Raw genomic sequence first — 71,040 nt, 5'->3', positions numbered from 1 at the left:
GTACGAAGACGAGGAGGAGGACGAGGAGGAGGAGGACGAGGAGGAGGAGGACGAGGAGGACGAGGACGAGGAGGAGGAAAAGGAGGACGAGGACGAGGAGGAGGACGAGGAGGAGGAGGAGGACGAGGATGAGGAGGATGAGGAGGACGAGGAGGACGAGGAGGAGGAGGACGAGGATGAGGACGAGGAGGACGAGGACGAGGAGGAGGAGGACGAGGAGGAGGAGGAGGAGGACGAGGAGGAGGAGGACGAGGAGGAGGATGACGATGAGGAGGAGGACGAGGAGGAGGAGCACGAGGACGAGGAGGAGGAGGAGGAGGAGGAGGAGGAGGAGGAGGAGGAGGAGGAGGAGGAGGACGAGGAGGAGGAGGACGAGGAGGACGAGGACGAGAACGAGGACGAGGACGAGGACGAGGACGAGGACGAGGACGAGGAGGAGGAGGAGGATGAGGAGGAGGAGGACGAGGAGGAGGAGGACGAGGAGGAGTATGAGGAGAACGAGGAGGACGAGGAGGAGGAGGAGGACGAGGAGGAGGAGGAGGAGGAGGAGGATGAGGAGGAAGAGGACAAGGAGGAGGAGGAGGAGGAGGAGGACAAAGAGGAGGAGGAGGACGAGAAGGACGAGGTGGAGGACGACGAGGAGGAGGAGGAGGACGAGGAGGAGGAGGACGAGGAGGAGGAGGACGAGGAGGACGAGGTGGAGGACGATGACGAGGAGGAGGAGGACGAGGAGGAGGAGGAGGACGAGGAGGAGGAGGAGGACGAAGACCAGGAGGAGGAGGATGAGGAGGAGGAGGACGAGGACGAGGACGAGGAGGAGGACGAGGAGGAGGAGGACGAGGAGGAGGAGGACGAGGAGGAGGAGGAGGAGGACGAGGAGGAGGAGGAGGAGGACGAGGAGGAGGAGGAGGACGAGGAGGAGGAGGAGGAGGAGGAGGACGAGGACGAGGAAGAGGAGGAGGAGGACGAAGACGAGGAGGAGGACGACGAGGAGGTGGAGGACGAGGAGGAGGAGGAGGACGACAAAGAGGAGGAGGAGGACGAGGAGGAGGACGAGGAGGAGGAGGACGAGGAGGATGTGGACGAGGAGGAGGAGGAGGACGAGGATGAGGAGGAGGAGGAGGACGAGGATGAGTAGGAGGACCCCAGGAAGAGGCGGACGAGGAGGAGGATGAGGAGGACGAGGAGGACAAGGAGGAGGACGAGGACGAGGAGGAGGAGGAGGAGGACGAGGAGGAGGAGGACGATGAGGAGGAGGACGAGGAGGAGGATCACGAGGATGAAGAGGAAGAGGACGAGGAGGAGGAGGACGAGGAGGAGGAGCACGAGGATGAGGAGGAAGAGGACGAGGAGGAGGAAAAGGAGGACGAGGACGAGGAGGACGAGGACGAGGATTTCGAGGACGAGGAGGAGGATGACGAGGAGGAGGAGGACGAGGAGGAGGAGGAGGAGGAGGAGGAGGGGGAGGACGAGGAAGAGGAGGAGGAGGACGAAGACGAGGAGGAGGATGACGACGAGGAGGTGGAGGACGAGGAGGAGGAGGAGGACGACAAAGAGGAGGAGGAGGACGAGGAGAAGGACGAGGAGGACGAGGACGAGGAGGAGGAGGACAATGAGGAGAAGGACGAGGAGGAGGACGACAAGGAGGAGGACAAGGACGAGGAGGAGGAGGACGAGGAGGAGGAGGAGGAGGACGAGGAGGAGGAGGACGATGAGGAGGAGGATGAGGAGGAGGAGCACGAGGATGAGGAGGAAGAGGACGAGGAGGAGGAAAAGGAGGACGAGGACGAGAAGGACAAGGAGGAGGACGACGAGGAGGACGAGGACGAGGACGAGGAGGACGAGGACGAGGAGGAGGATGATGAGGAGGAGGAGGACGAGGAGGAGGAGGAGGACGAGGAGGAGGAGGAGGAGGAGGAGGAGGATGAGGAGGAGGAGGAGGAGGACGAGGACGAGGAAGAGGAGGAGGAGGAGGAGGACGACGAGGAGGACGAGGACGAGGACGAGGAGGACGAGGACGAGGAGGACGAGGAGGAGGAGGAGGAGGACGAGGAGGAGGAGGAGGAGGAGGAGGAGGAAGAGGAGGAGGAGGAGGACGAGGAAGAGGAGGAGGAGGACGTAGACGAGGAGGAGGAGGACAACGAGGAGGTGGAGGACGAGGAGGAGGAGGAGGACGACAAAGAGGAGGAGGAGGACGAGGAGCAGGAGGACGAGGCGGAGGAGGATGAGGAGCAGGAGGACAAGGAGGAAGAGGAGGAGGAGGAGGACGAGGAGGAGGAGGACGAGGACGAAGACGAGGAGGAGGAGGACGAGGAGGAGGAGGAGGAGGAGGACGAAGACCAGGAGGTGGAGGACGAGGAGGAGGAGGACGAGGAGGAGGAGGAGGAGGACGAAGACCAGGAGGAGGACGACGAGGAGGAGGAGGAGGAGGAGGAGGACGAGGACGAGGACGAGGACGAGCACGAGGAGCAGGAGGAGGAGGAGGAGGAGGAGGACGAGGAGGAGGAGGAAGAGGACGAGGAGGAGGAAAAGGAGGACGAGGACGAGGAGGAGGAGGACGAGGAGGAGGAGGAGGAGGACGAGGAGGAGGAGGACGATGAGGAGGAGGACGAGGAGGAGGAGGAGGAGTACGAAGACGAGGAGGAGGAGGACGAGGAGGAGGAGGAAAAGGACGAGGAGGAGGAGGACGAGGAGGAGGAAAACGAGGAGGAGGACGAGGAGGAGGAGGACGAGGAGGAGGAGGACGAGGAGGAGGAGGACGAGGAGGAGGAAAAGGAGGACGAGGACGAGGAGGAGGACGAGGAGGAGGAGGAGGACGAGGATGAGGAGGATGAGGAGGACGAGGAGGACGAGGAGGAGAAGGACGAGGATGAGGACGAGGAGGACGAGGACGAGGAGGAGGAGGACGAGGAGGAGGAGGAGGAGGACGAGGAGGAGGAGGAGGAGGACGAGGAGGAGGAGGACGAGGAGGAGGAGGACGATGAGGAGGAGGACGAGGAGGAGGAGCACGAGGAGGAGGAGGAGGAGGAGGAGGAGGAGGAGGAGGAGGAGGAGGAGGAGGAGGAGGAGGAGGAGGAGGAGGAGGACAAGGAAGAGGAGGAGGAGGACGAAGACGAGGAGGTGGAGGACGAGGAGGAGGAGGAGGACGACAAAGAGGAGGAGGAGGACGAGGAGGAGGAGGACGAGGAGGAGGAGGACGAGGAGGAGTAGGACAAGGAGGAGGAGGAGGCGGAGGAGGAGAAGGAGGAGGAGGACCAGGAGGAGGAGGGCGAGGAGGAGGAGGACCAGGAGGAGGAGGTGGGGTACGACGACGAGGAGGAGGAGGACGAGGAGGAGGAGGAGGAGGACGAAGACCAGGAGGTGGAGGACGAGGAGGAGGAGGACGAGGAGGAGGAGGACGAGGAGCAGGAGGAGGAGGAGGAGGAGGAGGACGAGGAGGAGGAGGAAGAGGACGAGGAGGAGGAAAAGGAGGACGAGGACGAGGAGGAGGAGGAGGAGGACGAAGAGGAGGACGAGGACGCGGACGAGGACGAGGACGAGGAGGACGAGGACGAGGAGGAGGATGACGAGGAGGAGGAGGACGAGGAGGAGGAGGGCGAGGAGGAGGAGGAGGAGGAGGACGAGGAGGAGGAGGACGATGAGGAGGAGGATGAGGAGGAGGAGCACGAGGATGAGGAGGAAGAGGACGAGGAAGAGGAAAAGGAGGACGAGGACGAGAAGGACAAGGAGGAGGATGACGAGGAGGACGAGGACGAGGACGAGGAGGACGAGGACGAGGAGGAGGATGATGAGGAGGAGGAGGACGAGGAGGAGGAGGAGGACGAGGAGGAGGAGGAGGAGGAGGAGGAGGAGGAGGAGGAGGAGGAGGACGAGGACGAGGAAGAGGAGGAGGAGGAGGAGGAGGACGAGGACGAGGAGGAGGAGGACGAGTAGGAGGAAGACGAGGAGGAGGACGAGGAGGAGGAGGACGAGGAGGAGGAGGACGAGGAGGAGGACGAGGAGGAGGAGGACGAGGAGGAGGAGGACAAGGATGAGGATGAGGTGGAGGAGGACGTGGAGGAGGAGGACGAGGAGGAGGACGAGGAGGAGGAGGATGAGGACGAGGAGGACGTGGATGACGAGGATGAGGAAGAGGACGAGGAGGATGAGGATGAGGAGGAGGAGGACGAGGATGAGGAGGAGGAGGACGAGGATGAGGAGGAGGAGGACGAGGAGGAGGAGGAGGAGGACGAAGATGAGGAGGAGGAGGAGGACAAGGAGGAGGAGGACGAGGAGGAGGAGGACGAGGAGGAGGACGAGGAGGAGGAGGACGAGGAGGAGGAGGACGAGGAGGAGGATGAGGAGGAGGAGGACAAGGAGGAGGAAAAGGAGGACGAGGATGAGGAGGAGGACGAGGAGGAGGAGGACGAGGAAGAGAATGAGGAGGAGGAGGAAGAGGAGGAGGAGGACGAGGAGGAGGAGGACGAGGAGGAGGATGAGGAGGACGAGGAGGACGAGGAGGACGAGGAGGAGAAGGACGAGGATGAGGACGCGGAGGACGAGGATGAGGAGGAGGAGGACGAGGAGGAGGAAAAGGACGACGAGGACGAGGAGGAGGAGGACGAGGAGGAGGATGAGGACGAGGAGGACGTGGAGGACGAGGATGAGGAAGAGGACGAGGAGGATGAGGATGAGGAGGAGGAGGATGAGGAGCAGGAGGACGAGGATGAGGAGGAGGAGGACGAGGACGAGGAGGAGGAGGAGGAGGAGGACAAGGAGGAGGAGGACGAGGACGAGGACGAGGAGGACGAGGACGAGGAGGAGGAGGACGAGGAGGAGGAGGACGAGGAGGAGGCGGAGGAGGATGAAGACGAGGAGGAGGAGGAGGACAAGGAGGAGGAGGACGAGGAGGAGGACGAGGAGGAGGAGGACGAGGAAGATCAGGACGAGGAGGAGGACGAAGACGAGGAGGACGAGGACGAGGAGGACGAGGACGAGGAGGAGGAGGACGAGGAGGAGGACGAGGAGGAGGAGGACGAGGAGGAGGATGAGGAGCAGGAGGACGAGGATGAGTAGGAGGAGGACGAGGATGAGGAGGAGGAGGACGAGGATGAGGAGGATGAGGATGAGTACGAGGAGGACGAGGAGGAGGATGAGGAGCAGGAGGACGAGGATGAGTAGGAGGAGGACGAGGAGGAGGAGGAGGAGGACGAGGAGGAGGAGGACGAGGAGGAGGAGGATGAGGAGGAGGAGGACGAGGAGGAGGACGAGGAGGAGGAGGACGAGGAGGAGGAGCACGAGGAGGAGGACGAGGAGGAGGACGAGGAGGAGGAGGACGAGGAGGAGGAGGATAAGGAGGAGGACGAGGAGGAGGAGGACGAGGAGGAGGAGCACGAGGATGAGGATGAGGAGGAGGACGAGGAGGAGGAGGACGAGCAGGAGGACGAGGAGGAGGACGAGGAGGAGGAGGACGAGGAGGAGGAGGACAAGGAGGAGGACGAGGAGGAGGAGGACCAGGAAGAGGAGGACGAGGAGGAGGATGAGGAGGACGAGGAGGATGAGGAGGAGAAGGACGAGGATGAGGAGGAGGAGGACGAGGAGGAGGAGGAGAACGAGGACGAGGTGGAGGACGAGGAGGACGAGGAGGACGAGGACAAGGAAGAGGATGAGGAGGATGAGGATGAGGAGGACAAGGACGAGGAGGAGGAGGACGAGGATGAGGATGAGGAGGATGAGGAGGAGGACGAGGAGCAGGAGGACGAGGAGGACGACGAGGAGGAGGAGGTGGAGGAGGACGACGAGGAGGAGGAGGATGAGGAGGAGGACGAGGAGGAGGAGGAGGAGGAGGATGATGAGGAGGAGGAGGAAGACGAGGAAGAATGATAAGGACGAGGAGGAGGAGGAGGAGTAGGAGGAGGAGGAGGATGATGAGGAGGAGGAGGATGACGAGGATGAGGAGGATGAGGAGAAGGACGAGGAGAAGGAGGACGAGGACAAGGAGGATGAGGAGGAGGAGGGTGAGGATGAAGAGGAGGAGGACGAGGATGAGGACGAGGACGAGGAGGGGGAGGACGAGGAGGAGGAGGAGGATGAGGAGGGGGAGGACGAGGACGAGGACGTGGATGAAGTTTACTAGGAGGAGGAGGAGGAGGAGGAGGAGGACGAGGAGGAGGATGACGAGGACGAGGAGGAGGAGGAGAAGGACGAGGAGGAGGAGGAGGACGAGGAGGACGAGGAGGACGAGGAGGAGGGCCAGGAGGAGGACGAGGAGGAGGACTACGACGAGGAGGAGGAGGAGGACGATGACAAGGAGGTGTAGGACGAGGAGGAGAAGGATGAGGATGAGGAAAAGGATGAAGATGCAGATGACAAGGAGGATGAGGAGGAGGACGAGGATGAGGACGAGGAGGAGGACGTGGAGGAGGTGGAGGAGGAAGAGAAGAATGACGATGAGGAGGAGGATGAGGAGAAGGACAATGACAAGGAGGATGAGGAGGGGGAGGAGAAAGGGGAGGAGGAGGAGGAGGAAGAGGAGGAGGAGGACGACAAGGACTAGGGCAAGTATAAGGAAGATGGGGAGGAGGAGGAGAACAAAAAAGAGGAGGAGTCAGAGAAGCATGAAGAGGAGGAATAGAAGGAGGAAGAGAGAGGACCAGGACATGGAGGATTATGAGGTTGAGGAGGAGGTGGACAACGAGGAGGAGGAAGAGGAGAAGAAGGATGAGGACGAGGACGAGCAGGAGAAGGATGAGGATGAGGAAAAGGATGAAGATGCAGAGGACAATGAGTTCGAGGAAGAGGAGGAGGAGGAGAAAGAAGATGAACAGGAGGAGGAGGAGGACAAGGAGGAGAATAAAGAGGAGGAGGACAAGGATGAGGAGGACCAGGAGGAGAAGGACGAGGAGGATGAGGATGAGCAGGATCGGGAGGATGAGGAGTAGGAACAGGAGGAAGATGAGGAGGAGGAGAAGGAGGAGAATGAGGATGAGGTGGACAATGAGGAGGATGAGGAGGATAAGGATGCGGAGGATAAGGAGGAGGAGGATGAGGAGGAGGACAAGGATGAGGAAAAGGACAAGGATGAGGAGGACAAGGAGGACGAGGAGGACAAGGAGGACAAGGAGGAGGAGGACGAAGAAGACGAGGAGGAGGAGGAGGAATAGGAGGATAAAGAGGATGAGAATGAGGATGTGTAGGGGGACATTGAGGAGGAGGAGGATAAGGATGAGCAGGACAAGGAGGTGGAGGAGGAGGGGGAGGACTAGGATGACAAGGAGGACAAGGAGGACGAGGATGAGGAGGAGGAGGAGGAGGAGGACGAGTAAATGGAGGATGAGGACGAGGAGGAGTGCAGGGGTTTGTAATTTTCCCTTCTTCCCCCCATTCACCCTGCCCCTTTCTTATGTGTTCCTTGTGTAAATAGTGACGGGAGACAAGTCCATTCTATAATGTCAACAAGTCTCAGTTTATTCCAAGCACACATGTACACTTATACCCGTTATAATGAAGCTCATGCATATTGCAAAAATTAGGCTCATCATTGGTGTATTAAAAACAGGTCAACCCCGCCTTTGGAGCTTTCTGAGCTTGCTTTGTTTTCCCTTACATTTATCTTTTTGCTGACCATTCTACTGTTGGGAACCAGCTTACCCAAGGACATAAGATATTATTGCTACATCTGCTATTGCTGCACTATGCAATTTTCAGCTACTGCTTCACTAACTGCACGTAGTCATGTCCTTTCTCACTAAGCCATTCATCCACAAAACTCTCCACATGTCTAATCAGTCATGCTGTGACATTCAATAGCCCATTATCAGCAAATGTCTGTCCTGAGGGAGGATTGATTGTGGAAGAGATAAGGAAAAACTGCCCACTTAACACAGGACAACTGCCATACAGATGGCAAAAGGAACACATCTTGCTTTTCAGTCTGGGACAGGAGGACACAAACAAAATCAGCTGAGAAGGCAGCACTCTGAAAAGCAAACCAGAACTGACAGAAAATGAATGGGACAGAAATCAGTAATTCTGATAGTTTTATTTATTATGAAAATAAATCACAACCACCCAGCCCCACACAATTCTGATCCCACAACCTCAAATTTGGATCTCACTTTGCCCGATCACCTTCCAACCCCATCTCATCCTGGAGGCTGAGGAATTGAGCAATTTTAGCATGGGACTGAGGTGAGAACCAGCCATTTTGAGGTAGGATTGAGTCACTTTGAGGTGACAGACAAATCCACTTTGGGTTTTGGAGTGCAAAGATATGGAGAATACTACCAGATATCCCCCAAGAACCCACAAATCCTCCAGAATATGTTCCCAAACAGTAAATTCCACCTCAAATACCTCTAAAATGGTGGGACTTCTGACATCTCTGGTCAATACTCTTTTTAGTCATTTTTCAGGTGTTTTTAAGTGATAAAGACAAATCAGAAGAAAATTAGGGCCAAACCAAAACCAGAGACCCCTTGAGCATCTCCTGGACACTGGACAAAACAAACTCAGCAGAAATCAAATTTAACCCTCCATAAAATGCCTTGAGGAAGATTTGCTCTTTCCACAAGTCATTTCTCATGGAAACACAAATAAATCCCAAACATGAATAGACAAACAACAGAAGCAATTCTGTGGCAATTCCAAATTTCATCAGTTCCAGCACAGCTCCAGCTCAGATGCTGGCAGGTTCCAAAAAAAATAAAAAACAAACAAAACAAAAAAAAAAAAAGGAAATTTGGCCCAATACAGATTATTAAAAGGAAGGGAAAGCTCTGTGTAGCTATCACAAAGGTGACAGGGACCAAGAAAATAATGCTTCTCCCCCCAAAGCCCGTGAATTCAGGAGTTATTTGGGAAATTACCTACTTGAGCTGGGCTTCTTGTAGGATTTAAGTAGCTTTGTGTTCCTCACTTTGGGGTGAATGATCCTTGTCAGTCTTGCTGGTATCATTTGGTCCCTTTCCTCCAGTGATTTTAACAGAATTTTCAAAGAAGGAAAACAAAATATTTTCTTTACACTGGCCACCCACAAGAGCCATTTTCCTCGTAAGTTCTCCCAAAAGTCACTCAGAGGAAGCTGCATCCAAGTTTCCAAGAGATCCTCCAGAAAGAGCCACAAACTCCTCAGAGGAGAGAACCATGCTGTTGTCAAAGGCACCTGGGGTCAGACAACAGAGCCCTGAACTCACTGTGTAAAATAATGTTGCAATCTGGATAATAAAATTGTTAGAGAGATGCCTCTGCCCCAATTAAGGTGCTAACAAGACCAAATCCAAAGTGGATTTTATTGAACAGTAAATGTGAGGTAGAGAGAGATGCAAAGAAAGAGAAAAGGGGCGAGAGCAAGGGAGTGACAGGGACAGAGGTCTCCCCTGGGGTGGGGCAAGTGTGACATTGTCCCCTGTGTTCGTGGCCTTCCCAGGGTGGGGGTTTTACACCTGAGCCAGTTTGGGTAAGGGGGGTGGTGTTCACCCCCCACCCCGAGCAGGGATTGTCTCACTGTTCCAGGTTACAGTGTCAGATGTAACCAAAAGTGTTTTCAGTCCCCATCTCCATAAACTGTTATCAACAGGTGGGGCAGTGTTCTTTATCTCTTCCATGGCTCAGCCCTGATAACGTCCTCCAGGGGCCATCTTCTGTTAATGGGCCATTGAGTGTCACTGCAGGACTGATAAAATTACATCATCCCATTGTGGGATGCTCCGCCCAGGGGGAGGAACCAAGCATTCCTACCTGGATAAAATCTCACCCTTGCAACACCACGACCACCTTGCCTACTGGATTCCCAGAGGACAAGAGCTCCATAACGACCACTGGACCTGCAGAGGAAGATCAGACCCTTCTACAGGATCACTGCTTTGACAGAATCACGTTCATCACTCCAGCTGGACTGCAGCCACCATTTCATCAGACTGCTACCACCACCCTGAGCAACGAGGTGTCAGGTTATATCCTGACTCTGTCAGATTAAGCCAGTGTTTCTGTATCATTGCCTTGATCTTAATTTTCTTATTCAATTGTCATTCTGGCTTAGACTCTCTCCCTGGTTTGCTTTGAAGCCAGTACAAAACTCACTGTGCTCATCCCTTGTTTTCCTCCCAAAACAGGATTTCCCGTACCCAAATATTCGCCAGATGGAGAAGAAGGTTGTGAGGAAGAGGAAGATGCCCTGGGACACCAAGGCAGGTGAGGAGGAAGTCAGTGCCCCTTTCCCCCTCTCTCCTGCTCCATCTCCCAGCCCAGCACGGCCCCTGGCTGCAGGACAGTCCCGCTGCCGGTGCCCTCCTGCCGGGGATGCACTGGGGGGATCTCCTTGCCCTTCCCTCTGGCACGGAGGCAAATCCCATCTACTCCTTGTCCTTCCTCCCCCAGAGCAAGACCTGATCGTGGAGACCAGGAAAGACAAATCCCTGCAGCAGAACCTCATGGAAGAATCTGTTTTGAGCAACTCCACATCGCAGGAATCCAACAGGGAGGAAAAGCCCTGGAGATCCCAGAGGAGGAAGGGCTGCAAGGCCAGCCCAGGATGCTCTGAGGAGGAAAGACCCACTCTGGGCCTGGAAGGTGGGCAGAGCTTCAGCCAGAGCTCAGAGCTGGTGGTCCCTGAGAAGCTTCCTGATGGGGAGAAGCCCTACAAGTGTTTGGAGTGTGGGAAGAGCTTCAGGAAGAGCAACAATCTGAAACGACACCTGATGATCCACACCGGGGAATGGGCCTACGAGTGTGGGGAGTGTGGGAAGGGCTTCAGCTGCAAATCCCATCTTGTCAGCCACTTACACATCCACACTGGGGAGAGGCCCTACAAGTGTGGGGAGTGTGGGAAGGGCTTCAGACGGAGCTCCGACCTCATCATCCACCAACGCATCCACACTGGGGAGAGTCCCTATGAGTGTCCCGAGTGTCAGAAGAGGTTTCACAATAGCTGCAATCTCCTTGTACATCAGCGGATTCACAAGGATGAGAGGCCCTTCCGCTGCCCTGACTGCAGGAAGGGCTTCAAACACAACTCCACCCTCGTCACACACCAGCGCATCCACACTGGGGAGAGGTCCTACATGTGCCCCACTTGTGGGAAGAGGTTTCAGAGCATCTCCCATCTCCTCCGGCATGAGCGGATTCACACCGAGGAGAGGCGTTTCCTCTGCCCCGACTGTGGCAAGGGCTTCAAGCACAACTGCCACCTTGTCAGGCACTGGTGCATCCACACCAGGGAGAGGTCCTACGTGTGTCCCCAGTGTGGGAAGAGCTCCACCCAGAGCTCTCACTTGACCAAACACCAACGGAGCCACCGGTAAGGGAAGCCCTGAAAATTCCCCAGCTGCAGGAAGAGCTTTGTGCACTGCTCCAGTTTCATCCCCCATTGGAGGACCCTGTTGGGAAGAGCCCTGGTGATCCATGTTTCCTGTGATCCATGCTGGGAACACACCTGTCCCTTTCCTTGCCCCTACCAATGGCCTGATATGGGATTGAAGAAAATGAAGGTCTGGCCATGGCCCTGTCACTACATTCACTCCCACCTCAGGTCATTACCGGGGCAGGAAAGGGACTCTCTCTCTGTCTTTACCTGAGGAGAAGGGTGTCCTTTCCATGCAGGAGGAAACACGTGGCCAGGAAGATACAATTGATGGTGATGTAGTTTTCCCTGTAACTGGTTTTTCTTATCCCTTCTGTTGTTAATATTTTTTCTGTTTCTGTTTGTTCCTTATCTTGTTGCTGTTCCCAGTAAATTGTTCTTATCCCAGCCTGAGATCTTTCCCTTTTTTCCTTCAATGGAAGGTGGGAGGGCAATGAGTGCCTGCGGGGTTTGAGTGGGAGCAGGAAATTGAGAAATGCCATTCCTGAACCCCGGCCTGTGGAAACCGAGCATCCCAGCTGGTGCCAGCCCTGGTGGCCATGGCAGCAGCCTTGGGAGCGGGTCCCTGGCTGGGGCTGAGGGAACCTCTTCACTCTGGTGCCCAGGGACAGGAGTGGAGGGAGCGGCTGCAGCTGAGTTGAGGCAGGCTTAGGTTGGATCTCAGGAAAAGGTTTTTGCCCAGAGGCTGCTGGGGCACTGCCCAGGCTCCCCAGGGAAGGGTCACAGCTCCAGGGCTCTCTGAGCTCCAGCAGCGTTTGGACAGCGCTGCCAGGCCCAGGCTGGCAGTGTTGGGGTGTCCTGTGCAGGGCCAGCAGTTGGACTGGAGGATCCTGATGGGTCCCTCCCAGCTCAGCCAATTCTGTGGTTCTGGATCCATGACCCTGGGGATGGGAGTGCCAATGGTTGCCATGGCAACGGGCTCCAGGCCTGAGCTGGTGTCCATGGCAACCACCCCTGGCATGGGGTCTCCATGGAGCTGCCCAGGGATTGACCATAGCAACAGGGGCTGGGGATGGTTGCCATGGGAACTGACCATAGCAACAGGGGCTGGGGATGGTTGCCATGGGAACTGACCATAGCAACAGGGGCTGGGGATGGTTGCCATGGAAACTGACCATAGCAACAGGGGCTGGGGATGGTTGCCATGGAAACTGACCATAGCAACAGGGGCTGGGGATGGTTGCCATGGAAACTGACCATAGCAACAGGGTTTCCTGGTGATGGTTGCCTCCTTAGGATGAGATTTGTCACAGGCCCTCAGAGGGGTTCCATGGGGACTTTCCAAGAGTCTCCAGTCTGTTCAAGAGCTGGAATGTCACACACAGAGACAGGGGCTCCATGGAGACCTCCCAAGGGTTTCTGGGGATGGCAAAGAGCCGTGTGGTCAGAGGCAGTCACAGCCATTCCATGGTGACATCCCAGGGCACCTTGGGCTGCAAAGGCACCGATCTGTCACAGGCACTCACGGGGGCTCCACAGTGACATCCCAGGAGTCCCCAGGCTGCCAAAGAGCCAGGATGTCACACACACTCCTGTCATGTGCAGAGTGGGAACTTCAGGCAAAAGCTTTATTTCATTATTGGAGAAACTCCTGCTGAGTCATGAGATGGAGACACACAGCAGCCACCATGGGTTCTAAAAGCCCTGCAGAGCCCCCAGACTTCTAAAATTCCTTTTAAGAGAGGAGACTGGGAGTGACTGGATCCAATCCTGGCCCCAGAATTTGTCAAAGGTTTATGTATAAACGATTGGACAGGTAGAATTGAACAATCTGTCAATGCAATTTGTCCCACAGGATTAATGATGGAATACCAGATATATTTATATAAATACAATCTGATAATGACTAGACAGTAAGCTCTTAACCAGAGTTATTTACTCCACAGTCCAGAATCTATAACACCTATAGGATATTCTGCTCTAGGAAGCAATTTTGAAGTCAGCAGGGCCTTGCTGGAGTGGTTTGAGCCCATTGCAGGCAGAGCCTCCTGCTCCAGCAGGAACTGCCTTTCCTGTGCCAGGAGCAGGGCAGGTCCCGCTGCAGGAACAGCCCCAGGCCAGCCCCAGCACAGGGAAGGCCTCGGGCACAAGGGCAGAGTGCCGTGCTGGGAGCTGTGCCAGGGACAGCCCGAGGCACCAAAGGCACCTTGGCAGCAGCAGCTGCTTGCAGGGCATGGCCAGAAGCCTCCCTTGCAATCCGGCCTGGTGGCCAGCGCTGCAGAGCTGCTGCCTCAGGGCTCATTTCTGGATGGGCTCTGAAAAGCCACTTCTGCTCCAGGAGCCTGACTGGGAAGCCATTGGCCCAGCACCTTGGGGACAAGATATTAATGACAAAACTCTTCATTCCAGCAGAGACAAGGCAGGGGCAGAGGAAAGGGGAGAGCCAGGCCCAGGGGACAGGGCTGCCATGGTGATGGCTGTGAGGTCACTGCCCTGCAGCAGCCTGGCTGCCCTCAGCAGACATTTTGGCCAGAACTGTTGTGAGGGCACCCAGCACATCCAAGAACCCACACAACAGGAATTCCATCCTTGGGGAGGGGATTTCACTGGGTCAGGTTGCACACACTCCCTGATTTTTGAGCATTCCTGGGATGGGAAATCCACTTCTCTGGAAAAACATTTGCCATTTTGTGCCACTCTCATCACTGTAAATATTTCCTCCTTCTAACAAATTTAAATCCACTCTCATTCAGTTTAGAGATATTTACCATTGTTCTTTCACTGCTAGACTTGGGAGAAAATAACTTTGATAACTATTTTTCCATTTTCACAGACCTTAGGGAGGACCCAAATATCTCCCAAGATGGGGTTTGAAGGCTTCATCACATAACGAACACGTAGAGGCTGCAGGCTCTGGGCTCAGTTGTGTGCAGACTGAGGACAGAACAGGAGTAGCCTGGGAAGGATTGAAGGGTGGTTCCACAGATACTGGAGTTTTATTTCATTGCATAAAACAGCCGGAGAAAGAAATAATGGCACCAAAGGTGTAGAGTGCCCCTGCCCAATGAGGTGGGAATTTTACCCAGACACAGCATCCAGCGAGAGCGTAACTTAAAGAAGATTCCACCCCTCCACGCTGTGGGGTGTGCCCTTGAAATCCTGGGAAAAGACACTCTACCCTATCTGATCAAATGAGGAATGGCCCCAGAATGTTCTTATTTTTCTGTACCCTTATTGGCTTAAATTGTGCTGCAATGTCCCCACTGTAGTTTTTTCCATTGATTGTCCTCCTCGATCCACCCCTTTGCAGTCTCCTGCTCCTCTTAATATTGGACCTTGATCCTAAACTCCACCCCTACCCTGTAATATAAAAGTCTTGACCCTACCACCTCGTTTCTTGTGTATGTCCCTGGGAAAATGAAGAATCCTCAGTTTTCTAAAGCAAGACCTGTCCTGTTGCCTTCCTTACCCTGTTGGTTATTGGTGTCTGCCTGAGGTCTGAGACTCTGGGGCCTGGGGCAGTTGTGCCTTTTGCTGCAACAGAACACAACACTGCTTTCCTCCCTATGGAAAAAAGAACCGTCCTTATCTATGCAGAAATTGCAGGAATTGGGCTTCCAACTCCCAAATTCCCTATATCCAAGGGTTGCTTTCAGACAAAAGCTACCAGGAAAGAGAGGTCTGGTTGCCCTTGGCCCCTGGTGGCCGCCTTTCATCTGCCCCTCTAACGCTGGTGTTCCATGCTTTCCTTCCTATGGAAAGAACCATCCTCCTCCAAGTGTCCATGTCTAAAATTGGGATTCCACCTATAAAATTCCCTATATCCAAGGGTTGCTCCCAGACAAAATCTGCCAGTACCATCAAGTTTGGCTCCCATTGGCCTCTGGTGGCTGCCCCTGCCACACTGGGGCTCAGTTCTTTCCTTCCCATGGAGATCACTGTGACACTGTGGGCACCTCATGGAACCAAGGGGATCATTGTGGCACCACTGGAGCCCATGGAACCAAGGGGCCATGGTGACACCGCGGGGCATCATGGACCCAGAGACCATTATGACTCTGTGGGGCCTGATGGAACCATGGAGACCATTCCTACCCTTCAGGGCCTCATGTCACCAAGGGGGCATTGTGACACCTCAGGGCCTCCTGGAAGCCTGCAAGCTCTGGCTGTCCTTGTCCTCTGGTGGTCACCTCTCATTCCCCCAGGAAACATCGGCACACTGTTCCTTCATTCCTGTGGTAAAGAACCGGCCTTCATGTCCAGGGACCATGGCCAAAATTAGAATTTGGCCTCCCAATTTCCGTAGATCCAAGGATGCTCCTACACAAAAGTAGCCAGGACAGACAGGTCATGCTGGCCCTGTCATCTGGTGATTTTCTTAGACTCTGATCTGAATGTTTTCACTTGAAAACACCTTGGAGAGGGCCCAGAGATCTCCCAAGGAGGGGTTCTGAGCCCTTGGGAACATAGCCACTGCATATGGACAAAGGAGCTCTGTGCTCTGTGCTGCCATGGTGGTTTTGCATCATGGAAGGGAGGTCCTGGGAGAAGCTGCTAGCAGTTTCCTGTGTGTCTGACAAAAACCAATCAGTAATTAGCTCTGAGAGCTGACAGTCTGTTAAAGCACTAAGGAAGCTGCAGACGCCTCTGTGCAGATACAAGTTCCAGATGAGAAAGCCTGGCTGGGTCTCTCTCCCTTCTGGCCCCACAGAGGTGCCGAGGCCGGCCCAGCCCCGTCTCGGCCGTGGGGCCGGGCGGCTCCTGCCGTGGGGCCGGGCCCCTTCCCAGGGAGCCGCCAGGCGCCATCGGCTGCCGGGCAGGGCAGGGGAGGCCGCGGGGCCGAGGCCGGGCCGTGGCTGCGGGTGCTGACATCTGGCCCTGCCGAGCCCTGCCCCGCCGCCAGCCCGGGCCCGGCCAGGATCCGCCGGGCCCCAGGAGCAGCCCCGGGCCGGGCCGGCTCGGCCAAGGCTCTGCCGCCCTTGGGCTTCGCCCGCAGCCGGCGGGCAGGACAGGAGAAGCCATCGGCCCTGGCCGTGCTGCTGCTGGGCTCTGGCCTGGCTGCTGAGATCCTGGCCCTGCCCCAGCGCAGCCCAGCCTGACACAGCCCCAGTGCAGCCGCTGCAGAAACCTCCATGGCAAAACAGCTCCGGCCGCAAGCACCGAGCCCGGCCGGGCTCACGGAACCATCTGCAGCCCCGGGAGATATTGACTCTGCCAGTGCTGCCATCCTCCCTCCCGTGAGAGAAAAGGACACAGGGCAGGCACACAGAGGAGCAGCATGAACACACCGAGGGCAGGGAAGAGGAAGTTGAGTCCCAGATGGGAGGGATGAGGAGATGCCTTGATCTTGGGGCTGGAATATTCTGGTTAAGCTATGGAGAAGGATGTCATTGATATATCAGACTCTCTTTTTCCCTGTAAGGCATTGAAAAGTATAGGGCGATGACTTGTTTCAGCAAAGGCCTCCATGCTAAAGTAAGGAAATGTTGAAGTAGCTGTGATCTCCCATGAGAGGCATGAACAGAGAAAGGGAGACCAGTGATGAGACCCTGTGCCCTCAGAGAGAGAAAAAGACCTCTGTTCCCAGAGATGAAGATGATTTCAGGAAGAGATGAAGAGAACCTTTGCTCTTAAACAGCTCATCTTTAAACTAATATCCCATAACTCGGCCTGGCCCATAAGCACAGCTGTGGGAAAAGGTGGGAAAAGATGGGAGGGACTTCTCGATTGCAGATTTCTCCAGGCAGCTGCTATTTGTGGAAATGAAAAGCCATGAGATAACTGTTTTCTTGTAGGGAAGTCTCCAAAACATTAACAAGAAGAACTTCTCTCCCGAAGTGAACTGAAGAAAGACTATTTTAGAGGTGGCAAAGTGACTGAAAATTCTAGGTTTTTTCTCTTTACATTGTCAGGTTGTATGGAGAGAGGAAGTGTTCTGAAAGTTTTGTTCTAATTCTTATTACTCGTTCTTTAGTTATTGTTAATACAATTTTATTTATACCCTTTTAAAATTCTGTGACTACTTTGCCTTTCTCCTAATCCTACCTCACAGCAGGAAATGAGTAAGTATATTCTAGTGAGTGCACTGGTAATTAGCCAACACTGAACCCACCACACTCATTGAAGCATTGGCCAAGAAATCTCAAAATGGTGAACCAAAACCACTACAGAAACTTCCTGACAAACTGCACGAGAGCAGAGAGAAATTGAGGCAGAGCCATGGTTTGTCAGGACTTGCTTGATCCTAATGAGCCCCGTGGTGCATTTGGAGCTGAGACCTGGAACCTCAGGGCCCGAGAGGAGATTGCACAAACCTTTCCTGGAGTCAAAGTCAGAGGAAAACCCCAAAGTGGTTGGAGTCTAAAGCATTAATGGGAACCACAAAGGTCCATCTATACCACAGGCTCTTCAGGGAGTCCTTGGAGGAGAGAACTGGAGGCCAGGATGGCACAAAAACCTCTCAGAGACTGAAAATGGCACAAAGAACTCTCAAGGTGGAAAGGAAAATACAAAGTACCTTAGAAAAGTTAAGAATCTCAATGTATTCATGAGCCCCACTGAGTGTCAGTACAAAGCTCTCAGGGGACTCATTAAAGCAGATAATTGGGACCATGATTGCACAAACCTCTCACAGTCTGTATCAAAAGGCAAACACCAAGTACCTTAAAAGAAATGAAGTACCTTGAAGCATTAATGGGCCCCACTAAGTGTTGTTACTGACAAAGCCTCTCCAGGGACTAATTACAGCAGAATATTGGAGGCCAGGATTGCAGAAAGCTCTCAGAGACTGCAAGACAAAAGCAAAACCCTAAGTCCTTTGAAAAACCTGCAGTCCCTGGGAGCATGAAGGAGCCCCCAGGGCCATTCCTGACCAAGGCTCCCCAGGGAATCCTTCCAGCAGATCCTTGAGGCCACTGGGATGTGGGCATGCGGGGGATGCTGAGGGCAGGACCAGGGGCTGACAGTGCCCAGCCTGGCTGGGGCTGTGCCAGGAGGCCCCAGGGCCTCAGGACAAGGTGTCTCCTCACAGCCCTTGGTGGCACAGACCCTGCTGTGCCCCAGGGCACCAAGACTTGGCTTCTCTTTGTCCCCACCTGGCATCAGTGCCTCCAGTTCTCTGCTCTGCCTGGGGCCTGGGGACACTTTCTCAGTCGTGTCCCTCAGTGGGACCCATTAAAAGTCCCAGAAACTTTGGAGCTGGATTGCGACTTGGAGTTCTGGAGAGGTTTCTGCAGCTCCCTCTCAGGGCCTGATGTTCAGGGCCTGAGCACAAAGCCCCAGAGGGTCATTAAAGTCCTTGTGCTGTGTCTGTGCTGCTGAGCTGGGCCGGGCTCCTGGCACAGAGGGTGAGCCTGGTAACCAAGCAGAGCTTCAAAAGCACATTTCTCTTGCTGAGCAGCTCTTCTGCCAGCCCAGCAGGGCTGGGGCACTGCCTGCAGCCAGCCCAGGCACAGCACAGAGGCACAGAGAGCTTCAATCAGTCAGGGCTGGGAAGGGGCTGAGAAGTGCCTGGGGCAGAATCACTTCCAGCCCTTGGCACAGGAACCTCTGGCTGCAGGACAATGCAGCTGCAGCTCCTGCAGTGATCTCCTAAAGCTGGAACATCCCAATGCCCACAGAGCCTGTGAGTGCATTCTCTGCTCATCTCCTGTGCAGAGCAGCCAGGGGTGCCCAGGGCTGTCCTGCAGAGCAGGGTCCTGCAGCCCAGGGCGCTGTGCTGGGCCAGGGACTCTGCTGCCTGCCAGGGACAGCTCTCAGCCGGCCCTGGAGCTGCTCCCAGCGCTGGAGGACAAGATCTGGGGGGAAGGAGACAGCTGGTAAGTCTTGGAATGTTCTCCTTGTGTGGTGAGGATGCTGTATTGTTCAGGACTGTTCCCAGCATGGCATTTAACTCCAGAACTTTTCCAAATGGATTATACAGGGAGCATAGCAAGACAGGAACTGCATAAATGGGAAATTTCTTTTTTTATTATGTACTAATCTTTGTTGCCTGGATGGGGAATTCCCCATAGGTATGCATCTCTCAGTTCATATTGAGAAAAAGAAAAGTTTTTTTTCACATCTGAATAAACCAGGCAGTAACAGAATTCAGCACAGGGCCCCTTAGATGCATCATCTTTGTGCTTTTTCCAGCCTGCTCAGGATTGCTCTGAGGTTGCCATCAGAGCTTGCAGAGCCAGAGCTGCCCCTGGGCAGTGCCTGAGCTGGGAGGGGTCTGCAGGGCAAAGCTGAGCCCCCAGGTCTGGGCTGGGCTCTGGCAGCTCTGGCAGGGCTCAGCCCTGTGTTATGATGCGGCAGGCACTCCCCTCGCCACGGCACCCCGAGCGGTGCCAGGCTGGGCGGCGAGAGGGAAGAGAACGGGCGGCCGCTCCCCCGGTGAAGCTCTGCAGTCCCAGTTGGTGGCGCGGGAACAGACGAAGGCGACACGGGACTTGGGGGTGAACAGGATGGTTTTATTCAGTGAGCCCCAAGACCCCCTCGGGGGCGGGAGCAGAGGTTTTATACAAGAATTCAGGAGGAAGGGTATAGGAACAGCAACCAATAAAGGAATAGCAGGGGACGAGTTTAGGGCAGGACTAACATATGACAAACCTATCAGGGGAAGCAAGGGAGTGGAATAGCACAAAGTAATCAATAGGGCGTTGAGCCTCACTAAATAGACAGGGAATGCTCTGGAAGCAGAGGAGGGGGCTAGGATGAATGACAGGGAAGGTTCCAGGGAAAGGGGCAGGGAAAGGGAGGATTGACAACTTGGAGATGAGGGGGTTAGGGGAGAGCTAGGGAAGATTGACAACTGGGGAGAGGAGGAGATTAGGGATGGGGGGGGTGAACAGATATTGAACAAATAACAAATGAAAGAAAAACACACGGAGCTTTGACCTGCTCCGTCTCCGACCTGGGCCGGTTCACCCCTCCTTAGTCAGCCCTGGGCACAGGGAAGCAGCTGCTGGCAGGGACAGCTCCAGGCAGCAGAGCCCTGGGCAGTCAGTGGGGGGAAGATTCCCATAAGCTGTGCTGGGATATTTAAAGTCCTCTCCACACTCTACTATTCCATAATTCTTTTTCTTACAGATTCCCATGTGCAGCCACAGCAAATGTCCAACAGCAGCTCCATCAGCCACTTCCTCCTGCTGGCCCTGGCAGACATGCGGCAGCTGCAGCTCCTGCACTTCTGCCTCTTCCTGGGCATCTCCCTGGCTGCCCTCCTGGGCAACGGCCTCATCATCAGCGCCGTAGCCTGCGGCCACCACCTGCACACGCCCATGTTCTTCTTCCTGCTCAACCTGGCCCTCAGTGACCTGGGCTCCATCTGCACCACTGTCCCCAAAGCCATGCACAATTCCCTCTGGGACACCAGAAACATCTCCTACACAGGATGTGCTGCTCAGCTTTTTCTTTCTGTTCTTCCTAGGAGCAGAGTATTTCCTCCTGACCATCATGTGCTATGACCGCTACGTGTCCATCTGCAAACCCCTGCACTACGGGACCCTCCTGGGCAGCAGAGCTTGTACCCACATGGCAGCAGCTGCCTGGGCCAGTGCCTTTCTCAATGCTCTGCTGCACACAGCCAATACATTTTCCCTGCCCCTGTGCCAGGGCAATGCCCTGGGCCAGTTCTTATGTGAAATCCCACAGATCCTCAGGCTCTCCTGCTCCAAATCCTTCCTCAGGGAAATTTGGCTTCTTGCTATTAGTACCTGTTTAACACTTGGCTGTTTTGTGTTCATTGTTTTCTCCTATGTGCAGATCTTCAGGGCTGTGCTGAGGATCCCTTCTGAGCAGGGACGGCACAAAGCCTTTTCCACCTGCCTCCCTCACCTGGCCGTGATCTCTCTGTTTGTCAGCACTGCAGTATTTGCCTACCTGAAACCCTCTTCCATCTCCTCTCGATCCATGGATCTGTCAGTGTCAGTTCTGTACTCGGTGGTGCCTCCAGCCCTGAACCCCCTCATCTACAGCCTGAGGAACCAGGAGCTCAAGGCTGCAGTGGGGAGACTGATGACTGGATGCTTTCAGGGACATTAAACTGTCGGCCAATTTCTGCAAAACACTTGTAATAAAAGTCATCTTTGATATTTCTTTTTGGTTTCATTTTGCAGGTTCTTATTCTTTGTTTTACTTTTTTTTTTTATATTGTCCACAATAAATGAATTTTTTTGTGCCATTTCTCATTTTGTTTCTCTCCACCTTCCCTGTGGCCACAGACTCTGTCAATGAGGGGCTCTCAAACCACTCTCAGTGGCTTTCAGGGAACTAAAGGATGTCCCAGCAGTGTTTTCTGCAGAGATGCCCTTTTGTTGCCTTCTCTGGAGCTACAGCAGCAATGTCTGTGTGCAGAGCTGGGGCAGATCAGGGCTGGCACAGCAGCTGTGCCCAGGAGCAGCAGCACTTGGTGCTGCCAGGGCTGCTCCCGTGGCCCTGCCCCGCTGCCCTGGTGGCCCTGGTGTTGCTGCAGGGCCTGAGTGCTCTCGGGGCCGGGCACAGTCCTGGGGGTGGCAGTGCCGGGGCTGCAGCAGGGACAGGCCATGGGCACTGCTGGGGCAGCGCTGACGCCTCAGGCCAGGGCCTGGGGGCTCCAGGCTCCTTGCCCAGGCTCTCTCAGGAACACGGCCAGGCCAATGCTCAGCACAGAAAACCCCCGTGAGCAGCTGCAGGCTGTTGGTGTGGGGACATGAACCTGAGGGAGCACAAATGCCATCAGCCCCTGGGGCCAGGAAGGGCTGGGGGATGCCTGGGAAACCACTCAGCTTTGTCTTGGAAAAGCAAGTCCTGTGGAGACACGGCACCCCTGAGAGAATTGAGTCTGACAACGGTACCCATTTCAAGAACAGCCTTATCAACACCTGGGCCAGAGAACATGGTATCGAATGGATATATCATATTCCCTATCATGCTCCAGCTGCCGGCAAAGTTGAACGGTGCAACGGACTCCTTAAGACTACCCTAAAGGCACTTGGTGGGGGAACATTTAGAAACGGGAAATTAACCTGGCAAAAGCAACCTGGATGGTCAACACCCGGGGGTCTGTCAATCGAGCTGGCCCTGCTCAGTCAGAACCCTTACACGCAGTAGATGGAGATAAGGTCCCTGTAGTACAGATGAAAGGTATTTTAGGGAAAACTGTTTGGATTAATCCCACCTCAGGCAAAGACCAACCCATTCGTGGGATTGTCTTTGCTCAAGGACCTGGTTACACTTGGTGGGTAATGCAGAAAGATGGGGAGACCCGCTGTGTACCACAGGGAAACTTGGTCTTAAGAGAGAACTGGGTGTAAGATTTCATGGTGTGCAGATGGAAATAGAATAAGGGGTGGATAATGTCCTGGGTTGTAAGATAAGCTTGTATTCCATTTGCCATCTGTTGAAGGCAAACCGGTTGGACAGGTTTTTGTTATCTCTCTCAGAGACAATGGTTTGCCCCGTAGAGGCAATGGTTTGTTTATACACCATTGACTGATTCAATGCAGGGCTGGTAAATGTAACACCGTGAGGGGTCCCACCCAGAGGGGGAAGCCAAGCACTCTATTATTGTTTAAAGGGGTAGCTTTTTGGGGAGAGGAGGCAGCTCTCTGGGCGGGACTCCGAGAGAAGCGGCTCGCTCTCTCTCTTCGCGGGATTCCCGGAGAAGCAGCTCTCTTCGGCGGCACTCGCAGCGAAGCAGCCGGCGCGCGTTGAGGCGACGGCAGTGGAGCTCAGAGGCAACCCCGGCGCAGAGGAAGACCGGCCCCACTGCCACCAGATCTTCAGAGGAAAACTATACCCTTCTAAAGATCACCACTTCAGTTGCAATTCATCAACCATTGCAAGGGAAGCAATTGTCCCAGCAGAACTGATACTGGCACCCCGACTCCTCAGGTTCTGGACTTTTTCACTGGTTTTGTTTGTACCGATTGCATTTGCCTTTTTAAATTGTTGTCTAGTTTTCTCCTAGTAAAGAATTGTTACTCCCATTCCCATATCTTTGCCTGAGAGCCTTTTAATTTAAAGATCCTGGTAATTCAGAGGGAGGGGGGTTTGCCGTTCTCCATTGCACAGGAGGCTTTGCCCTCTTTCACAGACTCCTGTCTTGTCGAACCAAGACAGTGACCTCACAGGGTCAGTGTGACATCACAGAGATGTCAGTGTGATGTCACAGAGATGTCCATGTGACATCGCAGAGATTTGTGTGACATCTCAGGAAGTTCTGTGACATCACAGAAATACCCATGTGACATCACAGGAAGGCTGTGTAATATCACCCTGCTGTTTTAAATGCATTAAACTTCTTTTAAGTTTTCGTTGCCTCCGAAGATTTATATATTTCTTCTAGAGTTCTCATGCACTGTTCATGTAAATAATAATTGTTGTGCATTTTTCTTTGTAAGAAGGGAGAATAAGTTAGAGAAGTAGCAATTTCATCCTCCAATCCAGTTCCACTTTGTAAATTTCATATATTATAGAAATAAAAAAAAAAAGTTATGTCCTTTTACTCTTTTAATCTTAATATGAGTGCGTGAGTTATTTTGTGTCCCTGTGCAACAGTTTAACATCAGAGGGAGCTGTGTGAGGTCATAGAGATGTGACATCACAGGGGCTGTGTGACATCTCTGGGGCTGTGTGAGCTCACTGGCGAGGTCACTCTGCCCCATTCCCCTCCCAGTTCCCCCAGACAAGTCCAACGCTGCTCGTGCACAGCGGGGTCCCCTGTCCCCCCGGGTCCCCCTGCCCCCGGCGCCGCAGCCTCCCCCAGAGGATGTTCCACGAGATCGACCCCAGAGCCTGACATGGGGACAGGGGCTGGAGCCATGGGGGGTGGGACAGGGGGACAGGGACCCCCCGGCAGCATCCCCGTGTCCCCCAGGGCCAGAGCCTGGGCCAGAGCTCCTTCACCCTGTCACCAACGAGGGCTTGGGAGCACTGAAAAAAACCCCAGGAAAAAACAGATTTAATATTAAAGTGACAGCAGCACAAAGTTCCTTGGCAAGAGTCACTCTGCTCCTGACTGGGCACTTCAGGCATAGCAAGGAAACAAAGCAACAACAAAACCAAACAAAATCCAGGCAATCAAACCAGAAATTAACTGAGAACTGTGTGTGTGTGTGTGTGTGTGTGTGTGTGTATGTGACAGAAGGGCAGTGAGAGCAAGGATAAAGGGAATATGGCCTAAAAGCTTAACAGAGATCCAATTTAACAGGACTTAAAACTTACATCTAAACCTTGAATGACAGTTTCACAGCCACAATTTAGCAAAAGAGAAGGGCTTAACAGGATTTAACCTAACTTATAACCTACAACTTAGCAATTTAACAGAGGAATAACATTTAACAGTATTTAATTCAGTCTATAACTTATATTAAACATAACAACTTAGCAAAAGAACAACTCCTAGAAGCATTTAACTTAACTTAGACCTTGTAATTTAACCTCACTTACAGGCCTGACTGGCTCAGCTATCCAAGGCACTCAGACCCCTCCAGGAGCAGCATTCCTGCCACATTTGCCCAGCACAGGCACTCCTGTGTGCACACAGACACAGAGAGTCAGTGCAAGGCACCTATGAGAAATTCCCCTGAGCAAAGGGAAATGCTCCCTGCGGATGCTTTGGCATCTCCCCAGCGGGGAAGGGTTGAGCCTGGAGGAGTGGGGGGATCGGCCCAGGCTCCCTCGTTGTTGGGGATCCCCGAGTGCAGCAAACGGGAGAGTTCCCGGCTTGGAGAGGCCCCACTCAGAGGGAGTCGCTGGCCCAGGAGAGCTCCAAGGGCTCCTTTTGGAGCGCTGTTTGTAGGGCCCCAAGAGAGGGGCTGCAGTCCCAGCCATGTTTCATCCTGGCCACACTTGGCATCAGCAGCTTTCTTTGGCAGGGTGAGAACAGGGATGTTGTGCCACTGAGGGAACACAAACAGTTCCCAGGGCTGCTCCTAAAGCAGCCAGGAGCTGGCTGGGCAGCAGCAGTGCCTGGAGCAGAGCGTGTTTGTGCTGAGCTCCAGAGGAGCTGAGCCCAGGGGCTGCTGGCCAAGGCTGAGGCCAGCGAGCATTTCTCAGCTGGCAGGGCAGCCTGAGAAGGGGAGGGGGGAATGCACCAGCACAGGAACCATGGAACCAAGGGGCCATTGTGACACTGTGGGGCACCATGGAACCAAGGGACCATTGTGACACTGTGGGGCACCAAGGAACCAAGGGACCATTGTGACACTGTGGGACCAAGGGGCCATTGTGACACTGTGGGGCCTGTGAGACCAAGGGACCATTGTGACACTGTGGGGCCTGTGAGACCAAGGGACCTTTGTGGCACTGTGAGACCAAGGGACCATTGTGACACTGTGGGGCTCCATGGAACCAAGAGTCCATTGTGACACTGTGTGATTCCATGGAATGTCGGGATCACTGAGACACTGAGAGGCCCCATCAAACCAAGGGTACACTGTGACACTGTGCGGCCTCATGGAACTGTGGAGACCATTATGACTCTTTGGGGTGTCATGGGACCAAGGAACCATTGTGACACTGAGAGGCCCCATGGAGCCAAAGTTCCATTGTGACATTGCAAGGCCTCATGGAATCATGGAGACACCATTAAGAGACTTCACAGCCTCATGGAAGCAAGGGGCTATTGTGACACTGTGGGGCACCATGGAACCAAGGATTCCATTGTGACACTGAGGGAACTCATGGGATCATGGAAACCATTGGGACACTACGAGGCCCCATGGAATAAGCAAAGCATTGTGACACTGTGATGTGGCTGCAACTCTCTGGCCACAGAGCTGCAGGCACAACTTTCCCAGGCATCATCCTGGGGAAGGCTGTGAGAAGCTCAGAGAAAAGATTGAGAAACAATTCTTATCTTTCCTTGCTGTACCTGCTGTTGCGAACATGCGGAATGTGTTATGGAGATTTGTTACCAAAGGGTGATTTCTTAAATGGCCAGTGGTGCTGTTGTTTGCATTCAATGACCAATCTGGTCTGCGTGCATCGGACTGTCTGTAAGCACGATGAGTTTTTCTTAATAAGTATAGTATAGTATAGTATAGTATAGTATAGTATAGTATAGTATGATTAAGCGATTGATCAGCTTTCTGGAATCATGGAGTCAATGCTAACTATCACCACGATGGGGATATTATGCTACAATACTGTGAGGCCTCATGGCACCAGTGAGACCATTGTGACCCTGGAGGTCCCCACAGAACCAAGAGGACCATTGTGACACTGTGGGGCCTCGTGAAATCAAGAGGCTTTTGTGGCACTGCAGGGCTGCAGGGAACCAAAGGTCCATTGTGACACTGCAGGGCCTCATGTCATCAGTGTTCCATTGTGACCCTGTGGAGCCAAAGGAGACCATTGTGACATCGCAAAACCCCAGGGCCCAAAGATCCATTGTGACATTGTGGGCCTCGTGGAGCAGAGGAGTCACCTGTCATTGTGGGGCCTCAAGGAACCATGGAGACCACTGTGACACTTGAGGGTCCCATGGAACCAAGGGAACATGGGACAGGTCTGGCTGGTTTGGCCTCCAGGGGCTGCCTAAAAGCTGATCTTGGCATTTTGAGGGTCTCTTCTCATCTGCTATTGAAGCACTGGGTCTCGGGGCTTTCCTTCCAATGGAAAAGAACTGTCCTTCTCCTCCAGGCGTCCATGGCCAGAATTCAGATTTCACCTCTGTTTCCTTATATCCAGGGATTGTTCCCATGGGAATATTGCCAGGATATATCTGGCTGGCAGTCATTTCATAAGGGTCACTGCTTATCTGTCCATGAAAGACTGGGGAAGGCTGCATGCTTTCCCTCCTATGGGAAAGAACTGTCCTGCTTCTCCAGGTGCCCATGGGCAAAATTTGGATTCTGTCTCCAAAATTCCCTATATCCAAAGGCTGCCTCCAGACAAAATCTGCCATTCCTGCCAAGTCTGGCTGGCCTTGGCCTAGTGAGGCTCTCACCTGACCCCCAAGCACTGGGGCTCTGTGCTTTTCTTCCTATGGAAAAGAACTGTCCTTCTCCTGCAGGTGGTAATGGCCAGAATTGGGATTTCACCTTCAAGTGCTGATTGTGACAGACTGGAGGCGAATGTTGGCTGGAAACATTTCATGTGTGAGGGAGGAAAGGGCAAGTCCAGCCTTGCCCTGCCCTGGAACCCCCTCTGCCCTGGAACCCCAATCCCCCCAGAGCCTCTATCCCAGCCCAGCAGTGTCTGCCAGTCCCTGGCACAGCACAGGCAATGCTGCACAGCCACCCCTGGAGCCCCAGCCCAGCTCCTGAGTGACCAAATGACCCCAAGTGCCACCTGGGGAAAGGGCCCAGGAAGACCAAGGGGTATTTAAAGCTGACCACAAGACAAGCACACATCTTGACCCTACCTCCTCTTGGAATTTCTGTCTGAACATTGCTGGAATCCAGGAGTTGGTAGCTGTGCATGTGCCTCTCTAAATATTTTTTGTCTTTCTCTCTTTCTGTCTTCTTGTTCTAATTCCATCCACTTGCAAATTTTGATTAACTTAATGCCGCGCTCCCGCCCCGGTTCCCTTTGTCTCAGCCCCGGCTAGCTCTTTTCTGGGGCGAGAGTGGGCGATGGAGGCACCCTCCGCCGCTCCCTGCTGGGGTTTGGAGAGTGCCTTTGTGGGTTCTGGGCAGCGCTAGCAAGCCTCGCGGTGGTAAATGAAGAGCGGATCCTGCTGGGGGCTAAGTCCAAGTTTATTGTAGCCCAACGGGGCCAAATATCCTAGAACGATGCCAGCCAACAGGAACAAGCACAAGGTGCTTGCACTGGCTTATAAACTGTAAGGGAGGGGTATCCAACGACCAATGGGGATAGGGATAGGGGGTGGCTCCGGGATGGGGGGATATGATGGGGTCCAATGGGGGAAGGATATGGGGGGAGCCCCAGGTCCTCGCCCAATCACCCGGTGCCCTGAGTAGAAGCTTCTGGATGGATGGGAAGGGGCACTGAGTGATAGACAAGGCACCCGGGGGGGGGTAAAATGCCTCTTTCAGGGTGATGGATAGATACTGGGAAGGCGGGAAGGGAGGACAAGGCGGGAAAACTGGGGATAAACCAAGTTGCACACGGGGGTACAAAGGAATAAACCAATACATAATACAGGGATAATAAAACATCCAAATAACGCAACTCCACAACTTAAAATAGAACAATGTTAGTGTTTGTGAAGTTAAATGGGCCAAGATACTGCTTTGACAAGTGCTTTTGTTCTTTGAATGTCATATTAAATTTTACCAAAGTTTATCTGATTTTCTAAAGCTCCCAGCAAAGCCTGTTTTGTTGTTTGCAGCTCCCAAGAATCTCTTGTTGGTATTTCTCCAGGGAGTCCAACTCAGAGGACACAAATTATTGTAATTCTTTTTGAATGTTTCCGTGAGTTTTTTAGTGGATGGGTGTCAGGGCTTGTGTGTCCTGCTTGGCACAGCCCAGGCAGGGCTTTCACAGCCCCATCCCACATTCCATTTCCCAGCTGGAGCCGCTGGTGCCTCTGAGTTCTGCTGCCCCAGCCCCAGGGACGCTCTCCTTGTCTGCTCATTCCCCCAGGGTCTCTGGGCAGGGATGGCCTCAGTGGGGCTGCTGACATCCTCAGCAACTTGGAGGCTGCTGCTGAATTTTACTGCTCCAGAGGCTTCTTCAGCCTTCAGCTCTTCAGTTCAGGAATTCAGTGCCCCAGGGCTCATTAACATTCAGAATATTTGAACAAGCCAAGCCTCTGGGAATAATGTAAGTTTTCAAATATTTTCTGGTTGATTAGACAGATTTCAGAAGCCAATTCAAAGTGAATATACTATATTTAAAAAGACCATGATAAGAGATTTTTCAGGTCCTGTTTAGTTTTTTTTTCTGTTAATACAATGATAGTTGCCATCTCCAACTGACACTGAATCCAAGTACCTTCCCATGCAGTTTGAATAGATATGAAAATCAAGACCCTTTGTGGCTGACAATCCATCAGACACTGTCCCTACCCCCACCCCACCATTTCCCCCATTCCAGCCCTGGCACTCAGAGCAGCCTTGTGCAAATCTGAGCTCCCTCCAGCCCAGGCTGCACCTGCAGCTTTCAGCTCCTGGGCTCCAACTCCCACCTGCTTTCCTTGGAGAAAGAGCTGCCCGAGACACAGAGGGATGTTCATTTATTGCCAGCCAACAAAGCCAAGGGAAGGCACAGCTCCATCAAATGCAAAAGTCATTCCTCTGCTGGATATTAAATCCACTTTGCACAGCAGACAGTCTCAGAACAATGGAAAACACCTTCTGTGCCCAGCACAGATCCCAAGGTCCCCCCAAACCCTCCCTGCCCCGATTCTGCCCAGATTTGCTCTTTGCACACACCCGAGTCACAGGCTGAAGTGAGGAGCTCCCTCCATGCCCAGAGGGAGGAAAAGAGGGAAAGTGGATGAAGAGCTCTCCTGTGCAGAGCCAAGGTCCAAGTGCCCCTGCAGTGGGAACCACAACTCATCAGGTTTGTGTCCTTTGGGCTCAGGGATGGTGACACTCAGAGGCACAGAAAGGTTTTTTTGGCAGAAAACACAAGTTGAACATTGGAACAGTTTAATAACCATCACAGCTATTCCCTCAGCTCTCTGTGATGTCCCAGCAGCAGCTGACATGTCTCCCATCCCCAAGGGATTTCTGTACAGAGACAGTTTTAGACAAAGACATACCAAAAAGTAATTTTGTGATGGATGAAAATACAATTACGATGTTGAGTAATATGATATTTATTTGAACTTCTGAAAGAGTGAACAACTCCCTGAACTCATAGCATGAAGCCTGTGAATTGAGAGGCACTTGAATGACCAGAGAGCACCTAGATGAGGAAATCTGGGAGCACCAGGAAGGACATAGATCCAGTTGGTTTAGTGAAGAGATGTCCTTAGACATGTCAATTTCAACAGGATACTGGAAAATCCTGAAGGAAGAGGGAGGTGATATAATAAATTGAATATTGGTGATGAAAATAGAAGACAAGATCAGTATTTCTCCTCATGCAATCAGTACACTTACAGGAAATTCCTGTTCCTGGTGGGAAAACTTTGCCATTTCTTAACCATTCTCAAGTGACCCAGATAAAAAAAAAAAAATAACCATGTATACTATGAAATGTACAAGTACTAACATCTGTGCTCCTTTCCATACAGACATCAGCTGTGTGCCCATGAACAGGCAGTGCCACTTGTGCCCTGAGGTGCCGAGCTGGGACTGGATCTCTCAGAGAGGAGCTGAGGGAGAGCAGAGCACCTTGCAAGCTGCAGGTCCCTGCCAGCCCCCAGGGCTCCTGTGCCATCAACATCTGCTCTGCTCCAGTCTGGAACAGGGCCCAGCACGGTGCCGGGACCATCAGAGAGCTGAGGTGTGTGCTGGAATTCCATGCCCTCCCCATGGCGCAGCAGCCCTGCATTTCCCTGCTCCAGCCTTGGTCTCCAGCACAGCCATGGAGGCTCTTTGGGCTCCTGAGTGTTCCTGCAGCCCCAAGGGCAGCTGAGCTCTGCCTTGGGCACAGGCAGCCCTGGCCAGCGCAGGCCATGCTCAGCAATTCCTTGTCTGTGCCTGGCCTTGCTGCCAGCCCCGGCAGCGGCTGCGTGGCCCCTCTGTGGCCCTGTGCTGGCCCAGCCATGGTGCCACAGCCCCTGTGCAGCCCAGCCCAGGACAGGAGCATTGCGGCTGGGAACGGCCCCTGTGCCGTGGGGCCCTGGGCAGCCTTGGGGCTCTGTGCCCCATGGCCTCCCTGCTGGGCAGCCTCTGCCAGCTCCTGCCAAGCCCGTGGCACCTGTGGGGCTGCACAGACAGCCCTGCCCGGGCTCTGCCGGCCTCGGGGCCAGCAGAGAGGCGGCCAGGGCTGGCCATGGCCGGGAACAGGCCCTGAGCCCCGCAGGAGGATGGAGCTGGGCCACAGCCAAACTCAGCCCAGGGCAGAGCTGGGCTCAGCAGCCAGGGCTGCCCAGGGCTGGCACAGACAGAGGCTGGCGCTGACAAATGTCCTGGGCCCCTCCCTGCTCTGTGCATGCCCCAAGGGCACAGAGCAGCCTCCTCTCTCGGGCTCTTGCCTGTTTTCAATGCCTGCCCAGGTGCTGGCCCTGCCCCACAAGGCCTGGGCTGAGTCCTGCCCCTGCCCGCTCAGCCAGGCTGAGATGGACACTGATGGTTCCTGTGCCAGGCTCTCCCAGCCCAGCCCAGCTCCCTGCCAGCTCTGCCAGCTGCCCTGAGCTCTGGGCAGCACCAAGGGCCTCTCCCCAGCACAGCCCAGCCGGCTCTGGCCCCACAGCTCTGCTCAGCCCAGGCTGCTCTGGGCACTGCCCCACGGCCTCAGCCCCTGCCAAGGGCACAGCAGCAGCTGCAGCTCAGCCAGGACTCAGCCCCACCATGGGGGAAGGGGCTTGGCCAAGGCCAAAGGAGCTCCCTGGCTGCCCTGCTCCCCTCTGCCTGAGGTGCTGAGAGCTCTGCAGCCCCTGCTGCCATCCCATCTGCCCAGGCCAGCACAAGAGCCCCGGCCCTGGGGCCCTCCAGAGCTGCTCCTGCTCCAGGCCCAGGGCCCATCCCAGAGCTGGGGCAGCCACAGAGCTGTGCCCATTTCTGCTCATTGCTGCTCTGATGGGGATGCATCCTTAGCCACTTGGGGGTTACTGATGAATTTTCCTACTCCAAAGGCCTCTGCTTTTTTGAGCTCTTCTGTTCAGGAATTCCGTGAAAAAGGCCCATAAATATATGTTATAAACACCTGAAGAAGAAAAACCTATGGGAAAATTCATGTCCTCAATTCATCTGTGGTGAATTAGACAGATTTCTGGAGTTTATTCAAAGTGAATATACTATATTTAAAACAATGCAGAAAGAATTGTTTTGTCCTGTTAAGTTTTCTTTTCCAATTTATCAATTGATATCTGCAATGTCCAATTGATATTTATCCCCAGCACCTTCTAATACAGTCTAAAAATATATGGAACCAAGGGGCCACTGCTGCTCCTCAGGGACTTGTAGAATTAAGGGAACATGTTTGACATCATGGTGGCCCTTGGGACCGAGAGGCCATTGTGGCACTGTGGGACCAAGGAGAGCATTGCTACCCTGCCAGACATCATGAAACCAAGGATCCACTGTGACATTGCACGGCCTTGGGGGACCACGGTGACATTGTGACACTGCGGGGCCCAAAGATCCAAGGGACTTTGTGACACCAAGGGGTCCCATGGAACCAAAGGGACATTGTGACACTGGGAGGCCTCATGGAATCATGGAGACCATTGGGACACTCTGGGGCCTCATTAACCCTGGTGACACCAAGTTGGCTGGGAGTGCTGATGTGCTGGAGGGTCGAGTGCTCTGCACAGGGCCGTGGACAGGCTGGATCCAGGGCCCAAATCCAACAAGGTGAGGTTTAACAAGTCCCAGTGCCGGGTCCTGCACTTTGGCCACAACAACCCCTGCAGTGCTACAGGCTGGGGACAGAGTGTCTGGACAGCAGCCAGGCAGAAAGGGACCTGCAAAGACTGATGGACAGCAGGCTGGCCATGAGCCAGCTGTGTGCCCAGGTGCCAAGAAGGGCAATGGCTCCTGGCCTGGATCAGGAATGGTGTGGCCAGCAGGAGCAGGGCAGTGATTCTTCCCCTGTGCTGGGCACTGGTTGGGAAGCACCTCGAGTGCTGTGTCCAGTTCTGGGCCGCCCAATTTACGAAGAACATGGAGGGGCTCGAGCATGTCCAGAGAAAGGCAACAAGGCTGGTGAGGGATCTGGAGCACAAGTGCTGTGAGGAGTGGCTGAAGGAGCTGGGGTTGTTGATCCTGGAGAAGAGGAGGCTCAGGGAAGACAAGGTGGTGTCAGGGCACAGGTTGGACTCGATGATCTCCAAGGTCTTTTCCAGCCTTGCTGATTCTGGGATTCTCTGAAAACACCCTTGGAGCAGTTGCAGGAGAAGCCCTGGGCCTCCTCTTCAGAAGCTCCAGCAGCCCAGGTCCCTCAGCTTCTCCTCACAGCCCCAAAGCCCATCCTGTCAGTCCTGCAGAGCCTTTGCAGCTCCTCCTCACTGCCCAGAACCGGGAGCCCCACAGCCAGACACAGCAGCCCAGATGTGCCCCCCTGGCTTTGGGTGCCTCTGGCAAGGGAACAGCACCAGGCACTGCAGGAGCCTGCAGACAATTCCTGCAGCACTTGTGGGATGATCCTGCTCCCCAAGAGATGTTCCCATGGTGCCAAGTCAGGAACTGCAATGGGGAGTGGGGACAGAGAGGAAAGGGAAAACAGGGATGGGCTGTGTGCAGGGGAGGGAACAGGGTTGGGAAAGAGGAAGAAATTTTTATCAGGAAGAGTAAAAAAAGCAAAGGGGAAACTAAGGAAATGCTCAGGGCAGTTTGGGGGTGGCTGCCAGACAGCCCTGGCTCTGAGCAGCAGTGTCTGCAGTGGGACAGGAAACTCCCAGCTGATGGGAACAAACTTTCTGGCTGTCTGCAGAGGCCAGGACAAAGCTGAGTGGTTTCCCTGGTGTCCCCCAGCCCTTCCTGGCCCCAGGGGCTGATGGCATTTGTGCTCCCTCAGGTTCATGTCCCCACACCAACAGCATGGGGGTGCTCCTGCCTGCTGTGTGCAATGCAAACAGGGGCTGCTGAGCCAGTGCTGCCGTGTCTGCGCCTGCAAGGATATGGCACCTCTGTGAGCTGGGGAGAGGCCAGGGCTGCAGAGGGGGGATGCTGTTGGCAGCTCCATGAGGACGCTCTGGGACGCTGCCCTGTGCTGTGCAGTGCACTGGGGATGGATCAGCCCCTGCTCTGCTGCTCCTTCCCGTCTCCCCCAGGGCCCTTGCAGAGCACCAGCCGTGCTGTTTGCCCCCAGCCTGCCCATGGCCAGCCTGGGGCTGCTCACGGGGGTTTTCTGTGCTGAGCATTGGCCTGGCTGTGTTCCTGAGAGAGCCTGGGCAAGGAGCCTGGAGCCCCCAGGCCCTGGCCTGAGGCGTCAGCGCTGCCCCAGCAGTGCCCATGGCCTGTCCCTGCTGCAGCCCCGGCACTGCCACCCCCAGGACTGTGCCCGGCCCCGAGAGCACTCAGGCCCTGCAGCAACACCAGAGCCACCAGGGCAGCGGGGCAGGGCCATGGGAGCAGCACTGGCAGCACCAAGTGCTGCTGCTCCTGGGCACAGCTGCTGTGCCAGCCCTGATCTGCCCCAGCTCTGCACACAGACATTGCTGCTGCAGCTCCAGAGAAGGCAACCAAAGGGCATCTCTGCAGAAAACTCTGCTGGGAGATCTTTTAGATACTTTAAAGCCACCAAGAGTACAGCCCATCATTGACACAGTCTGTGGCCACAGGGAACATGGAGAGAAACAAAATGAGAAATGGCACAGAAAAATTCATTTATTGTGGATAATATGAAAAAAAGTAAAACAAAGAATAAGAACCTGCAAAATGAAACCAAAAAGAAATATTAAAGACAACTTTTATTACAAATATTTGCAGAATTTGGCCTGGAGTTTAATGTTCCTGAAAGCATCCAGTCATCAGTTTCCACACTGCAGCCTTGAGCTCCTGGTTCCTCAGGCTGTAGATGAGGGGGTTCAGGGCTGGAGGCACCACGGAGTACAGAACTGACAGGGCCAGATCCAGGGATCGGGAGGAGATGGAGGGGGGCTTCAGATGAGCAAATATGGACGTGCTGACAAACAGGGAGACCACGGCCAGGTGAGGGAGGCAGGTGGAAAAGGCTTTGTGCCGTCCCTGCTCAGAGGAGATCCTCAGCACAGCCCTGAAGATCTGCACATAGGAGAAAACAATGAACACAAAACAACCAAGTCCTACACAGGCACTTAGAGCAAGAAGCGAAAGGGCCCTGACTTTGGAATGTATACATGAAAGCTTGAGGATCTGTGGGATTTCACAGAAGAACTGGCTCAGGGCATTGCCATGGCACAGGGGCAGGGAAAATGTATTGGCTGTGTGCAGCAGAGCAGTGAGAAAGGCACTGGCCCAGGCAGCTGCTGCCATGTGGGCACAAGCTCTGCTGCCCAGGAGGGTCCCGTAGTGCAGGGGTTTGCAGATGGACACGTAGCGGTCGTAGCACATGATGGTCAGGAGGTAGAACTCTGCTGAGATGAAGAACATGAAGAAAAAGAGCTGTGAAGCACATCCTGTGTATGAGATGTTCCTGGTGCCCCAGAGGGAATTGTGCATGGCTTTGGGGACAGTGGTGCAGATGGAGCCCAGGTCGCTGAGGGCCAGGTTGAGCAGGAAGAAGAACATGGGCGTGTGCAGGTGGTGGCCGCAGGCTACGGCGCTGATGATGAGGCCGTTGCCCAGGAGGGCAGCCAGGGAGATGCCCAGGAAGAGGCAGAAGTGCAGGAGCTGCAGCTGCCGCGTGTCTGCCAGTGCCAGCAGGAGTGAGTGGCTGATGGAGCTGCTGTTGGACATTTGCTGTGGCTGCACATGGGCACCTGTTCATGGAGAAAGGGACAGTGAAGAATTAGAGGCGATGCCTGTAACCAAAATCAAAGCCATTTCCCATACCCCCTCCCCTGGAACACACATAGACAGTATTTTGTGTTCTACAATTCTGGGGTTTTCTTCATGAACACCCTTATATCAGCCCTGGTGTTCCTGGAAATCAGAAATCCTCAGCATTTCTGGTGCACTCAGGGAGAAATTAATAAGTTCTGTGCGGCAAAGTGATGAGAGGAGAGTGAGGGGATATGCTCTGACATTCTGACCTCTTTAGAATTACTCTGGGCTTTAACCTTTCTCTGGGTTAGGATGATCAGCTTCCCACATTTTCCCTAAAAAACCCCCAGGTACAGCTGAGAGCAGATGGATCCACCACAACCCAGCTCCACATTTGTAGCCAAGGACTCACATTGCTCATTTCACCAACCCAGAAGCATTTTCAGTCTTAGAACACCTCTGCCTTTCCCCATCAATCTTATAACTTAGAGATGCTCTAAGACATGTTTGCACCCTGGATTGAAGCTCCCAGCTTGGACTGAAATCCCAGGCACATTTCCAAGTGTCCTTCTGATGGCACTGGATGAAGGGAGGTGCAGCTCCTTCCCTGGCTGCACTGCCAGCACTGCCCAGAGCCGGGCACTGGGGACAGCTGTGTCACCCTGAGCCAGCTGTGCCCCTGCCAGAGCCCCCAGTGCCTGGCAGCTGCTCCCAGCCCTGTGCTCTGCAGAGGGAACTGGGCCCGGGGCTGCAGAGCTGCCCCACGGCTCTGCTGCAGCTCTGCCTGCACAGGAGGGGCTGCACGCCTTGGAGCCCCGGCCCTGAGGGCAGAGGCTTGGCTGGGGCACAGGAGGGAGGGGGCTTGTTCAGAGGGAGGGGCTGCACTGGAGGGGCTCCTCTGGACATCTCTAAACTCTCCCTGCCTCAGCATTTCTGGGTTTTCTTTTCTCTCCTTCCCTGATCTTCTCTCTGCTTCCTGGAGATTTTCCTCCTGCAGGTGTTTCCCTGTGCCTGATCTCTCCCTGCCAGCACTCCCAGACCCCAAATCTCTGTGCACTCTCCTTGCCTGACAGAACCCTGCCTGTTTGCAGGGCACTGGCTGGGGGCAGGCTCTGTTTGCAGCTGGGAGAAAGGACAGCTGAGACTGAGCCTGATGGATCCAGCAAAGGTGTTGCTGCTGCTGTCCACGGGCAGAGAGGCTGAAAGTACATTACGGATCTCCTGTGAACCTACTGATCACTAAAAGCAAAAATTTGGATGCCTCAGGCACTTGCCAAATTTAATTGTTAATAATTCATAATAAATCTTTAATATTTATCCCCCTAACCCAGACATTCTCCAATATTAGGAAACTGAATACGAAGTCATCGGAAATTTCCTCAGTTTTATCAAAATCCCTTTCTTGGAAATATTATATGTCAGATCAGAAGCCCTCAGCATGTCAGAGCGTCATGATCATTTCACCTGCCCTGCCCCAGAAATACTCAGAGTTGTACTCACAGGGTCTGTGGGCATTGGGATGTTCCAGCTTTAGGAGATCTCTCCAGGAGCTGCAGCTGCATTGTCCTGCAGCCAGAGGTTCCTGTGCCAAGGGCTGGCAGTGATTCTGCCCCAGGCACTTCTCAGCCCCTTCCCAGCCCTGACTGATTGAAGCTCTCTGTGCCTCTGTGCTGTGCCTGGGCTGGCTACAGGCAGTGCCCCAGCCCTGCTGGGCTGGCAGAAGAGCTGCTCAGCAAGAGAAATGTGCTTTTGAAGCTCTGCTTGGTTACCAGCATCACCCTCTGTGCCAGGAGCCCGGCCCAGCTCAGCAGCACAGACACAGCACAAGGACTTTAATGAGCCTCTGGGGCTTTGTGCTCAGGCCCTGAACATCAGGCCCTGAGAGAGAGCTGCAGAAACCTCTGCAGAACTCCAAGTCAGAATCCAACTCCAAAGTTTCTTGGACTTTTAATGGGTCCCACTGAGGGACACGACTGAGAAAGTGTCCCCAGGCCCCAGGCAGAGCAGAGAACTGGAGGCACTGATGCCAGGTGGGGACAAAGAGAAGCCAAGTCTTGGTGCCCTGGGGCACCGCAGGGTCTGTGCCACCAAGGGCTGTGAGGAGACACCTTGTCCTGAGGCCCTGGGGCCTCCTGGCACAGCCCCAGCCAGGCTGGGCACTGTCAGCCCCTGGTTCTGCCCTCAGCATCCCCCCCTAGCCCACATCCCAGTGGCCTCAAGGATCTGCTGGAAGGAGTCCCTGGGGAGCCTTGGTCAGGAATGGCCCTGGGGGCTCCTTCATGCTTCCAGGGACTGCAGGTTTTTCAAAGGACTTTGGCTTTTGCTTTTGCCTTGCAGTCTCTGAGAGCTTTGTGCAATCATGGCTTCCAAGTATCTGCTGTAATTAGTCCCTGGAGAGGCTTTGTCAGTAACAACACTCAGTGGGGCTCATTAATGCTTCAAGGTACTCAGTTCTTTTAAGGTACTTGGTGTTTCACTTTTGTTACAGACTTTGTGAGAAGTTTGTGCAATCATGGCCCCAATTATCTGCTTTAATGAGTCCTGTGAGAGCTTTGTACTGACACTCAGTGGGGTTCATTAATACTCTGAGATACTCAACTTTTGTGAGGGTCTTTGAATTCTTCTTCCAAAACTGAGAGGTTTTTGTGCCATTTTGAGTGTCTGAGAGGTTTTTGTGCCATCCTGGCCTCCAGTTCACTCCTCCAAGGAGTCCATCAGGAACCGTTGTTGGGGATGGATCTCAGTGGGTCCCATTAATACCTCGAGAAACTTTGGGGTTTTTTTCTGACTTTTGCCTCCTGGAAAGGTTTGTGCAATCTCCTCTCAGGCCCTGAGGTTCCAGGGCTCAGCTCCAAATGTACCACGGGATTCATTAGGATCCAGCAAGTCCTGACAAACCATGGCTGTGCCTCGATTTCCCTCTTGTCTGGGGCAGTTCATCAGGAAGATTTCTATGGTGGTTTCCGTTTGCCTATTTGATATTTCTTGGTCAACGCATCAATTAGTGTGGTGGGTTCAGTGCTGGCTAATTACCAGTGCACTCACTAGAATATACTTACTCATTTCCTGCTGTGAGATAGGATTAGGAGAAAGGAAAAGTGGGCTCAAAACTTTAAAAGAGTGTAAAGAAAAGTTTATTAACAGTAACTAAATGAAAGAGTAATAAGAATATGAACAAAACTTTCAGATCACATCCTCTCTCCATACAACCTGACAATGTAGAGACAAAACCTGAAATTTTCAAGTCAGTTTACCACCTCTAGAATATTCTAATCTTTCTTCAGTTCACATCAGGAGAGAAGTACCTCTTGTTAATGTTATGGAGAATTCTCCACAAGAAAACATTTATCTCATGGCTTTTCATTTCCATGAATAGCCACTGCCTGGAAAAATCTTCAATTGTGAAGTCCCTCCCATGTTTTCACAGCTTTTCCCACAGCTGTGTTTAGCGGCCATGCCAACTTATGGGGTATTAGTTTGAAGATGAGCTGTTTAAGAGCAAAGGATCTCTTCATCTATTTATGAAATCATCTTAATCTCTGGGAACAGACGCCTTCTTTTCTCCCTGAGGGCACAGGGTCTCATCACTCTTCTCTCTTTCAATGTTCAGACTTCTCATGAGATCACAGCTACTTCAACATTTCCCTACTTTAGCATGGAGGCCTTTGCTGAAACAAGTCATCTCCTCATACTTTTCAATGCCTTATAGGGAAAAAGATTGTCTGATGTATCAATGACATCCTTCTCCACAGCTTTAGCAGAGGATTTCAGCCCTAAGATCAAGGCATCTCCTCATCCCTCCCATCTGGGACTCAACTTCCTCTTCCCCGCCCTCGGTGTGTTCATGTTGCTCCTCTGTGTGCCTGCCCTGTGTCCTTTTCTCTCACTGGAGGGAGGATGGCAGCAGTGGCAGAGTCAATATCTCCCCCTGGGTCTACAGATGGCTATTTGACTCCGGCTGGGCTTGATGTCCAATTCTTATTTTGGCCATGCTTCCTGGACATGAGGACCAGTTGTTTTCCATAGGAATGAAGGAACAGAGTCCCACTGTTTTAGGGGCAAATGAGAAGTGACCACCTAAGGACAAGGCCAGCCAGAGCTGCCAGATTTTGTTCTTAGAGATACCCTTGAATATAGGAAATTTTTTAGGCAGAGTGTCAGTTTTGGCAATGGGCATCTGAAAAGACAGACAGTTCTTTTCCATACAGAGGAGAGCACGGAGCTGCAGTTCTCCAGGAGCTGATGAGAAGCAGCCCTTGACATCCCAACATCAGCCAGACCTGTCAAGTGGCCCCTGGGAGGCCAAGCCAGCCAGACCTGGTCCATGTTCCCTTGCTTCCATGGGGCCCCACAGTGTCCCAATGGACCCTTGCTTCCAGGAGGCCCTGAGGTGTCACAATGCCCCCTTGGTGACACCAGGCCCTGAAGGGTCGGAATGGTCTCCATGGTTCCATCAGGCCCCACAGAGTCATAATGGTCTCTGGGTCCATGAAGCCCCGCGGTGTCACCATGGCCCCTTGGTTCCATGGGCTCCAGTGGTGCCACAATGATCCCCTTGGTTCCATGAGGTGCCCACAGTGTCACCGTGATCTCCATGGGAAGGAAAGCACCGAGCCCCAGTGTGGCAGGGGCAGCCACCAGAGGCCAAGGCCAGCCAGACTTGACGGTACTGACAGATTTTGCCTGGGAACAAACCTTGGATATAGGGAATTTTAGAGGTGGGATCACAGTTTCAGATATGGACACCTGGAGAAGTACAGGTTTTTCCGTGGGAAGGAAAGCCCAGAGCCAAAGTGTTTCAAAGGCAGAAGAAAGAGGTAGCTTCTGGGAGGCTGAGACAGCCAGACATGATCTTCATGGCAGCTTTTGTCATGGAGGAATCCTTGCATACACAGAATTTGGGAGGAGGAATCTCAATTTTGACAACAGTCACCTTGAGAAGAAGGACAGTTATTTCCACTGGAGGGAAAGCACCAAGCCCCAGTGTTTCAAAAGCAGATGACAGGCAGCTCCCAAGAGGCCAAGGGCACCCAGACCTGTCTGTCCTGGCAGCTTTCACTTGGGAGCAATCCTTGGATGTACAGAGTTTTGGAGGAGGAATCCCAGTTTTGGCCATGACCCATGGAGGAGAAGGAGAGTTCTCTCCCATAGGAAGGAAATCCCAGAGCCCCAGTGCCTCAGGGCAGGTGAGAAGCAGCCCTGGACATGCCAAGGTGGTCAGGTGGTCCCCAGGAGGCCCAGCCAGCCAGACCTGGTCCGTGTTCCCTTGGTTTGGTGGTGACGCCTTGAGAGGCTGCCTAGAACAGAGCTAGGCAGTGTTAAAGGAATAAAGCAGGTATTTATTAAAGGCCTTCAAGGGATACACCTTGGGCAGTACAAGAGCCTGGCCCTGGCTCCATCCTAGATGGAATCCAGGTCACGAGTTTTCACTGGGGCAAACAGGGGGATTTGGTCTGGCAGGATGTGTAAAACAATCTCCTGTAATATCTACTTGTTCTCACACAGAGCACTTGGCTGCAGGGACACATTCCCATCGTTCCTGCCCAGGTTTCAGGATTCAAACACTGCTGTCCTTCCCAGGAGCTGTTCCTTCAGCTGCCTCGGGAGGGCCTTTTGGCCCATGGACCCACACTCTGGCTCCATTATTAGCACTGCTGGATCCAAACCCTTTATCTCCACCAACAGCAGTGATTTGAGGTGGATCTCCTTTTTTCCCAATTGTTTTAAACACTGACAATATCAATAACTGTGCTACCCTGTCATGGGTTTGAATAATCCAATCTTGTTCAGTATTCTTTAACCAAATTACTTCATTTTCTCCTTGATAATCTGCATCAGTTCCTCCTCCCATGGCATGAGCACTTTGCAAGGCCAAGCTCCAGTGAGCAGTTACCAAACCAAAGTGTCCTGGAGGAATCTGGATTCCTGATCCTGTATTTTTAACTCTCCTTTGCTTCTGATTTATCCTGACTAATTCCAGTGGATGAAGGTCCAGCCCTGCAGCCTCTGGGCTGGCCCTGCCAGGGCCATCACACCCAGAACAATTTCCCAGGCAGTCCCAGTCTCACTGCCCAGGGCTGTATTTGCACACTGGGAGCAGCCGTGCACAGCCAGGGGGTTTCCATTTCCCCAGGGGCCATTGTTAAGGGCATGGAGCACATCTGGAGATGGGTTCTCCATGGGGACAGGTTCCCAGCACTCATTCTTTAACTGCTCTTTTTACAAACCCTTCACCAGTTCAACCAATCCTGCAGCTTGTGGATTGTCTGGTACATGAAAACCCAGCACTCCTAATCACTGTATTTCTCATGTAACCCACAAAGCATTCCACACCACAGTATCAGCAAGCCCTATAAAAATAGCCAATTTCATGCATTCCTCTGGTATTTATCGTACACAATCTTGCAGAGTTTACCACTGACATTTGGGTCTTGGCCAGTCCTTTTCTGTAGGGGATTCAGTATCACAGTGGGCAGCCAAAGCTGACAAATTAGTATTGTCAGCATTATTTCACATTATCAATTTTTTATTATGTCAAAAAAAAAGGATCATGTTATATTTTTATATAACTGCTATTATTATTAATAATAATTATATTTCACTTGCACAAATGAACCTGTATCCCCAAATCCAACCAGAAACACCTGAATTCACCCAAATCCACCAAAGTTTCCCCTTCTATGACACCGTGAGAGAGAAATCCGAGCAGGAGTCCTGGAATTTTGGGAACAATCCTGAAATTCCAGGAAAAAAAAAGCCAAAATTCTTGGAAGAACCCCAAATCCAGCCTCAATTATCTCTAAAATCCACACTATAACCACCCAAAGCTTCCCCTTCTGGGACAAACCCATGATGAGAACAGAATCCTGGGGAAAATACCCAAATTCTGGGAAAAATCCTGACATTCTGGGGAAAAAAATCCCAAAATGCAGTTGAGAACCCACCCAAAATCCCATGGAAAACACCCAAATCCAGCCAGGAACCCCCCAGAATTCACACTGAATCTACCAAAGCTTCCCCTTCTACCCCATAGTGATACCCAAATCCAGGGAAAAGTCCACAGATCCTTGAGAAAACAGGACATTTTGGGGAAAAAACCCAAAATCCTGTGAAGAAACATAAATCCAGCCAGTCCACCCCCAGTCCCCTGGGAAGGACTCCAAATCGCTGTTGGAACCTCCCCAATTCCTCTGAATTCCCCCAAAATTTCTCTGAAATTCCCCAAATTCCTTCTAGGACTTCCCCAGATCCCTCAATAACGTCCCAAATTGCTTTTGGAACTGCCCCAAATCCTTTCTGGGACCTCCCCAAATACCTCGGAAAATCCCTTGGAAAACCCCAAAATCCCTCTTGGAACTCTCCCAGATCCCTGAGAATTCCCCCAGATCCCTCAGAAAGCCCCAAATCCTCCCCAGATCCCCTCAGAATTCCCCCAGACCCCTCAGAAAGCCCCAGGTCCCCTCTGGAACCTCTCCCAGATGCCCCCAAAATCCTCGGGAACAACCCCAAACCCCCCGAGCCGTCCACAGTTCCCCCCGGACTGATCCCAAATCCCCCCGGAGCCAGCCCAGGTCCCCTCTGGAGCCTCCCCGAATCCCGGGAAGCCGCAGATCCCCGGGAGCCGCCGGGCAGCGCCGGGAAAGCCCAAAGCCCCGCGGCAGTGCCGCATCCCGGCCGGAGCTGCCCCGGGAGCCCCGCGGGGCCAGGGCCGGGGCCGGGATGCGCCGTCCCAGCGGATCCAGCGCGCCCGGCCGGGCTCGGCCAGCGCGGCCCAGGGCAGGGAGCGCTGGTGGGGCGGGAGCGGGAGCGGAGCGCGAACGGGACCAGCGCAGAGCCAAGGGGGGAGAGGCCCCGGCCCCACAGAGAGCGGGGCCGGAGCGCGGGGCCGGGCGGGGATGGCTCGGGGATTGTCCCGGGCGATTCGGGCACTCGCAGCGATCTCCGCGGGATTCTTGGGCTGCTCCTGGGATTGGCCGGGATTTTGAGGGAAGTTTTCGTGGGGATTTTTTGGGTGGATTTCCTCGGGCTTTGGGTGGGATGTGATAGGACTTGGGGGCATTTTTGGGGAATTTGAGAGGGGCTTGGTGGGATTTTGGTGCGAATTTTTGAGTGGATTTGGTGTGGATTTTGGGGGGGTTTTGGGGAAATTTTGGTGGGATATTTTGGGTGATTTGGTGGGATTTTTTTGTGTGGATTTTGTGTGATTGGGGAACTTTTGGGGGCATTTTTGTACAGTTTTTTTCTGTGTGGATTCTGTGGGATTTTCATGGGAATTTAGTGGGACTTTTTGAGGGATTTTTCTGTGGGATTTCTGGGGATTTTGAGGGCAATTTTTTATGGGGATTTTGAGGGATTTCTATGAGCCTTGGGGTGATTTTTGTGAGGAGTTTTGGGGTGAGTTTTGTGGGCTTTTGGGTGGAATTTTTGTGGAGATTTTCCTGGGATTTTGTGTGGATTTTCTGGCATTTTCGAGGATTCTATGGTGGAATTTTTATGTGATTTTAATGGTATTTTTGGTGGGATTTTTTGTGAGGCTTTTGAGTGATTTTTATTGGATTTTGGTGGGGTTTTGGGGGTATTTTTTGGGAGATTTTTGCTGAATTTTGGGTAGTTTTTTGGGGGATTTTATGGGATTTTGGTGATATTTTTGTGGGGGATTTTGGGGAGATTTTTGTGAGGTTTTTTTAATTATTAATATTTCGGTGGGGTATTTTTTTGTGATTTTTTTTCAGGATTTTGTTGGGATTTTGGTGTTTTCTCTTGGGATTTTGGGCAGATTTTGTGTTGCGTATCCAGAGTGACTTTGGGCAGCTCTGGGGCAGCTTTTGGGGTTTGTCTCCCGGTTCCCCCAGCTGTGGCAAAGCCCCGAAGCACATCCTGTTCCTGCCCAGCTCCCTGAGCAGCCCCAGGAGCTGATGCTCCCCCTGCTCCTCAGCCAGGGAGATCTGGGGCAATCCCGGCATTCCGGCATTCCGGCCGGGCTTTGGGGCACTGCGGGATTTTGGGGCTTGGGGGGTGAGAGGCTGAGGGGGCTTGGGGCTGGATTTTTTTTGGACAATATTGGAATTTTGGGGGGGAATGTCTGGATTTTTAGGAGGAAATTTCTGAGTTTTTTGAGGAAAATAACAAATTTGAGTGGGAGGAAATTCTGGACTTCTTAGGGAGGAAATGTTTGGAGTTTTGGTGGGAAATTTCTGGATTTTTGGGGATGAATTTCTGGATTTTTTAGGGGGGAATTTCTGAATTTTTTTGGTGGGGGAGTTTCTGGTTTTTTGGGGAGGGATTTTTGGATTTTTTTGAGGGGGAATTTCTGGATTTTTTGGGAATGTTTCTGTATTGTTTGGAAATTATTCCGGATGGGGAACAGGGTTGGGTTTGGATTTGGGGAGAAATGTTTCTGGATTTTCTGGGTAAATTTCCTAGTTTTTTTGAGAATATTTCAGGAGTTTTTTGAGGAACATTTCTGGATTTCTTTGGGGAACATTTCTGAATTTCTGGGGGAAATGTTTAGGATTTTTTTTTTTTTTTGAGCATTTCTTGATTTTGGGGGATATTCCCGGGTGTCTGGGGAACATTCCTGGGTGTCTGGGGAAGGCTCCCGGGTGTCTGGGGGAACGTTCCTGGGTGTCTGGGGAAGGTTCCCGGGTGTCTGGGGAAGGTTCCCGGCTGTCTGGGGAAGGTTCCCGGGTGTCTGGGGAAGGTTCCCGGGTGTTCCGGGCTCTCCTGGCCCCGTTCCCATCCCAGGTTCCCGGGGTTCCAGGAGCTGCGCTGGTGCCCGGGCGCCGCGACATCGCCTCGCTGCAGTTGGACACCGAGGTGCAGGCGGGCGCCGCCCGCGAGGCCCTGCAGGGCTCCAGCATCACCCAGAGCCACCCATGGAGATCTCCTTCGCCAAAAAGTGACCCAGAACACCCCAAACCCCACCAAAATAACCCCAAACCCCCCCAAAATGGGCCTGAAATACCCCTCAAAAACTGCCTCAAACCCACCACTAAATAACCAAAATCTGCCCCCAAACACCCCAAATCCCTCCAAACCACCCTGTAATCTCAGAGGAATGCCTTGAAATCCCTCCAAACCACCCTGAAATTCTTCAAAGCTGCACCTGAATGCCATAAATCTGCCCCAAAACACCTCAAATGCCTTCAAGCTGCCCCAAAATCCCGTAGAAACACCCTGCAGTCCCTCCAGACCACCTAAAAATCCCATAGAAATACCCTGAAATCCCTCAAAGCACCCCAAAATCCCATAGAAACCCCTGAAATCCCATAAAAGTGCTCCCAAATCCCATAGAAACACCCAAAAATCCCTCAAAGCCACCCCTAAACACCCTAAATCCCATAAACCTGCACCCAAATCCCATAGACCTCCCGCCAAATCCCAAGAAAATACTCCAAAATCTCAGAAAACTGCCCCAAAAATGGTCCTGACCCTGCCCCAAACCCCCTGCACGCCCCCACTCCCCCAGGTAAGTTCAGCTCAGCCCAGCCCAAATCCTCCCTTTTTTATCCTAAATCCTTTTTTGTCCTACATCCTCCTTTTCTATCCCAAATTCTCATTTTTTTTATTCCAAATCCTCCTTTTTTAACCCCAAAATCACTTTTAATCCCTAATGTCTTTTTGACCCTAAATCCTTCTTTTCCCAACCTAAATCCTCCTTTTCCCATGACAAATTCTCCTTTTTTCTCCCCACATCCTTTGTCTGTCCCCAAATCCCTTTTCCAATACCAAAATCTCTCTTTTCCACCCCAATTCCCCGCCTCGTTCCCCTTTCCACATCCCAAATCCCCTTTTCCCATCCCAAATCCTTCCCTGTCCACCATAAATCCCCTTTTCCCACGCAGGATCTTTCCCCATCCTGAATCCCCCAATTCCCACCCATTCCCCTTTTTTTCCCGGTGTTGTACCCAGGGTCTTTCTGCAGACATTGCACCTGGAGCTGCCCCAAATAACCCCAAACAAACCCCAAATAACCCCAAACAAACCCCAAAAAACCCCAAACAAACCCCAAATAACCCCAAACAAACCCCACTGTGTCCCCCAGGACTGGAGTGGATATGGGGGGGTCATGACCCGAAACTTTGGGGACTGGGAGGATTGATCCTAAAATTTGGGGTTTAGGGGGGTTTGACACCTTGGGGTTTGGGAGTTTTTGACCCCAAACTTTGGGAACTGGGGGAGTTCAACACCCCAGGCTTTGGGATTTTGCGGTTTTTTTCCCATGATTTGGGGATCAGGGGGTTTCACCCCCAAACGTTGGGATCAGGGTGATTGGACAACGCAGGTGTTTCAACCCCCAGGATTTGGGGTTTGGGGGTTTAGACCCAAAAATTTGGAAACTGGGGGGATTGACCAACTGATTTTGGGGGATTTAACCCCAAAGTGGGGGAGATCAGGGGTATTTGACACCCCAGGGTTTGGGATTGAGGAGGTTGACCCCAAAGTTTGGGAATTGAGGGGTTTCACCCCAAACTTTGGAGAGGAGGAGGGTTGGACAACCCAGGTATTTCAAACCCCAGGAGTCGGGGATTGGGGGTTTTAACCCCAAACTTTGGGGGCTGGGGGTGTTTGACACATCAGGATTTGGGATTTGGTGGTATTTGACCCCAGACTTTGGGAATTGGGGGTGTTGGACACCCCAAATATTTTGAAACCCAGGATTTCGGGTCAGGAGGGTTTAACACCAACGTTTGGGATTTTGGGAGTGTTTGACACCCCAGGATCTGGGATTTGGGGGGTTTGATCCTAAAATTTGGGGTTTGGGGCAGGGGGGAGGTTGACATCCCAGAGTTTGGGTTTGGGGGTGTTTGACCTCTCCCCTCCCAGTGTTGGGATTTGGGGTGTTTGACCCCAATGTTTGACCCCCCGGGTTTGGGGTCGGGGTTGGGATAGGAGCCATTCCCTGGAAACAGCGGTGGGATCGGGATCGAGAACAGGAACGGGAATGGGATCGGGATCCGGAGTGGGAGTGTAATGGGGTTGGGAATGAGATCGGGATCGGGAACTGGCCCGGGAACGGGAACAGAAATGGGAATGGGATCGGGAACAGGATCAGTGAACGGGATTGGGATCGGGAAGGGGAGAGACCCTGACTCAATAATGGAGCCCACCCCCAGGGAGCGATCCTGCCCCAGTCCCGGAATGGACCCATCCCCTCAATCCCGGACCCCTCCCCAATCCCAGCCCCTCCGCAGCCGCTGACCGGACCCTCCCTCAATCCCAGCCCGCCCCAATCCGGATCGGAGCCATTCCCGGACCGGACCCTTCAATCCCTTCTTGGGGCGGCTCCTGCCGCTTCCAGCCCATTTTTGGGACTTCCAAGCGGCTCCGGGGACCCTCCCCATTTTGGGGGTGTTGGGGTGGCCCCAAGGCCGCCCCGGGGGCCGAGGGGGGATGGAAACCCCCAAACCCGGGGGGCTCCTGGGGGTCCCCAGTTCCTCCCGGCCCCGCCCCGAAGCAGATCCTGGCCAATCAGAGCGCGCGGCGTTGATGACGATTCAGTTCCCAGGCAGAACTCGGCGCTGGTCCCGGCTGGCGATTTTCAGCCAATCAGCGCCCGGGACGGCTCTGACTCATCAGTTGCCAGGCAGAGCCCAGCGCCTCTCGCAGCGCCAGCCAATCTAAACATACACTCGAACACACCTGAGTAAAACAATTCATACTACAGATATACTAAACACGAAACCAAACACCACTATAATGTCTCATACAATTTAACCAAACAATTAAACTTTAATAGCACCCTTAAACACTCTAAAAAAATTAAAATGGTTTTAAGAAATATAATTGCAGATGGGTGGTTTTATATGAATATTAGTTTTTGGATTGTTTTGGGCCAGCTGATTTTTAAAAAAAGGATTTTTGTAAGAATTTAATCAGCTTAGAATGAGCCACTCGAAAAACAGAACTGACTGAAAATGAAGGGGAAAGAAATCAGTAACTCTGAAAGTTTTATTTGCTATCAAATACATCCCACCACACCAAACTGGGATCCCACTTCTCCCAATGTCCTCCCAACCCCATCTCACCCTGGCGGCTGTGGCACAGGGCACGCTGGGATTTGCCCCTGCAGCTACCCAGTGTGTCCAGAGAGACTGCAAGGAGACAGTGACCTCTGTCAGCGGAACCCTCTGAGTGGGACAACCACTGCTGGGGTGGCTGTGCCAGCTCCTCCATGAACCTCCAGCCCTGGGAACCTGGAGCAAGTGGAAACCGCAACTTGGCCAATACGGCCTGTGCCTGAAGCAAATGGAAAGAAACCTGGGGTCGGAAAAATCACAGTTGTTTATTTACATAAGAACAGCAATGAAAACACAGAACACATTTAGATTTGTAAGAATATTTGTAATAACAACAATTTATAGAATGTATATACCTAAGAACATATCTAACAACAATATCTGAAATGTATTTACAGAAGACAAAACAAAGCCCGAAAACCTATATCCTAAAGGCAACAACAAACTGTAAAAACTATGTACAAAAGGGTGCCATCTCTGTCCGGGATCTCCATCAGTCAGGAAGAAAAGCAGGTGCCATGGTCACTGCAGTCAGGCACAGAGGGCTCTTCCGTGTCTCCCCAGGCTGGCACAGCGGGACTCTGCTGCCAGAGCTGAGGCTGGCTGGGTCTGGGGGCTGGGCCCCAGGCACTGCCATGGGGCTTGTGTGGCCCAAAGCAAGCACAGGACAGGCTGGCCATGGCCACCAGAACCCAAGGCACTGGGTACCACGGGCCTGAGCAGGGACCACCCAGCCCAGCCCCGCCCCAGCCTGGCTGCAGGGAACGCACTCTGCCTGTGGGGACCACATGCCTGTCCTGCTGCTGGCATTGGTCTTCATCCCAGGACCATGGCCTCCTCTTCATCTTTTTCATCAATGTCCATGTCCTCGCTGTACTCTACCATGTCCACATCCATCTGCTCTTCCACATCCACATCCACCTCCATCTCTTCCTCTCCAGTCTGTTCTCCATCCACCTCCATCTCCTCCTCCATATCAATTGGTGTGTCCACCTCCATCTCTTCCTCTCCTGTCTTTTCTCCCTCCACTTCCATCTCCTCCTCTCTATCAGTTTGTGTGTCCACCTCCATCTTCTCCTCTCTGCCTGCCACAGCCTGCAGAGGTAGCAAAACCTCAGAGTGGGGTCCCTGTCCCACCCCATCCGCCCAGAACTCCAGCCCACCCGGGCAGCTGGGGGGATCCACCTCCATGGAATGGCACCGTACCTTCCTCAGGACAAATGCCAGTATCCTGCAGGGATGGATGGAACAATCCAGGCCTTAGGCAGCTTTGGAGACTGATGAGATGAGGTTTCGGGGCAGGAACAAGAAGGGTGACAGGAGCAGCAGGAGCAGCGTGCAGCGTGTGCTGAGCCCAGGGCCAGCGGTTGTGTTGTGCTGCTTGCTGGGTGCTGGCAGTTCCAGATGGGACATGGATTGTGACATGACCATTGAGCTAGAGAGCCTTTGGTTCCACGCTTAGCAACGTTCCCCCAGAGCATGGTGCTCAGAGCCCTGTTCCCAAGGATGGGGCATCCACAGCCTGGGCCAGTGCCTCAGCAGCCTCAGTGGCAAAGAGCAGCTTCCTCAGATCCAACTTCAATCAGCCTCCTGCAGCTGAGAGCCGTCCCCCCTTGTCCTGTTGCCACAGGCCCTGTGGAACACTCTGTCCCAGTCTTTCTTGTGGCACCCTTGCAGTGCTGCAGAGCTGCAGTGAGGCCTCCCCAGGGTCTCCTCTTTCCATGCTGAGCATCCCCAGCCCCACGTGGACAGCAGGCAGTGTGATCAGGGGGAGTCCAGGCTGGAGTCAAATGGCATCAGGAACGGAGAGATGGAAGCTTTAGGCCCAGCTTTGCCTCTAAACGTACAAAATTAATAAGAGTGGAGGGCAAGATGGTGGGACACTGGTTCTGCTCTAATTGGTGAATATAGTCTCTGTTTTTTTCTTTTTTCCTGTCATGCTGATGCAGGTTTGGCTGTTTGAAAGGAAGCTTGGCACAATATCCATTGTCTACTCCATTTGTGAAACACCGAGCAGAGTCTGGGCAAGCTGATGTTGCAGAGCCAAACCTGCCAATGTACTGGTGATCCTGAGCCTGGAGGATTCAATTAAACCCAGCCAAAAGTAATTTCTGGAAAGTCAGGCCTGGTGTACATTTTCTTGAGTTTGGCTATGCCAACTTCACCTGAGTCTTATGAAAAAGCAAACAGAAAACTCAAACCAAAACAGACCAAACCCAGAAGCAAACAAACCCACGCAAAGCAATCAAACACAGAGACTAAAATAGCCCAGATGAAACCAAAGGGAATGAGGAATTAGTATTAGTTTTGAGTTCATCACAGCAGGCAAATGGCTGCTTTCCACGGGACCACCATAAAAAAACACAGATAACAGCTGCTCCAAAATACACCCAACGGGAGAACCATCAAAGTGATACACAGCAACTCTCGGGGCAGATGCCCATGAAGGGGAGGGATGAGCACACAGTGGTACAGCTCCAGCCTTCCCCAGCCTCCAGGCTGCTCTTTGCTCCTGATGTAAGAGCCTTGCAGGACTGTGGCCCCTCTCAGTGCATTCTAAATCATTCCCACAGCTCTCACTTGAGCCACTGGCATGTCCAGAGCGATATGCAGGCACAATCCTACTGCCTGCTGAGCCTCTCTGGGAGATCCTGAGCATCTTCCTGTCTAGAGCCACAAAAGAGCTCAGGCTCTCCCTGAACTGGTTCAAATACAGGAAAGAGGGGGCAGAGAAGAACATCAGGGATGCAATGGTTGGAGGGCTCAGGGGTGGTACACAGGGAAGGGACCAATAGGAAATGCCAGGGTGCATTGGTAGGGACATAAACCAATGGGAAAACAGGGAAGGGAGAACTCACTAGAACTTGGACAGATAAGGGTAAAAGGGTAGGGAAGGCCAACGAGCCAATGGGGAGCACAGAACTGCGACAAATTGACACAGTGCTGCAGAGCACCATGGGGGAAGATTCTTTCCCCACACTGAGCTGTGAGGAATGTCCAGAGCCTGAAGTACATCTCTCCAGGGGATTGCCACTGTTCTTTCCCCAGTAAGCTCACAGGCCTCCACAAACACACACAGGAGATGTCAGGGGCCGTTCATCATTTCTCTGCTCTCCAGCACCGAGGCAATGGACTCTGGCACAGCACTGAGTTCAGGCCCATGGGAACCACCCTAGACGTGGGGCTCCATGGAACTGCTCTCAGGAAACCCTCCAAGAGTTGGGGAGTGCCCCAAAACTGCCTCAGGAATGTGAGATACCCCAGCATCTCTTCATTAATGGAGACTATTATAAAACTCACCCAGTAATGGGCTCCCCCTATCTTAATCATCCCCAAATTTTTGCTGTCTCATTCCAGACCCCAGACCACATCCCTAATCCCTATCCCAACCCATCCCACCCCTCCTGGACATCATGATCCCTTCTCAAGATGTACCTCCCCCATTTTACACCTCCCAATCCCCATCCCACCCATCCCACCCCACCCAATGCCCATCCTGATTTGCATCCTGCTTTGCCCAATCCCCTTGCAACCCAATTTCACCCTGAGAGGCGGTGGAATTGAGTAATTTTGGGGTGGGATTCATTAGTTTTTAGTGGCACTGAATGGTTTTCAGCTGACAGATCAGTCCCTCTCATTTTTTGGAGAGCCAAGAAATAGAGAAAACTAAACCAAATAGCCCCCAAACTCTCCCATATCCTCACAGATATCTCCCAGAATCCAAGATTCCCCAAAACACAACTAAGATGTGAGGCTTTAGATGTGTTTGATGCATTTGTTATTTTAAACCCCAATTTTCTGTGTTTTGAATGGAGGAAGATAAAAGATAACTGGAACAAAAATAAAAGGAACATCAGCCACTTCTCTCTGTGTATCACAGGGAATGTGGTCACCAGGGAGCTGATCAGGGTGGGTCCTCTGATGGGGATGCAGCTGGAGCAGCACACGAAGTTCTTCTTGCAGGCGGGGTTCTCACAGGGCTTCCTTTACTGGTGCCTCTGCTGGTGCCAGGTAAAGAATGAGTGGTCTGAGAAGCTCTTCCCACACTGGGGACACTCGTAGGGCCTCTCCCCAGTGTGGATGCGCCGGTGCCTGACAAGGTTGGAGCTGTGCTTGAAGCCCTTGCCACAGTCAGGGCAGAGGAAGGGCCTCTCATCCGTGTGAATCTGATGATGTACAAAGAGATTTGAGCTGGTGTGAAACCTCTTCTGACAGTTGGGACACTCGTAAGGCCTCTCCCCAGTGTGGATGCGTTGGTGGGTGGCAAGGGCAGAGCTGCAGCTGAAGCTCTTCCCACACTCCCCATACTTGTAGGGCCATTCCCCGGTGTGGATCATCTGGTGGCGGATCAGGGTTTTGCTGTGCCTGAAGCTCTTCCCACACTCCAAGCACTTGGAGGGCTTCTCCCCACCATTATGGTGCCCAGTGACCAACAGCTCCAAGCTCTGGCTGAAGCTCTGCCCACCTTCCTGGCCCAGAGTGGGCCTTTCCTCCTCAGAGCACCTTGGGCTGGCCTTGCAGCCCCTCCTCCTGTGAGATCTCCAGGGCTTTTCCTTCACGTTGGATTCCTGCACCGTGGAGCCGCTCAAAACAACCTCTTCCATGAGGTTCTGCTGCAGGGATTTTTCCTCCCTGCTCTCCATCCTCAGCTCCTGCTCTGGGGGAGGAAGGACAAGGAGAGGATGGGATTTGCCTCCGTGCAACAGGGAAGGGCAAGGAGATACCCCCAGTGCGTCCCCGGCAGGAGGGCACCGGCAGTGGGGCTGTCCTGCAGCTGGGGGCCATGCTGGGCTGGGAGATGGAGCAGGAGAGAGGGGGAAAGGGGCACTGACTTCCTCCTCACCTGACTTGGTGTCCCAGGGCATCTTCCTCTTCCTTGCAACCTTCTTCTCCATCTGGCGAATGTTTGGGTATGGGAAGTTCTGTTTTGGGAGGAAAACAAGGGATGAGCACATTTTGTACTGGTTTGAAGGCAAACCAGGGGGAGAGTCTAAACCAGAATAATTGAATAAGAAAATTAAGATCAAAGCAATGATACAGAAACACTGGGTTAAACTCACAGAGTCAGGATATAACCTGACACCCCGTTGCTCAGGGTGGTGGTAGCAGTCTGATGAAATGGTGGCTGCAGTCCAGCTGGAGTGATGAACGTGATTCTGTCAAAGCAGTGATCCTGTAGAAGGGTCTGGTCTTCCTCTGAAGGTCCACTGGTGGTTATGGAGCTCTTGTCCTCTGGGAATGCAGTAGGCAAGGTGGTTGTGGTGTTGCAAATGGTGAGATTATATCCCGGCAGGAATGCTTGGTTCCTCCCCCTGGGCGAAGCATCCCACAATGGGATGATGACACTCAATGGCCCATTAACAGAAGATGGCCCCTGGAGGGCGTTATCAGGGCTGAGCCATGGAAGAGATAAAGAACACTGCCCCACCTGTTGATAACAGTTTTTGGAGATGGGGACTGAAAACACTTTTGGTTACATCTGACACTGTAACCTGGAACAGTGAGGCAATCCCTGCTCAGGGTGGGGGGTGAACACCACCCCCGTTACCCAAACTGGCTCAGGTGTAAAACCCCCACCCTGGGAAGGCCACGAACACAGGGGACAATGTCACACTTGCCCTGCCCCAGGGGAGATCTCTGTCCCTGTCCCTCCCTTGCTCGCTCCTCTTTTTCTTTCCATCTCTCTCTACCTCACATTTACTGGTCAATAAAATCCACTTTGGATTTGGTCTTGTTAGCACCTTAATTGGGGCAGAGGCATCTCTCTAACAATTTTATTAACCAGATTGTGACATTATTTTGCACAGTGATTTCAGGGCACTGTTGTCTGACCCCAAGTGCCTTTGACAACAGCCTGGTTCCCTCCTCTGAGGAGCTCATGGCTCTTTCTAGAGGAACTCTTAGAAACCTGGATGCAGCTTCCTCTGAGTGACTTTTGGGAGAACTTATGAGGAAAATGGCTGTTGTGGGTGGCCAGTGTAAAGAAAATATTTTGTTTTCCTTCTTTGAAAAGTTTGTTAAAATCACTGGAGGAAAGGGAACAAATGATACCAGCAAGATTGACAAGGATCATTCACCCCAAAGTGAAGAACACAAGGGTATTTAAATCCTACAAGAAGCCCAGCTCAAGTAGCTAAATTCCCAAATAACTCCTGAATTCACAGGCTTTGGGGGGAGAAGCATTATTTTCTTGATCCCTGTCACCTTTGTGACAGCTACACAGACCTTTCCCTTCCTTTTAATAATCTGTATTGGGCCAGATTTCCACGTTTTTTTTTGGTTTTTTTTTTTTTTTGGTTTTGTTTTTTTTTTTTTAAAGTTTAATTTCTGCTGAGTTTCTTTTGTCCAGTTCCCAGGGGATGCTCAAGGGGTCTCTGGTTTTGGTTTGGCCCTAATTTTCTTCTGATTTGTCTTTTTCACTTAGAAACACCTGAAAAATGACTAAAATTATTATTGACCAGAGATGTCAAAAGTCCCACCATTTAAGAGGTATTTGAGGTGGAATTTACTGTTAGGAAAATAGGGCCTTTTTGTTCATAATATAGAGTTTTCTCACATTCATAGAATAGAGTTTTTACTTAGAGTTTTCACTTGTCTGAATATGTTCCCATTTTGCCAGGCATTCCAGTAAGTATCTCTCAAGGACAATTCCGTTACAAACTTTTTAGGGAGTTGAAACTGTTTTAGGGAGTTGATGTTGCTAGGCACCTAAGCACCTAAGCGAGTATCTTTCAAGGACAGTTCCGTTACGGACTTAGCAAAACATGTACTCTTGTGAAATGCAAGTAAACGTGCCTAGAGATAACATTTCTTGTTTTGAGAAAATTCCCAGATCACAGGGACAACCTTGAGGAAGACTACTGGCCTTCATCCCACGACCACCAAGAGGCAGAAAACGACCACCTAGCAACAGAGTGCGCCTGCGCAGAAAAGACACCAGAACGTCACACATCCGGAAGAGAAGACCCAATAAGTGGGGGGGGGACGGGGGACAAAGGCGCGGTAGTTGGAATGACTGCCGCCCAGCGCAGCGCTGATTTTCTTTCGTTTTCTAACATTAATAAATCTTTTTAATTGGATTAGAAAGCCTATTGTGCTCGTTCATAACAATTTGGTGCCGTGACTCGGATCGGGAATCTGGGGAACCTCTCTCTGAGAGGGGCGCCACGATTCCGCTCCTTTGAGCGGACTCAGACCGGGGTTTCTACCCTCATCCCGACCGACGAACTTAAAAGCCTAGAAAGCGAAAGCAAGAAAGGGAAGCGGGCCCAGGGTACCCCTTAAATTTTGTGCACAAAGTCCGGACGAAGATGCAGGACGCGTAAGTATAAAGGGATCCGTCCGGGCAGGGTTCGGGATCCCGGAGTACGGCGAGTGTGTGTGTGAATGAGAGGAGAACCGGCAGCCGGATTCTCCAAGCGAGTGTGGACCCTTAGTAGTGCGTTTTCCAGAGCTCGCGAGGGCCTGGGCCACGAACCAGGGGAAGCGATTGTATTGTCGTGAGTGATTGAAGGTACTCCGGAGGACATGGGGCAGGGGAGAAGCAAGGATAAATCCCCCTCCCCGGTGGGGGTAAAACTTCCCCCAATTCCTAAGGAGAGTCCCTTAGGGTTTATGCTGACAAATTGGGAGCACTTTCCAGGGGCACCTGGGAAGGACAAGGCAAAGATGATACACTATTGCATAGAAGTATGGGGAGGACAAGAGATTTCTAAAGGTGTTTTTTGGCCCATCTTTGGGTCCTCAGAGGACTGGGTAAAGCAACTGTTGAATGGTTGGATAAACACTAAACAACCTTCTAACCCTGAGGAGAGTGCCTATGCCCGAGTCTGGACAGAAAAGCCGGAGGTGCTCGTGTTTAAACTCTCGGGGGTTTCAGGAGGAAAGAAAAAGAAGGGGCGAGCGGAAGAAGTAATTATTGCACCCCCGCCCTATATTCCCCCTGCGCCAGATGCACCCCCTCCTCCTCCACAATCGGATGGGGAAGAATCAGACTCAGACTCTGATCAACCCTCAGGCTCGCGTGGTCCTCTTACCTGAAGTAAGATGCAAGGCAAACTATTTCCTTTAAGGGAAATGCCGATGGGGGGACCACAGCCGGGGATGGGTTTATTTCGGTGCCTTTGAGTTCGGGGGATGTTAGAGACTTTAAGAAGGAAATGGGAAATTTGCTAGAAGACCCCCTGGGCGTGGCAGAGCGGGTGGATCAATTTTTAGGTCCTAATATATACACTTGGGAGGAATTACAATCTATACTTAACATTTTATTCACGGCTGAGGAAAAGAACATGATAAGAACTGCTGGAATGCGGGCCTGGGATGCCCAACCCGCACATGCCCAGCACCCGGCCGATACCAAATGGCCTCTCCAGAATCCCAATTGGAATAACCAGGATGCGGCCCATAGAGCTAACATGTGGGACTTTCGGACCATATTAATTGATGGCATAAAAGAGTCCGTTCCTAGGGGCCAGAATATAAATAAAGCATTTAATGACAGACAAAAGAAGGATGAAACCCCCACTGAATGGTTAGAGAGGTTAAGGAAAAGTTTTCAGCTGTACTCGGGGTTAAACCCGAATGACCCAATGGGACAGGCAATTCTTAAAGTTCAGTTTGTCTCTAAGTCCTGGGATGATATTAGGAGAAAGATACAGAAAATGGATGATTGGCAGGACAGAGATTTAGCAGAATTATTGCGAGAGGCGCAGAAGGTTTATGTTCGAAGAGAGGATGAAAGTCAGAAGAGACAGGTGAAAATGATGGTTGCTGCAGTGAGGGAAAGCAGGCGGGCGGAGGAAGGACAGAAGAGAGTCACTCGGAATAGGGAGGGTGACAAGGGAAAGGTAGGAGAAAGGGTGTGTTATTATTGTGGTAAGAAGGGGCATTTCAAGAAGGAGTGCAGAAGGAGGCTTAGGGACGAGGAGGAGTTCAAAATCGAATAGGGGAGTCAGGGGCTCTACTTTATGGGGACCGGGAAACATCAAAAAGAGCCCTTGATAAAATTGAAGGTGGGTCCTCAGGGCCAGGAAATAGATTTCTTGGTCGATACGGGGGCAGAAAGATCTACTATTCAATTTCTGCCTCAGGGCTGTAATTTATCGAAACAGACAGCCACGGTAATAGGGGCTAAGGGGGAACCATTTGAAGTACAAATTATTAAAGGGGTGATGGTAGAATCAGGAACTAAAATGGGGGTGGGTGATTTCTTATTAGTTCCTGAAGCGGACTACAATTTGTTAGGGAGAGACTTGATTGTTGAATTAGGAGTTCAAATTGAGGTGATAGAGAAGGAGTTAAAGATTAGACTCTGTTCCCTCCATTTAGAAGACGAAGAGAAAATAAACCCTGAAGTGTGGTATAATCCAGGGACCGTGGGCAAATTAAATATAACCCCATTTACAGTAAAAATCAGAAATCCTGAGGTCCCGGTAAGAATAAAACAGTATCCAATTTCACTAGAAGGGAGGAGAGGGTTAAAACCTGAGGTTGAAAGGCTGTTAAACCAAGGACTGCTAGAACCATGTATGTCGCCTTTTAACACCCCTATACTCCCGGTAAAAAAGGCAGATGGATCCTACCGATTGGTGCATGACCTTAGGGAAATTAATAAGCAAACCGTAGCTCGGTTCCCAGTAGTGGCAAACCCCTATACCCTTTTGAGTAAATTGGGACCTGAAAACGAGTGGTATAGTGTCATAGACTTGAAAGATGCCTTTTGGGCCTGCCCTCTGGACGAATCCAGTCGAGATTATTTTGCCTTTGAATGGGAGGACCCTGACACGGGGAGGCGACAGCAACTCAGGTGGGCGGTACTACCTCAAGGTTTTACGGAATCTCCTAATTTATTCAGGCAAGCCCTAGAACAAATTTTGCAAGATTATAAAACAGACACAGAGGTAAAGCTAGTTCAGTATGTGGATGATTTGTTAATAGCAGGTAAAGAAGAAGACACAGTCCGGAAGGAAAGTATCAAACTATTAAATTTCCTGGGACTGAAAGGATTGAAAGTTTCTAAAGCAAAACTACAATTTGTAGAGGAGGAAGTTAGGTACCTGGGACATTATTTGAAAAAGGGAGAAAAGAGAATTGATCCAGATAGAGTACAAGCAATCCTATCCCTGCCTTTACCGCAAAATAAACGACAAATTCGTCAGATATTAGGGCTTACAGGGTATTGTAGGCAGTGGATTGAGAACTATAGTGGGAAGGCAAGATTTCTGTATCAAAAACTTACCCAAGATGGGCACCTTAAGTGGACAGAGGAGGAAAAATCTAAATTCCAAGAATTAAAAGAAACTCTGGTCCATGCTCCAGTCCTAAGCCTCCCAGATTTAAAGAGGCCCTTCTTTTTATTTGTCAATATTACAGATGGGGTAACTTATGGAGTACTTACCCAGGACTGGGCGGGGAAAAAGAAACCTATTGCATATTTATCTAAAATTTTAGACCCTGTAAGTAGGGGATGGCCGGGCTGTTTACAAATAATTGCAGGCTGTGCAGAGTTAGTAGAAGAAGCAAGGAAGATCACTTTTAATGCCACTCTGAAGGTGTTAACTCCACATAACATACGGAGTGTGATGCAGCAAAAAGCGGACAAATGGATCTCTGATGCCAGGCTCCTAAAGTATGAGGGGATTCTATTAGAAACCCCTAATTTCACTTTAGAAACCACCTCATTGCAAAATCCAGCCTCCTTCCTCTTCGGAGAGCCCAAAACTGAATCACTGATGCATGACTGTGTAATCACTATAGAAGAACAAACCAAAATTAGACCTGACCTAGAAGAAGAGGAATTAGAAACTGGAGAAAAATTATTTGTTGATGGGTCATCCAGAGTAGTCGAGGGTCAAAGAAGATCAGGATATGCCATAGTGGAGGGGCCTGACTTAGAAGTAATTGAATCTGGAGCCCTAGACAAAACATGGTCAGCCCAAGCCTGCGAGATATACGCTATCCTAAGAGCCTTGGAGCTATTAGAAGGAAAAGAGGGGACCATCTATACAGATTCTAAATATGGATACGGGGTGGTACACACTTTTGGGAAATTATGGGAAGAGAGGGGCCTCGTGAACTCACAGGGAAGGGACTTAATACATCAGAAACTAATAGTAGCCCTCCTGAGGGCTTTGAGAGGCCCTACCAGGATAGCAGTGGTCCATTTAAAAGGGCATCAATGGGGAATGGATTACAGGAGTAGGGGTAACAATGCGGCAGATTATGAGGCAAAGAAAGCTGCAATTATTAAAACACTAACTTTAAGTGAGGGAATTAGGAAGGACCTTGTGGATACCCCAAAGGACCCTGAGTCGACTACCCAGGATAAGCTTATATTTACAATAGAAGAACAGGAGAAGCTTACAAAATTAGGAGTAAAAGAGGAATCAGGAAAATGGCTGTTAAAGGATGGGAGGGAAGTTCTACCTAGAGCCATAGCCCAGCGGATGCTCAGTAAATTACACCAGAGAACACACTGGGGCGCTCAAGGACTGGTGGATCACTTTGCCACCCATTATATGACGGTGGGCCTACATGACTTAGCGAAAGGGATTACTAGGAGTTGTCCAACCTGTCTACGGGTAAACAGGAAAAATCTAAGGAAACTACCCCTGGGTGGGAGGCCAGTGGCAAAGAAGCCCTTTTCAAATCTGCAAGTAGACTTTACTGAGCTCCCCAAGATAGGGAGATTAAAATATCTTTTGGTTATAGTGGATCATTTAACACATTATGTGGAAGTAATCCCCACTGCCAGAGAGACAGCTCGGACAGTAACAAAAGCCTTGCTGGAAGAAATAATACCTAGATATGGGGTCCCAGAGATGATAGACTCTGATAAAGGCCCACATTTTACTTCAAAAATAACACAGATGCTAGCAGAAGCTCTGGGCATAAGATGGGAACAACATACTCCCTGGCATCCACAGAGTTCGGGGAGGGTAGAAAGAATGAATGGGGAAATTAAGAAACAACTCACCAAATTAGTACTAGAAACTAAACTATCCTGGATAAAATGTCTGCCGTTGGCATTATTAAATGTTCGAACTCAGCCACGAGCTGATATAGGACTGTCCCCATTTGAAATGCTGTATGGGATGCCCTATTCCCTAGAAAGAGTTCAAACCAATCCTAACATTACTGATCAAAGTATTAATAAATATTTAACCACTTTAATGAAATATAAAAAAACAGTTATGGGAAAAGGGGATGTGGGCCCAAAGACCACCCCTAGATCTTGTGTTACACCAGGTACAACCCGGCGACTGGGTCCTCATCCGGAGTTGGAAGGAAGATTCAATCACCCCAAAGTGGGACGGACCATATCTGGTTTTAATCACCACTGACTCCGCAGTCCGTACAGCAGAGAAGGGATGGACTCATGCTAGCAGAATAAAGGGGCCGGTGGATCCAACTCAATTCCATACAGCTTCCAGGGAAACGAGCTGGAAAATTGACGGGAAGCCGGGGGATTTAAAGTTAACAGTAAAAAGGACTTACAAATAATTTTCATGAACACTATCAACTCTAAGGACATTTGGGTTGGAGATAACTGGGGACTGCAAGTACAACTAGTTGGAGAAACAAAACCCCCAGGATACTGTAAACGTCTAGAGGATTCAGCCCAGCAGCCCTTTTATCGGTTCATCCGACTTGAAAAGGAGCAGAGACCTTGGGAAGGGGAGGGCCATGCTGAACATCAAAGTATTAGAGTAAAGTGTAGCTGGTTAGATTGTCATTGCTACCCCTTTGCCTGTTTTTCCTGCAAAATCTGTAAAGGATTGTGGTGGGCTCACTGCAGAAAGGGGAGAGCTCCAAAAAGTGTATGTCAACGCTGCTGGCTGGAGCAGCGCAAATTGACATCTGAAGTACTAAATTACAAGGTTGCCACTCGGGAATTGACTAAAGGATCCCCTGAGTGGTGGGAGGTTTTCATAAAGGGAATAAACCCTGAATTCCACTGTTACCATTCCAATGAGCCCCTGGGTCCATTCCTTACAGATATAGTCCAGGTCAAGTGTCGCAAATTAGTCAAAAGGCTTAGGTGCGACACCCCACAGTTGAATACGAAAAACTGGAACTCCCGGAGATCAAAGTGGGAGAGAGGGAACAACCCCACCCCTGAAGAATATCTCTGCTGTCGAGAAGATGGCTTACCCTGTAACTTGTAGCAACCAAGTTGACAGGCGAGACAGAGAGGTAGGTAGTGGGGATGAGGGGCCCTCCAAAACCTTGAAAAAGAACGTAAATCATCATGGGTATGAGAATGGTGACAACGGAATGAGGGAAAATGGGAATGTAAAACTGAGCATGATAAGTAACATCCTCCCCTGCAGTGCGTATCACTCAATCCTATGGGTTTTTATGTTTGTATGGCTTCCCCTTCAGAGTACCACAGTTAATATACATGAACCCTTTAAATGGACCTTAAGCAGGTGGGAGGATCACGATACTCGTCATATTTTACAGACAATAACGGGACCTGGAGCACCGAGCTTTAAGATTGGGATCTGTGATCTAACTCGAAGTTTAAAATGCGGGCGGCTGTTAAATTTAACAAGCTTCTATATGTGCCCTGCTTCGAACCCAGGGAAGCAATACTGTAATTACCCTGAACATTATTACTGCGCCTATTGGGGCTGTGAAACAATAGCATCAGCGTGGGCTCCGGGTGGAGGATTGGACAAATATTTAAAGGTAGGGCATGGACCAGCAGGGTGTAAACAACCTCGAGAGTGGCCTTGGACTGGGAAAAACTTACTTGGGAACTGCACCTTTCTTTACCTAAACGTCACTCAACCAAGTGATTCTGGATGGTTAATAGGCAAAACATGGGGGGTTAGGCATTGGATAGAAGGACATGATCCAGGGAATCTAATTCAAATAAAAAAAGAGGTAGCGCCACATGACCCTAGTCCTATAGGCCCAAATTCAGTAATAAGCAATGACTTAAAGGAGAGTAATAAAACCAGAGATAATGTTATAAAATCAAACAAAGGTAACCAAGAACCTCAGCTATTAGTGCAGAAATATACAACCTTATGGAAAATTATGCAAGCTACTTTTGGAGTTTTGAATCACACTTATCCTAACTTAACCAAGGGATGTTGGCTTTGCTATATGATAAATCCACCCTTTTATGAAGCTATTGGGATTACATCTGAGGCAAGGGAAATAAATGGTACAAATCCAGAAGAGTGTCTCTGGAGAAAGGGGGGAGATAGTGTTTCAGGCATTACACTGTCCCAAGTTAGTGGACAAGGAAGATGTGTAGGGAAGGTTCCAGCAGATATGCGACACCTCTGCAACACAACAATGAGCATTAGCAGAACAGACAAGCCTTCTGATTGGCTTATGCCAGCAGTCAATACTAAATGGGTATGTCAACAACTTGAGTTACACCCTGCCTATCGGTAAAAGCCTTTAATAATTCAGACTCCTGCATTCAAGTTCTAATAATCCCCAGAATCGTACACCATCCAAAAGAATACGTACTAGAACATCAGATGACCCCTGAACATTATCTGGTTAAAAGGGAACCACTTACAGCACTAACGGTAGCAATCTTGCTCAGCATAGGAGGAGCGGGAGTAGGAACAGGGGTCGCTTCCTTAGTAAGTCAAAACCAGGGTATAAAAGCTCTGCGCACATCTGTAGATGAAGATCTGAGTAGAATAGATAAGGCCATAAGTGAACTAGTTAAATCAGTAAAATCCCTTTCTGAGGTAGTCCTCCAAAACCGAAGGGGATTAGATTTGTTATTCTTACAGCAAGGGGGACTGTGTGTTGCCTTACAAGAAGAATGTTGCATTATGTAGATCACACAGGTATTGTAAAAGACACGATGGCTGAATTACGCAAACAAATAGAACAACGAAAAAGAGAAAGAGGATCCCAGCAGAGTTGGTATGAATCCTGGCTCACCTATTCTCCCTGGCTAACCACTCTATTATCCACCCTTGCAGGACCAGTAATTTTACTAATTCTAGTACTTACTTTTGGGCCATGTATTCTCAACAAGCTTATTACAATAGTGAAAAATAGGTTAGAAGCTGCACATTTAATGATGATAAGATCAAAGTACGAGCCACTTAGCGGAGTAGAAACTGAAAATTATTTAGAATTGAGCAAAAGGGAATTAGAGCGCTTTAGTGAACAAAAAGGGGGTTAAAATAAAAAAAGGGGGGATATTGTTAGGAAAATAGGGCCTTTTTGTTCATAATATAGAGTTTTTTCACATTCATAGAGTAGAGTTTTTACTTAGAGTTTTCACTTGTCTGAACTTGTCTGAACATGTTCTCATTTTGCCAGGCATTCCAGTAAGTATCTCTCAAGGACAATTCCGTTACAAACTTTTTAGGGAGTTGAAACTGTTTTAGGGAGTTAATGCTGCTAGGCACCCAAACACCTAAGCAAGTATCTTTCAAGGACAGTTCTGTTACGGGCTTAGCAAAACATGTACTCTTGTGAAATGCAAGTAAACGTGCCTAGAGATAACATTTCTTGTTTTGAGAAAATTCCCAGATCACAGGGACAACCTTGAGGAAGACTACTGGCACCACCTAGAGGCAGAAAACGACCACCTAGCAACAGAGTGTGCCTGCGCAGACAAGACACCAGAACGTCACACATCCGGAAGAGAAGACCCAATAAGTGGGGGGGAACGGGAGACAAAGGCGCGGTAGTTGGAATGACTGCCGCCCAGCGCAGCGCTGATTTGCTTTCGCTTTCTACCATTAATAAATCTTTTTAATTGGATTAGAAAGCCTATTGTGCTCGTTCATAACATCTCTGTTCACCAGCACTATCATGTTTGCTCACCTGAAGCCCCCCTCGATGTCCTCCCCATCCCTGGATCTGTCAGTGTCAGTTCTGTACTCGGTGGTGCTTCCAACCCTGAACCCCCTCATCTACAGCCTGAGGAACCAGGAGCTCAAGGCTGCAGTGTGGACACTGATGACTGGATGCTTTCAGGAACATTAAACTGCTGGCCAATTTCTGAGTATCACTTGTAATAAAAATTATCTTTGGTACTTCTTGCTGTTTTCCTCTTGGACGTTCTTTTTCATTGTTTTACATTTTAATGTTGTCCACAAAGAAATGTCATTCCTTGTGCCATTTCTCATTTTGTTTCTTTCCACCTTCCCTGTGGCCACAGACTGTGTCAATGAGGGCCTGTGACTTTGAAGGAACTAAAGGATGTCCCAGCAGAGTTTTCTGCAGAGATGCCCGTTCATTGTCTTCTCTGGAGCTGCAACAGCAATGTCTGTGTGCAGTGCTGGCACAGCCACTATGCTCCTGCTGGCCACACCATTCCTGATCCAGGCCAGGAGCCATTGGCCTTCTTGGCCACCTGGGCACACTGCTGGCTCATGTCCAGCCTGCTGTCCATCAGTCCCTGCAGGTCCCTTTCTGCCTGGCTGCTGTCCAGCCACTCTGTCCCCAGCCTGTAGCGCTGCAGGGGTTGTTGTGGCCAAAGTGCAGGACTTGGCACTTGGACTTGTTAAACCTCACCTTGTTGGATTTGGGCCCTGGATCCAGCCTGTTCAGGGCCCTGTGCTGAACCCTCCTACCCTCCAGCAGATCCACACTCCCAGCCAACTTGGTGTCACCACAGTTCCATGAGGCCCCAGAGTGTCTCAGTGGTCTCCATGATTCCATGAGGCCTCCCAGTGTCACAATGTCCCTTTGGTTCCATGGGACCCCTTGGTGTCACAAAGTCCCTTGGATCCTTGGGCCCTGCAGTGTCACAATGTCATTGTGGTCCCCAAGGCCCTGCAGTGTCACAGGGGATCCTTGGTTCCATGAGGTCTGGCAGGGCAGCAATGCTCTCCTTGGTCCCACAGTGTCACAATGGCCCCTTGGTTCCAGAAGGCCCTGCAGAGTCACAGTGGCCTCTGTGGTCCCACCAGGACCCAGATTGTCACAATGCACTCCTTGCTTCCATTCAGCCCCACCGTGTCCTTATGGCCCCGTGGCTCTGTGGTGCCATGTCACACACAGTGTCACCATGGTCCTCTCAGTGCCCCCAGGCCCCGCAGTGTCACAATGGCCCCTTGCTTCCCCAGGGTCCTGCAGTGTCACAATCATCAGAGAATCCACGAGGCTGAAAAAGGCCTTGGAGAGCATCAAGTCCAACCTGAGGCCCAACACCACCTTGTCACCCAGACCATGGCCCTGAGTGCCACATCCAGTCTTTCCTGAAACACTTCCAGGGACAGTGACTCACCCACCTCCCTGGGCAGCCCATTCCAATGCCCAATCCCCCTTTGTGTGAAGAATATTTCCTGATGTCCAACCTAAACATCCCCTGGTGCAGATGAAGGCTGTGTACTCTTGCCCTGTCCCTGTTTTCTGGGAAAAGAGCCTGACCCCCACCTGTCTGCACCCTCCTGTCAGGGATTTGTGGAGGGTGATGAGGTCTCCCCTTATCCTCCTCTTCTCCAGGATCAACAACCCCAGCTCCCTCAGCCGCTTCTCACAGGATTTGTGCTCCAGACCCCTCACCAGCCTTGTTGCCCTTCTCTGGACATGCTCCAGACCCTCCATGTCTTTTGTAAATTGGGGGCCCAGAACTGGACACAGCACTCTAGGTGCTGCTAAACCAGTGCTGAGCACATGGGAAGAATCACTGCTCTGCTCCTACTGGCCACACCATTCCTGATCCATAAAAGTGCCAGGGCTTGGATGAGGGAAATTGTGGAGTGGGGGAAGGGACAAAGTGTTACTGACTGTCAGGCATGAAGGGTCTTGATTTTCAGATCTGTTCAAACTGCAGTAGAAGGTGCTGAGAGTCAACATCATTTGGACATTGCCAATATCAATCTATAAACAGGAAAAGAAAACAGGACAAAACAATTACATCTGCATTGTTTTCATTACAGTATATTCACTTAGAATACACTTGTGAAATCTGCCTAATTAACCACAGAAGAATTGAAATCTTCAATTATTCCCAGGGGTTTTTCTTCTTTGGGCATTTTGAACATATGTTTATGAGCTTTTCCCACTGATTTCCTGTACTGAAGAGCTCAAGAAAAAGAGGCCTCTGGAGTAGTAAAATTCAGCAGCAGCCTCCAAGTGGCTGATGATCCATCCCCATCAGAGCAGCAATGAGCAGAAATGGGCACAGCTCTGTGGCTGCCCCAGCTCTGGGATGGGCCCTGGGCCTGGAGCAGGAGCAGCTCTGCAGGGCCCCAGGGCCGGGGCTCTTGTGCTGGCCTGGGCAGATGGGATGGCAAGAGGGGCTGCAGAGCTCTCAGCACCTCAGGCAGAGGGGAGCAGGGCAGCCAGGGAGCTCCTTTGGCCTTGGCCAAGCCCCTTCCCCCATGGTGGGGCTGAGTCCTGGCTGAGCTGCAGCTGCTGCTGTGCCCTTGGCAGGGGCTGAGGCCGTGGGGCAGTGCCCAGAGCAGCCTGGGCTGAGCAGAGCTGTGGGGCCAGAGCCGGCTGGGCTGTGCTGGGGAGAGGCCCTTGGTGCTGCCCAGAGCTCAGGGCAGCTGGCAGAGCTGGCAGGGAGCTGGGCTGGGCTGGGAGAGCCTGGCACAGGAACCATCAGTGTCCATCTCAGCCTGGCTGAGCGGGCAGGGGCAGGACTCAGCCCAGGCCTCGTGGGGCAGGGCCAGCGCCTGGGCAGGCATTGAAAACAGGCAAGAGCCCCAGAGAGGAGGCTGCTCTGTGCCCTTGGGGCACGGACAGAGCAGGGAGGGGCCCAGGACATTTGTCAGCGCCAGCCTCTGTCTGTGCCAGCCCTGGGCAGCCCTGGCTGCTGAGCCCAGCTCTGCCCTGGGCTGAGTTTGGCTGTGGCCCAGCTCCATCCTCCTGCGGGGCTCAGGGCCTGTTCCCGGCCATGGTCAGCCCTGGCCGCCTCTCTGCTGGCCCAGAGGCCGGCAGAGCCCGGGCAGGGCTGTCTGTGCAGCCCCACAGGTGCCACGGGCTCTGCAGGAGCTGGCAGAGGCTGCCCAGCAGGGAGGCCATGGGGCACAGAGCCCCAAGGCTGCCCAGGGCCCCACGGCACAGGGGCCGTTCCCAGCCGCAATGCTCCTGTCCTGGGCTGGGCTGCACAGGGGCTGTGGCACCATGGCTGGGCCAGCACAGGGCCACAGAGGGGCCACGCAGCCGCTGCCGGGGCTGGCAGCAAGGCCGGGCACAGACAAGGAATTGCTGAGCATGGCCTGCGCTGGCCAGGGCTGCCTGTGCCCGAGGCAGAGCTCAGCTGCCCTTGGGGGCTGCAGGAACACTCAGGAGCCCAAAGAGCCTCCATGGCTGTGCTGGAGACCAAGGCTGGAGCAGGGAAATGCAGGGCTGCTGTGCCATGGGGAGGGCATGGAATTCCAGCACACACCTCAGCTCTCTGATGGTCCCGGCACCGTGCTGGGCCCTGTTCCAGACTGGAGCAGAGCAGATGTTGATGGCACAGGAGCCCTGCGTGGCTGGCAGGGACCTGCAGCTTGCAAGGTGCTCTGCTCTCCCTCAGCTCCTCTCTGAGAGATCCAATCCCAGCTCGGCACCTCAGGGCACAAGTGGCACTGCCTGTTCATGGGCACACAGCTGATGTCTGCCTGGAAAGGGGCACCAGTTTTAATACCTTCCTGTTTCCTAATATACAGGCATGTTTTTATTATCCAGGTTACTTGAGTACTTTTAAGAAATGGCAACGTTTTCCCTCTAGGAAGAGTAATTTCCTGGAAGTGTACTGATGGCAGGAGGAGAAATATTGATCTTCGCATCTACTTGAGTCACCAAGATTCAGTTTATTCTTTCCTGTCCGTCTTCCTTCAGTTTCCCCTTCTCCTTTTAAAAATGGCCTTGTCTAAGGACATCTGTTCACTAGAGCAGCTGCATCTATGTCCTTCTTGTTACTCCCAGATTTATTCCTCCAGATGCTTTCTGGTCATTCAAGTGCCTCTCCTCTGACTGGTCTCATGCTTTGAGCTTCAGGGACTTCTCAAATTTTTCTGAAGTTAAAATAAATATATAATTATTCAATGCCTTACTTATATTTATACCTATTACATAATTACATTTTCTTATGTCTTTGTCTAAAACTGTTCCTGTATGAAAATCCCTTGGGGATGGGGGACATGTCAAATGCTGCTGGGACATCGCAGCAAGCTGAAGGAAGAGCTGTGATGATTATTAAATTGTTCAAATGTGGAACTTGTGTTTGTTAGCAAGAAACCTTTCTGTGCTTCTGAGTGCCACCAGTCCCTGAGCCCAAAGGACACAAACCTGATGAGTTGTGGTTCCCACTGCAGGGGCTGCACTTGGACCTTGGCTCTGCACAGGAGAGCTCTTCATCCACTTTCCCTCTTTGCCTCCCTCTGGCATGGAGGGAGCTCCTGCCTTCAGCCTGTGACTCGTGTGTGCAAAGAGCAAATCTGGGCAGAATTGGGGCAGGGAGGGTTTGGGGGGACCTCGGGATCTGTGCTGGGCACAGAAGGTGTTTTCCATTGCTCTGAGACTGTCTGCTGTGCACAGTGGATTTAAGAGCTAGCAGAGGAATGACTTTTGCATTTGATAGAGCTGTGCCTTCCCTTGGCTTTGTTGGCTGGCAATGAATGAACATCCCTCTGTGTCTGGGGCAGCTTCTTCTCCAAGGAAAGCAGGTGGGAGTTGGAGCCCAGGAGCTGAAACCTGCAGGTGCAGCCTGGGCTGGAGAGAGCTCAGATTTGCACAAGGCTGCTCTGATTGCCAGGGCTTGGATGGGGGAAATGGTGGGGTGGGGGTAGGGACAGAGTCTGATGGATTGTCAGACACAAAGGGTCTTGATTCAGCTTCACCAACTTTAAGCCTGTTCTATTTTAAGTTCATCAAAATGTTCAAGAGGAGAGAAGTAGAAGATGAAGACACAGAAAGAGAGAAAGACAAAATAGATACAGAGAAGCTCACATATAGCTACCAACTCCTGGATTCCACCAGTGTTCAGATGGAAATTCCAAGAGGAGGTAGGGTCAAGATGTGTGCTTGCCTTGTGGTCAGCCTTAAATACCCCTTGGTGTTCCTGAGCCCTTCCCCCAGGTGGGACTTGGGGTCATTTGGTCACTCAGGAGCTGGGCTGGGGCTCCAGAGGTGGCTGTGGAGCATTGCCTGTGCTGTGCCAGGGACTGGCAGACACTGCTGGGCTGGGATAGAGGCTCTGGGGGGATTGGGGTTCCAGGGCAGGGCAGTGCTGGGGTTCCAGGGCAGGGCAAAGCTGGACCTGTCCCTTCTTCCCCACACATGAAATGTTTCCAGTCAACAATCTCCTTCAGTCTGTCACCACAGACAGTGTTGGAGGTGAAATCACAATATGGCCATTGGCACCTGCAGGAGAAGGGCAGTTCTTTTCCATAGGAAGGGAAGCACAGAGCCCCACTGATTGGAAGGCAGGTGAGAGCCTAACTAGGCCAAGGCCAGCCAGAATTTTCAGGATTGGCACAGCCGGCCTGGTGCTCACACCAGTGCAGACTTCAAGCTGGCCATGCACAGCTCTGTGTTTTACCCAAAAATATCACTGCTGCAGCACCTGGGATTCCCCAGTGCTCAGCTTTTTATCCCCACGCATGGAGGATCACATGGCAAGGCAAAGGATGGATCCCATGTGGCATCCAACCTGCCCTGATCCAGGCTGGGCACAGCCTGATGAACGATGAACACATCTCGCAGGGATATGGAAACCTCCCCTAAAAACCCAGTTCATGTTGGAGGGATGCCGCGGGAGACAAGACTCATGATATCATGATCATCAAGTCTCAGTTTATTGTAACAGATTACACAGTTTATATATGTTCGTTAATTAGCTCATACATATTGCAAAAGCCAAGCTCATGATTGGTTGCTATGTGACTTGTACTATTATCTTAAAACTATCTTTGTGAAAGATACATGCCTGTCCAGCTGGCCTTGCAGTTAGAACAGCTTAGTACTTCTTTGTTCTTCTCTATCTATTTCTACATACCAAGCAGTTTCAATATCCTGCTTTCTGCACACCATCTACTCTTCAGGGTTATGTGAACTTTGCAGCAGTCACGTAGCCCTCCCTATCTGGATTAATTTTAAAGTATCATGTCCCCTGTTGTACAACCAGTCCTCTGTCAAGCTCTCTTCAAGTTCAGGGAGAGCCTGAGCTCTTTTGTGGCTCTTGGCAGGAAGATGCTCAGGATCTCCCAGAGAGGCTCAGCAGGCAGTAGGATTGTGCCTGCATCTCGCTCTGGAAATGCCAGTGGCTCAAGTGAGAGCTGTGGGAATAACTTATAATGCACTGAGAGGGGCCACAGTCCTGCAAGGCTCTTACATCAGGAGCAAAGAGCAGCCTGGAGGCTGGGGAAGGCTGGAGCTGTACCACTGTGTGCTCATCCCTCACCTTCACGGGGAG

At 52.0% G+C, this 71,040-nt stretch overlaps 1 protein-coding gene and 1 pseudogene across 1 annotated transcript; one reads left to right on the top strand and one right to left on the bottom strand.

Moving 5' to 3' along the window:
* The first annotated feature begins 19,035 nt into the window (after positions 1–19,035).
* LOC144248738 (olfactory receptor 14J1-like) lies at positions 19,036–21,851 on the top strand (annotated as a pseudogene).
* A 12,517-nt stretch (positions 21,852–34,368) lies between these two features.
* Positions 34,369–36,297, bottom strand: LOC144248739 (olfactory receptor 14J1-like). Its single transcript, XM_077790734.2, has one exon. It carries the CDS (start codon positions 35,644–35,646, stop codon positions 34,714–34,716), a length of 933 nt encoding a protein of 310 aa, XP_077646860.2. The 5' UTR covers positions 35,647–36,297; the 3' UTR covers positions 34,369–34,713.
* Between the last annotated feature and the right edge of the window lie 34,743 nt (positions 36,298–71,040).

This window comes from Lonchura striata, chromosome 5 (genome assembly GCF_050655825.1).
Source record: "Lonchura striata isolate lonStrDom1 chromosome 5, ASM5065582v1, whole genome shotgun sequence".
In the NCBI taxonomy this organism is placed as follows: Eukaryota; Metazoa; Chordata; class Aves; order Passeriformes; family Estrildidae; genus Lonchura; species Lonchura striata.
The sequence above is the reverse complement of the archived record's forward strand: the minus strand, read 5'-3'. Positions and strand labels throughout refer to the sequence as shown.

Bases quoted from the DNA above. Each gene is read 5' to 3' on its own strand.
- LOC144248739 (XM_077790734.2), bottom strand. From the start codon at position 35,646: ATGTCCAACAGCAGCTCCATCAGCCACTCACTCCTGCTGGCACTGGCA.